Source organism: Apodemus sylvaticus, chromosome 8 (assembly GCF_947179515.1).
Source record: "Apodemus sylvaticus chromosome 8, mApoSyl1.1, whole genome shotgun sequence".
Classification (NCBI taxonomy): Eukaryota; Metazoa; Chordata; class Mammalia; order Rodentia; family Muridae; genus Apodemus; species Apodemus sylvaticus.
Window position 1 is genome coordinate 119,883,754 of NC_067479.1, and position 72,089 is coordinate 119,955,842.

Here is a 72,089-nt window from a genome sequence, read left to right on the forward strand (position 1 = left end):
AGTGCTGAGATTGCAGGTATGTGCCATCATGCAGGACTTAGGATGTAGTTCTTTATTCAAAACACTATTCAGGTCGGGTAGTGGTGACTCATGCCTGTAATCCCAGCACTCTGGGAGGCAGAGGCAGGTGGATTTCTGAGTTCGAGGCCAGCCTGCTCTACAGAGTAAACTCCAGGACATCCAGGGCTATACAGAGAAACCCTGTCTCAATAAAACCAAATCCCCCCCAAAAAAACCCCAAAACATTATTCACATGTAGAAGCAAATAAAATGTGTCATTTTTTTGTCACAATTTTAGCTCTAATTATATAAAAACTTAAAGTTTGTTGTTCAACGAACAAATAGTGCCTCATTACCTCTGTGGATATGACAAAGGAAATCCTTATATGTATTTTAAGAAATTGCTGTTTGTATAGAAAACAATTACAGAGAAATATTCAACTGAAGAATTCACCTTAGCCCCCAACCCTTCACGGATCCCTACATGAGTCCCACACAGAACATTGCCTGAACTCTACTGTCTGGCACAGTAAGAATAGAAGTTTGGATTTACTGCACTGGGACTAGAAACCTAAGAACAGAGTTTTGGAGTTTTGGAAATGAAGATGAATCTCTTTTAAGAATAAAAATTCTCTAAAATATATTTGAGAAAAATAGTCCTTGTATATAGATTTCAAATGAGACAAATGTTTGCTTATAATGTCAAATTTTTGTAATTTTTCTCTTAATTCAAAATTTATAGCTTTTGAATGATACATTCATGAGAAAGACAGTACTGAACTCAAATACAGGATTCTGAGTTTTGTCAAGTGTTCTGCAGGACAAGTTTGTACTTTAAAGAGTATCTCATTAATAATTTTGATATTATTGTGCCTATACTTTTTTTAAAATGTATTTTTCAATTTTTGATTTTTCGAGACAGGCTTTCTCTGTATAACCCTAACTGTCCTGGAACTTACTCTGTAGACCAGGCTGACCTCAAAATCAGAAATATGCCTGCCTCTGCCTATCTAATGTGCTGGGATTAAAGGCACATTAATTAAAGGCACTGCCTGGCTAATGCTTGTACTTTTCAATGATGATGTTAAGAAGGTGGCTTGAGATTACAAACAAATAAGACCTGATATGTACAGCATTTAGTCTCAAATATAACTTCTCTAAATTGAAGCCTTGTGATCAATTCTTCAGACCTTCAAATCTTTTATCTCCATACCCTTAATCATCAGCTAATAGCAATGTTTTGTGATGTTGCTCAGCCTTGCTGAAGGAAGAATCCCACTGAATGCACGCTTGTAGACTTCATTGGCATGCTTGACTTCCAGTGCCTCTCTATTTTGTGCTTGCCATTGAAGACATGATTCCCTCAGTACATCAAGCCTATTCTTAGCCATGTGTCAGTGCCACAGGCTGCCACAGTATCCCATTGGAACTGGAAGCCATTATAGATTGTCTTCTAACATGGCTTTGATCATGGTACTTTATCAGAGCACCCAGAAGATACATAATGATTTATAATGAAGTTTCCTTATTTCCCTAACCTTTACAGCAGATGCCACAACATGCAGAATCCCTGAGTATGTATGCTTCTTCTCCTACGTCCAGCTTCTCTTTGAGGGCCTGGCATGATCTTGTATTGGTCAACTCTCTGAATATCAATTTTGTGTCTTTATCACTGATAAGAGAGAGCATACCTGGGCTGGAGAGACAGCTCGGCAGTTAAGAGCTCTGATTGGTCTTCTAGAGGTCCTGAGTTCAATTTCCAGCAACCACATGGTGGCTTACAACCATCTGTAATGGGATCCGATTCCCTCTCCTGGTGTGTCTGAAGACAGCTACAATATACTCATACTTAAGATAAATACAATCTTTAAGAGAGAGAGAGAGGGGAGGGAAGCATACCCTATATGGGAGAAAGCCAAGTACCTGCCATTGCAGATCCACCCTTTCAGACCTACAGTGTGAGCCTTACTATAGTACTCACTGTATCATTATACAGGACTGCAGAGTTAGAGCTGGAAAGTGGGAACTTTGAATTGTACCTGATCCTCCACACACATTTTCTTCCATGTGATGATACATTAATATTGAAATACCTCCTACATTCTAAGAGACTGGAACTTTTGCTCACTTTTGGACTTCAGTGGCAAGTTAAAAATATACCTTGAGGTTATTTAAGATTTAAGACCTATAATCTGCAGTATGCTCAACCTGTTTGTTTATTCTACCTTGAGGAGAATAGTCTATCACCCAGCCTTATTTGCCTTGAACTTCCCATGAAATCAACTTTACAACTTCAACTAAAATACAGGATTAATTTTTAATCTTAGCCATTCTGACTGGTGTAAGGTGAAATCTCAGGGTTGTTTTGATTTGCATTTCCCTAATGACCAATGAAGTTGAGCATTTTTTAAGATGCTTCTCCGCCATCCGAAGTTCTTCAGGTGAGAATTCTTTGTTTAACTCTGTACCCCATTTTTTAATAGGGTTGTTTGGTTTTCTGGAGTCTAACTTCTTGAGTTCTTTATATATATTGGATATTAGCCCTCTATCTGATGTAGGATTGGTGAAGATCTTTTCCCAATTTGTTGGTTGCCGATTTGTCCTCTTGATGGTATCCTTTGCCTTACAGAAACTTTGTAATTTTATGAGGTCCCATTTGTCAATTCTTGCTCTTAGAGCATACGCTATTGGTGTTCTGTTCAGAAACTTTCTCCCTGTACTGATGTCCTCAAGGGTCTTCCCCAGTTTCTTTTCTATTAGCTTCAGAGTGTCTGGCTTTATGTGGAGGTCCTTGATCCATTTGGATTTGAGCTTAGTACAAGGAGACAAGGATGGGTCAATTCGTATTCTTCTGCATGCTGACCTCCACTTGAACTAGCACCATTTGTTGAAAAGGCTATCTTTTTTCCATTGGATGTTTTCAGCCTCTTTGTCGAGGCTCAAGTGGCCGTAGGTGTGTGGGTTCATTTCTGGATCTTCAATCCTGTTCCATTGATCCTCCTGCCTGTCACTGTACCAATACCATGCAGTTTTTAACACTATTGCTCTGTAGTGTTGCTTGCGGTCAGGGATATTGATTCCCCCAGACTTTCTTTTGTTGCTGAGAATAGTTTTAGCTATCCTGGGTTTTTTGTTATTCCAGATGAAATTTGATAATTGCTCTTTCTAACTCTGTGAAGAATTGAGTTGGAATTTTGATGGGTATTGCATTGAATCTGTAGATTGCTTTTGGCAAAATGGCCATTTTAACTTTATTGATTCTACCGATCCATGAGCATGGGAGGTTTTCCCATTTTTTGAGGTCTTCTCCCATTTCCTTCTTCAGAGTCTTGAAGTTCTTGTCATACAGATCTTTCACATGTTTGGTAAGAGTCACCCCAAGATACTTTATACTGTTTGTGGCTATTGTGAAGGGGGTCATTTCCCTAATTTCTTTCTCAGTCTGCTTATCCTTTGAGTATAGGAAGGCCACTGATTTGCTTGAGTTGATTTTATAACCTGCCACTTTGCTGAAGTTGTTTATCAGCTGTAGGAGTTCTCTAGTGGAGTTTTTTGGGTCACTTAGGTAGACTATCATGTCATCTGCAAATAATGATTCAGGAGACAGCAGGTGTTGGAGAGGGTGTGGAGAAAGAGGATCACTCCTCCACTGCTGGTGGGGTTGCAAATTGGTACAACCACTCTGGAAATCAGTCTGGCGGTTCCTCCGAAAACTGGGCACCTCACTTCCAGAAGATCCTGCTTTACCACTCCTGGGCATATACCCAGAGGATTCCCCACCATGTAATAAGGATACATGCTCTACTATGTTCATAGCAGCCCTATTTATAATTGCCAGATGCTGGAAAGAACCCAGGTATCCCTCAACAGAAGAGTGGATGCAAAAAAATGTGGTATATCTACACAATGGAGTACTATTCAGCCATTAGAAACAATGAATTCATGAAATTCTTAGGCAAATGGATGGAGCTAGAGAACATCATACTAAGTGAGGTAACCCAGACTCAAAAGGTGAATCATGGTATGCACTCACTAATAAGTGGATATTAACCTAGAAAACTGGAATACCCAAAACATAATCTACACATCAAATGAGGTACAAGAAGAAAGGAAGAGTGGCCCCTTGTTCTGGAAAGACTCAGTGAAACCAGAACGGGGAAGTGGGAAGGGGTGGGTGATACCTCAGGGGGAGAGAAGGGGGCTTATGGGACTTTCAGGGAGTGGGGGGGCTAGAAAAGGGGAAATCATTTGAAATGTAAATAAAAAATATATCGAATAAAAAAATTAAAAAAATAATAAAAAATACAGCATTAATATTAAATTACAAAAGCTGGCATGACTCTGAACCAAGAGGGGTATGTGTGAGTATGTGTGTGTGTCTGTGTGTGTGTGTGTGTGTGTGTGTGTGTGTGTGTGTGAAAGAGAGAGAGAGAGAGAGAGAGAGAGAGAGAGAGAAAGTGAGAGTGAGAGATGGTAATCTTTAATCCAGAAAACAGGTTGATAGCAGTCCTAATAAGAAATATCTACCATGAATGCTGTATGCAGCTTATAAATACTGCTTGATAGTACATTGCTTAATATACTCTTTCTTTTATTATCTGGATCAATGAGTGCCCGAGCCAGCCCCAGCAGAGGTGTTTCTTTCTTCTTGGTTCTTCTTGAGGCAGCAGAAGGGGGAAGAGCATCTGCAGGGGTAAGACTTTGTCTTACAAAATTCTGGGGTAAGACTTTGTTTTATGTAAAATTTAGGGTTGCTGTATAATAAAAGGGTTACTTATCTAAGTCTAAGTTACTATGCTAATGTAGCTGACCTGCCTTCTGTGTTCCTTTGAAGCCAGAGACTGCAGTTTCAGGCACTTAGCACTTCACCCTAAAACAGCAGGAGATTAAGGAAAGGATTAGTTGCTAGAGCCTTTTTCCCATTGTCCAGATGCCTCTTGCTTGTCAGTCTAGGGTGAAGTTAGGAGCAATAAACTTCTATTGAACCAGGAGAAGAGAATAACACTTGCAGAAAGAAAAACTTCTACATAAGTGAATATGCATAATCTTACATAAATTAATACACAGCTTCAAACATACAAATTTCCATGCAAAGTCAGCAAGACAAAACTTGCATGCATTCTCACAATTTCATACTTACACACACACATGCATACATTCTCACAATCACATACTTATACACACATCCATACTTACATATGCATATGGAGCAAAAGACTAACACCAGTGCAGAAAGAACTCACTCATTCTGGATGAAAAATGGACTCCAATATTTATTGCATTGAGAAAGAAAAAGTTCCCACCCCTTTAATGCTAAATGAATTAAATCCATGTTTGTAAGGAAAAAAAAGCTTTGTTTCTTTTAATAAGACTTAACCTGTCTTGTCCTTACCATGGGACCTGTCCTGCCCCATGGTAAGGAGAAGCCTGCCTGCTCCTTCTGTTCTCTGCAACATCTTTTTTCCCCTCTTTGCCTCTGCATCCTGCACATTGCTCTCTTAGTAATTTTATGTTACCTATAGTTTCTAAGTTATTCCACTCTGCATTCTCTTTCTAATCTTGTTCTCTTATGACTAAAAACTTCTCCTCAGTTCAGTTCTTCTCTCAGCTTGGTTCCACTCACCTAAATTCTCCTGGTCTCTCTTCTCTTTGTCCTCAGTCCTTAAACATCTTTCAGAATACATGATCACAAGTTACAAAGTTCATCACAAGTTCACACAAAATACAAAGTCATAAATTGAAATCAAAGTTTACAACAGAATGTTGACATGCATATCCATTAGGAGTAATTATCTAGCTAGACATTTATCATTTGTCTTCTCTACAGGTTCACAGAAAATTTAAAACCATAGCTAAGTTATAAGTGAAGTTTTGTATAGATAAACCCATTCAATATTTTATCTTCTGTCCTAACACCTATAGTAAATCCTAGTTCCCCTTTTTATGACCTTTGGTTAACTGCCTTCCAACCTCGTGGAATGTGCTGAGTAGGAGAATGTCTGATTGTCATCTAAGAGCAATTAGCTAGTGACATTTGGGAGACTGGCAGAGTTCCCTTTATAGTTGTGACTATCAGAAAAGGACCTAATAGAAGTTCCACTATTAAAGAGCTTAATAATCACAGTTATAATTTTAGGAATTCTTATAGGATCATTAACAAAACTTGTCATCTATTGTCTACATAGCATCACTATAAGACAGTACATCTTTATGGATCTGCAGAGATCTGCTCCAAAGGGATGTGCTATTCCTTATTGATTATTTTATATGTTTAATAATAACAGGAAAAGCATATTAATAGCAGGAAACTTTTGTAAAATTAGTACCACACAGCCTTGCTGAATTATATAATAATCCATAGCAGGACATTTTAGGATGGTCAGCTGCTAGTATATAAGCTTGTCCCATTATGGATCCCAACAAATGAGGCTACTTAGAGTCAGTAAGATTCATCCTTTCTAAAACTTAAAGATTTCTGTGAAGTATCTCCTGTTCTTTCCAAATGTGATGATTTCTGATCTGTTCAATAAAAATCAACGCTTTTTATTAGGATTTCAACCACAGGGAGAAACAAACAAGAAAGAACTCAACAGGTACATATTCAGACATATACCATGGACAGACAGACAGACAGACAGACAGTACTTAGACAGAAGACACAGAAAGCAGGGTAGAACATGCAATTCTGGGTATGCTCTTCCTTAAACTACCCTAAAGGGAAATAATTTGATTGCCTTTCCTAATGCGACACCAACACAGTTTTGGGATTCTGAGGTTATTACTAATGGGTTGAAACTCAAGTATTTTCTCCTCAAAGAACTCTAAATTTTAACCCTGGAAACAGAAAATGTGTTTAGAGATCACAGGTTTATCTTCAGGGAGCTGACTACGTTAAATCAGACTTCTCTGCCTCCAAGGCCCTGGAAATTTTGCTCTCAATTTTGCTATTCTTTCATAGGTAAATCCTTCCACAGTCTGTCATTCTGTTCTCTTTAGTTTGTCCTTATTTAGCTGACTGCATAAGACCCCATTCAGCCTTCCTGTATGTCTGCACTCTTTTAAAATGCAGCTTATATATGTTTTCTCAAGTTTTTATTGATGAAACATCTGTTGAATCACTCATTTCTCTATACTCTAAGTGTTTATAGCTCTCAGTGTAGAAAGATGCTATCAGAGTCACAAACCTACAGAAACTGCAATCTATCCAATTGTCATTGATTTATTCTGTGTCCTTGTGGACTCTATAAAACCTTACTGAAGATATTCTTAGTTTTCAGAGGTACGATTATAGCAGCTGTGGCTACTGCTATATTTATAAAACATGTAAGTTTTATAAACTTATTGTAGTACAATCTTTTATCTAAAATGATAAGTTTATTTCCATGTAACATAAACTTCCCTACATTGAGAATAGTGCTTGTAGGGATGTTGGAAATTCAAAAAATGTTTCCAGCAATTATTTAGTAACTCATTTCAAATGAAGCAGGACAAAATATGGAACTTTTAAATATATTTGTTCCTAATAAAGGATTGATGCTTACCACATGTACAATTTTCATGTTGAACCACTTGAAATGTAAATGAAAGCATGACAAATATTTCATATCATAAGAATGAGAATTCTTTAATGCAATCAGTGTCCATGAAATAAGATCTCAGACTAATGAGGATTTCAAGGAAGAAGCTGACAGAGGGATGTGAGGCCAAGGTGAGCTCACTGGTGCCTCCACTCTCATCCATAAGGGAAAGTCTTTGCTTGTGAGAAACTATACAGAAAGTCAAGTAAATTTTGGTGACCACAAAATTTCATTCAAAAATCTAAATATAAAAACTAATTCTGGGCTGGATAGAAGGCTCAGTGGTTAAGAGCACTGACTTCTCTCCCAGAGGTTCTTAGTTCAATTCCCAGAAACCACATGGTAGCCCACAACCGTCTGTAATAGAATTCAACACCCTCTTCCCATGTGTTAGACATGTATAGACAGCTATAGTATGCTCATATACATAAAATAAATAAATAAATCCTAAAACAATAAAAAATAAAAACTAATTCTATTTTAAGTTAGGACCACAATAAAAAATATGTTGTCAGAAGACAGGCAATGGTAATCCCAGCACTCTGGAGACAGAGGTGGATAGATCTCTTGTGTTCGAGGCCAGCCTAATCTACAGACTATTCCAGGAAAACCAGGGCTACACAGAGAAACCTTGCATCTAAAAGAAGAAGGAGAAGAGGGAGAAGAAAGAGAAGAAGGAGGAGAAAGAGGAGATAGAGAAGAGGAGGAGGAGGAGAGGAGGGGAAGGAGAGGAGGAGGAGGAGATGAGGAGGAAAAGGAGAAGAAGATGAAGAGGAAAAGAGGAGGAGGAGGAGTTTGGTTGATTTGCTATTAAGGGTTAGGAGATGCTAAATAAATAAAGTGCCTGCTCTGCAAGCATGGGAACCTAAGCTCAGACCCTTAGAAAATGAATAAAATGAAGCCCCAGAAGTCATTAACCGGTCCACAGTCATGCAATCAGTAAGTGGGAGCAGGCACAATCTGGAATGAAGATGTCAAATGTTCAAATCAACTACAGGATTCATTTAGTTAACAATTTTTACCAAGAGCCTATTAGGTACCAGGCATAGTTCTAAGTACTAGGGATAAAATTATGAATAAATCTAATGCAATCTCTACCCCGTAGGTAGGAAGAGAAAGCCAACAAGTCTAATGGGAATAATTAACAAGTGAAAAGTGTATCTGATAATAAATAAGAACAAGAAAAAGAAAAAATATTTAACTTAATGCCAAACAAAAGAGTCAAAAAACAGGAAGAGACTTGCTTCTATGTTAGGAACCAGGAGACGTTCTCTCAAGTAAGGAACAGCAATAGAAGTCAAGAACAACTGCCACCAGCCAGAAATGGTGCCCTGTACATCTGCCAGGGTAGCATCCTAAAGCCCAATAGTGAGATTGAGAGTCATGGGGTAAGGCTGAGGTTAGGTTGGAAGCTGCCCTGGTGGCAAGGAGAAGCAGCTTAGATTCAATTCTGTGTGTAACCCAGAGCTTTTGGAGGATTTGAGCACAAATAGTTCAATCCAAGTTCTTTTTAAAAACACCATTCTTACTGTTATGTGAGGAACAGCAAGCAAAATAAGGACAGCAGTGAGGGTGCTAACCCAGCAATCTAAGGAAGATAACACTGGAACTTAAGACTTGAATCTGTCATGGTTTAAAAGGAGATGAGATACTAAAAGAACCCGCAACGTCTATTTGAATTATGCATATTATACTCTCAAGTTCTGTTCAAAGAAAATTACATTTTTAGATATCTATTAATATCCACATTAATAATGCTTCAGTTGGCATTATTGTTACTAGAAAATAAGTAAAAAAATATTTTTGATTGTTTGTGTTTCAATATTCTGTTTAACTTACCCTTTGACTGATGTTGGTCTTTATTTATGATGGGGTCTAACTATGCAAGCCCTAATTGGTCTATATCTCACTATGTAGATCAGGTTGTTTTCAAACTACCAGAGATCCCCCTGCCTCTACCTACTTAGTGCTGAGATTAACCAAGGCCAGTTTATACTATGATTTACAATCCCTTACATTCTAATAAAACACTAAGGACCATACCAGATTTCAGGATCTGTTCACTTGTAGACAGCAGGTACCTAAGGTCTCCTCTGACTAGTTTCTTCTCATGGTCTTTTCTCCAGCATATCTGGCTATATTTAGTACATAGCTATTAGAGTGTTCCATAGAAAACACTTACCTAGAACCTGCAAATTCAGTCTTAAGAAATACCTTCCTTTTAAAAACTAAAGGAAATTTTTGTATTCAAAAAAGAATGAAAAACTTAGCCAAGGTCATACAGCCAGAATCAAACCCATATCTAAAGTTTTGACCTTTCAACTTCAAAAGCCATTGCAGATTGTATGTTTGACTTTATAGGTATAAGTAATCATTGAAACTTGATTGGTTGTGGAGAAGAGATTTTTTTTCCTATGTAGTTTATTAGTTTTCGATTGGTGTTAAAGGAATGGAGTTACATATTTAAACACATTAACTCTGAAAATTTTTGTTTTTCTTCCTGAGACAACATAGAAATTAATCTTCAAAAGTAAACCCCACCATTTAAAAAAATGAACAAATATGCATTAGTTAACATATAAAGGAGTAAAGTTTCACAACAATATAAACAAAGTAATACTAAGTGACCTAAAGACACAAATAAGAAAACATAGTAATTCAGGAAAATGGCAAATAACTAGACTAAGCAGTAAGCTGAGTGCTCTCTAGCAGACTGAATTCCTGGATGGAGAGCTTCAGGTAAGCTCTAACAAGCACAGGCAGCACTGGAAGGGCAGAAAGGGCAGATTCTAGCAGCATTTCCCTGGGCTAAGCCCTGTCAATGTGAAAAAGCAGACTCATAAAATCATAATTCTACATTATACCTGGCCCAAGAAAACCAGCGAAATCCTAGATTTGTATCACCTCTACTGTTTTGTAAACAGTTAAGGAACTTCCTACTTGATGGTCTGGACTTTCTGAACCAGCCACAAGACAAAGTGCTTCCAAACTGGGACAAGTGCCCCCTTCTCAGTCTACCTGGGCTGGGAGCACCTGTAGAGTCACATAGGGAAAGGGGCACTGTATATGAAGGGAAAAATAAGTAACAAGTAAAAAGGAGTATGGGAGACATTGTGTCCCGATACTGAGGGCAAGACAGAGGGAAAGGCGGGGATGAGCCTCAGCGGGAGGAAACTGAAGAACTGTGGTGTGAGCCCCAGGCGTCGCTGCCATGAATGCAAAAGCCTGAGCAGACCTCCAACTCAGAGGGAAGGAATGGCCAGGATGTACCGGCGCTGGAGGAAGGAGGGACTTTATGATGCAGATCCGTGGGTGCATTGCTGGTAGGCTATGGAGGCCTCTGTAAAATCTAATCTGAGACTGCATTGTTGTTAGGATAGTCTTCATTGTTGGAATGCTCATAGAACCAAACAAATCCTAGCCCAAATTCCACTTGTTTTTTGACACCATTCTGCCTGCAGATAAAATTATGGCATTTCCAGTGGCTAGCTTAACAGAATCAAAGCAACTCCCCATGTAGGTAGTGATGTTTATCCCCTTCTTTGAAGTGGAATGTGGGTACTGTTCACAGTCCTTCTAAGCGCCACAACTCAAGTTACCTGGCAAGAGCCTGGTATGCCTGGCTCAATATGAAAGGGGCTGTTTGCCCACCTCCTCACTCTCTTACTCCCTTCCCTTACCCCACTTCCCTCTCTGTCCTCTCCACATTCAGCTCCCCCCTCTCTCCATGTATTCATGGCCAACCTCTACCACTCTTCTCTTCTCTCTTTCTGTCTTTGCTGTTTCTCATCCTCCCTCACCCTCCCTCCCTCTCTCTCTGCCTTTCTCTGTCTCTACTCCCTCAACTCTCCTCCCCATACACTAAATAAACTCTACTCCATACTATATCCTTCATATGACTGGTACCTCTGTGAAAGGGTTGTCGCAGCATGGGCCCACAGAGGCACCCCTTCTACCTCTACCAAACACACTTCTGGTTCTCTCTTTCTTTTTTTATGAAACACCCAACAGGCACTGTCAGGAGCACACGGGTCTTGTAGTCACAAGATCTTTTAATAATGAAGTAACTTTAAATGCCATATTTGGTGGATCTCTGACACTTTTCAAGTGTGCTATCTATATATATAGCATGCTGAATTTGTTAAAACTGAACAGTCTTAACTTACTAGGGACCCTTGAGTGAACCACGTGGAGATGGAATCACTGCAAAACGCACGAGGAACGTTATTAAAAAATACTAGCATGCTAGGGTCACTCTGTATATAAAGATGGAATGACCCCCCACCATCCACACCAAGGACTTTTTATACAGACCCCAGGGCAGATTCCATTAGGCACAATGTGATTGGCAGAACAGTAGTATCCTTAAACAGATTGGTCCACTAGGGGATGAGGTAAATGGCAAATGGTCAGTATGGTCAGTCTTTGGAATGCATCCTCACCCCTAGGTTGGTCTCTCCCTCCCCCTTGTGGTCTGAGGAATGCAACCCAGCCCCTGACTCTTTTTAAGTTTCTGAGTTAACTCTTTCAAATTGTTAAACATTGATTATTTATAACTATTTACTATTTGAATAACCTTGAAAGCATATTATTGTAATTAACTAAATGAGAGTCTAATATAATGATCAGTTTGACAGTCTATTAACTTGCATTACTTAATTATCCTAAACAGTATGTAATAGCAGTCATTAAAAAGACTGGGATGAAACTTTGTATTCTAAATGAGTTGCATAGGCACAATGCCTATCTAAGAATAACAAAAAATTTAAGTTTTGTATTAATATACAAAGATTTATACCAATGAAAACCTTAAGTCTGTATCAATATATAAATTCTGTACCAATGTAAGAAAATATAAAACAATTCTGCATCAAAATATAAAGATTTCTACTAGTGTCAGATTACAGCTATGAAATGCTTTATAAAAATGTAAATCTAGTAATTCATCCAATATATTTAATTTCTTATAATATTATGCTATCTCCCTTTTATCTTTTCGACCCCCTTCCCTTTACCTAAGAAAGAAGGAAGAGAAAAGGAAAGGAACGCTATTTAGTTTCATCCTTGTCCAAAACTATAATTATTTGTAAATCATTCCTTAAAATGACAACATATCTATAATTCATTAAATGACTAAAACTTAAAGAATTAGGACAACTGTCTTCTTATGATTGCCTCCTGATCATTTGGGTAAAGAATTTCTTTTGGGGGGGGGCAAGAAAGACATTGGAAAAATGGTTAATTCAAAATAAAAGCAACAGGTAATATTTGTTTTAGCAACAGTCCTTCCTGAAGATGTTCTCAAAGCAAATCTCTGGAAACAGCATCAGTTTGAGTCAAGATCAGGCAAGGAGCTGTAACAGCAGGTCAATTCAGGATCCATGACTGTGAACTTATCCGAGATGCCCTCTTGGTATATCATTCTGTAATATAAAATGTGACAAACAATATTTATTTCCATAAAGATATTTGCATGGAATGTGCAAGGTGCACAGATCAGTTAAGTATGAATTTTTGTTTCCTGTTTGAGCAGGTAAAAGACAACTCTTTTTTTTTATGAGTTCCCTTGATCAATAACCAAATGGTAATATATCTTCAGTCATGCCATATCAAAGGATGGCAGAGATGAATTTTGAGGAATTTGTAGCCAACAAGATTTATAAGCTATGTATAGCTGTGTTCTGGCTAAAGACAGCACATTATTTTTAAAGTCATTGTGATAGCTGGTTTTGTGTGTCAACATGACATAGGCTGGAGTTGCCACAGATCTTCAGTTGAGGAAATAAATCCATGAGAACCAGCTATAAGGCATTTTCTCAATTAGTGATGAAGGGTGGGAGAGGGCCCATTGTGGGCGGTGCCATCCCTGGGCTGGTAGTCTTTGGTTCTATAAGAAAGCAAGGTGAGCAAGCCAGGGGAAGCAAGCCAGTAAGTAACATCCCTACGTGGCTTCTGCATCAGCTCCTGCTTTCTGACCTGCTTGAGTTCCAGTCTTGACATCCTTTGGTGGTGAACAGCAGTGTGGAGGTGTAAGTTGAATAAACCCTTTCCTCCCCAACTTGCTTCTTGGTCATCAAGGTTTGTACAGGAATAAAAACCTTGACTAAGACAGTCACATAGATGTTAGTAGAAGTTAATAGTCAAAAAGATAATGGATGAATAACAGAGAAAAAAGACCTGATGACTGAAATTTGAAGCACTCTGTTTAGATGCTGTCAAGATGTTGAAGGACCAGCTAAGTAGACTTAGAAAGATGAATTGTTAGAGAAGTAGAAAACAGGAAAAGAAACACAATTCTACAAAAGGAGGTAATGTTTCAAGGATGAAAGGCCAAGAGAGTCACGTGCTACAATTAACTCAATGTAAGGACTGGAAGTGATCAAAGAACTTGACAATAGAGAGGGAACTATCTGGATAGATCACATAAAGAAGTAGGTCAAATTCTGGATTGAAACAACAGAAAGCAAAAACATAGAAGTAAACCCAGGTGATTATATTAAGCCTTCTTCAGGGCAGGCCCCATTCCCAAGAGCAGTTGGACAACACAAAACTAACTCAAGGATTTTTTTTGTAGACTTTTTGGTCTCATTTTGATTTGTTGGCCATCATTGCCATTGTATCTCCAGTCCAGCCTCCCTCTAAAGCTTTGAACCTCTCCACTTCTCTTTCTCTTCCATCTCTCTACCACATACTTGTAAATGGTAATGGCACCCTCTTCCCTGCAACTCAAGGAGACAGGTGGGCTTGAGTGTTTACACTGTTTTCTGGTTGCTTCCTTGGGAGTTGGAGAGAAAACCCGAGATCTTCCTGGATTTTGTTTTCCTTCCCATGTCCAGTTCTTAAGAGAATCTGCCATGCTCCTCCTGCTTCCTTGCCCAAGTCCTTAATGTGCAGCTTCTCCTACCAGGCATCATGTTATAGACGGCCTCCTGAGTTCCAGCTTCTAAAGGTTTGTTAACTGTTCTCATCTGCATCTTTTTTCCCTTGTGCATTTAAGTTTTCTTTAATTAAGAAGACTCAGGACTTGAGGGATGGCTCAATGGTTAAGGATTAGCGCTTTTATGGAGGATTAACATTCAGTTTCTAGCACGCATACTGAGTGGTTCACAACCCCTACAACCCTGTTTTCCACAGGCACATGAAAGCACAGGCACAAACCCACACTGAGACACACATGCATACAATTAGAAGTAAGAAAATATTTTTTAAAAAGAATCCACTTTGCTAGGCAGTAGTGGTACATGCCTTTATTCCCAGTAGCAGGAGGCAGAGGCCAGTAGATATTTGTGAATTTGAGTCCAATGTTGTTTACAGATCGAGTTCCAGGACAACCACAGTTAGACAGAGAAATTCTGTCTTGAAAAAAATAAACAACCAGCAGTGCTACCAGCTAGGGACCAAGTGTTCAAACACATAAGCCTAAAAGGCACATTTCACACTCCAACAATAGGAACAGCTAGACATCTTTATAAATAAATAAACAAATAGCATGCTGGATCTATCTGTAGCAGTGGTTCTCAACCTGTGCATTGTGATCCCTTTGGCAAACCTCTGTCTCCAAAACCATTTACATTATGAGTGTCAGGAGAGAGGATGGGGAGAGGGAGCTCTACTGGTGATGGTCAGTCACTAATGAGTTCCTACACCGTCACAAACTACCACATCTAGGAGCATAGTAGGTACATAGTCGTGTTTTGGAAAGTACAGTGTGTAGCAACTAGAAGTAAGCAGTAACTACCAGAGAAAGGGTGGAACGCAGCTTGGAGTTCAGAGTAAGGCTTGGCCGCTGATTCAGCATTGAAGACACCACATTACTGACAAGCATTATTTCTACAAGGGACTGGCATTAATTTGTTGTTGACATTTACCAATCAGAAATAACTTGGGAACAAGATCACATAGCGCCACTTGGGTCTATGTACAGACTCCAAAACTTGGGGACCTACACTTAGCATTACAATACACAGCAAGACCAAACCGCAACACCTATTAAAGGCTCTCCTTACTGAGTAAGTTGAGCAGTTCTCAAGCTGTGGGTCAAGACCCCTTTGTGGTTGAATGAGCTTTTCAACAGGGTTGTCTAAGACTATCGGAAAACGCAGATATTTACATTAGAATTCATAACTGTACCATATTCACATTTATGAAGTAGCATTGAAATATAATCTTATAAGTTGGGGTTCACCACTACAGGAGGAGTTATATTAAAGTATTGGAGCATTAGAAAAGTTGAGAATTACTGTATTTCTCAGTCATAAGTGTAACACATTGCTTTTCTGCTTTCTCTGCTTTTCACTGAACTTTCATGTCCCATGGGTCCACTAGAATTCGTATAAATTATCATAGTGCTCACAAGGACTGAAACACTCACCAGTTTTCAAACATGGCAGCGAGGACTATTGCCATGACTATCAGATATGTGTCCTGCTCATAGACAAAACTCTTTTGTCCTCCTGTATTTCACTTACAAGTTTAAAGAGTGTTAAGAATTTCAAAATAGAGTCTGGAGAGATGGCTCAGTGATTAAGAGCACTCACTGACTGCTCTTTCAGAGGTCCTGAGTTCAATTCCCAGCAACCACATGGTGACTCACAACCATCTATAATGAAATCTGATCCTTCTTCTGTTGTGTCTGAAGATAGCTACAGTGTACTCACATTAATTAATTAATTAATTAATTAATTAAAAAAATGTCAAAATAATGATAATGGAGCCCATAAGCAAGTGTTAGGGATCCTCTGGGTGAGGAACCCAGCCCAGCATTTGGACACATATGTCAACAGTGCTGAGGCTGAGATGTCCTGCTCCCTGAGATGTCTCTCTTCTAGTTTTGGTATTGTGCATGTCCAGCTGGTAATCAGTGCCCCAAATTTTTATCTGATGAGGATCACATTTATTTAGGTCTTGGATTTTTATCATATTTTCAACCCATGATCATATTAAGTTATTGTCAAAGGAAGTTTTGAAGATGTGATTAAAAATAATAGTGACTTGATGTTGAGATAATCCAAAGGGAGGTCATGCAATTGGGCTCAGTCTCATTACATTCCTTTAAAAGCAGAGAATTCTTTATGGCTGGTGACAGAGAGAGGTCAGAGAAATTTGAAGCTTGGGACTGATTTAGAGTGCCCTTGCTGACTTTGAAGATGATGAGCTGCAAAGAAGGGCTTGAGAGAAGGCTTTTCATGCTGAGTGTGAGCTCTGATCAATAGTCAGCAAGGCTTCTGCCCTATAGCTGCATGAAAAAGTTCCCTCACTCTACAACCAGAAACAATTTAGAAGTGGCATTCTCCCCAGCCCTCCCATACTGGCACTAGATTTCAGAACATAAGCAGAGAACCCTATCATCTGTATGGACTTCTGACTCACAGAACCATAAGATGATACAGGGGTGCTATTTTTTAACCCTTCTGCTTATAGTAATTCTTTGGCTAAAATTAGCAAACTAATATAGCCCACTGAAGTGTCAGCTATTAACTCCTTAAGTGTTTCTGAATTATAAACCCTGGAAGTGGATGATCCCAAACATGAAAATATATGCCTGTATGTGAGGTATCTATCTGGTGTAGAAGAAAATGACTTGACTTAGAGGATATGGTTAGCACTGCTTTCTGACAGTTTCAGGAGAGATGTGATGCCTCTTATACATACATACTAAAAAAAAAAAGCAAGGGACTTTTTAAAAAAAATGTTATGATCATCTTTACCCTTTTCTTTTTGCTTTATGCTTCAAGTTCTAGGAATTCTCCACACTCAATTTGAAACATGAAAAAATTCAAAAGCTGTAAAGGGTTTTGTTAAGAGGCATCCATAATTCTCATATGTAAAGGGGCTTGTATATGAGAAAGATGCAGAAAGATGTAAATTAAAAAATTGTTCTGAGCTACCTAATGACCCTCTAAGTGACAAAACACTACACTAGAAGCTGAGTAAACTCAATCTGAAATTCATATTTTAATAGAGGCATCTGAACATGTTGACTCTATCAACCAACAGGGAAATAAAACTTGCATTGTGGGCTGAAGTTACCTTGGACAATAACCATTCTGCTAAAATTCAAGAATATTTAGAAAACAGCTGTGATAGTACAGGATGGTATATTCATTCACAATGCCCTGTAAGTGAGTCTGTCTTCAGGCAAGAACAACAATACTATTATCTACGTGGTCTGAGGCAATACTACAAGGGGAAAGATAAGAAGGTAGAGAAAAGAGAAGAGATCATGGGTAGGAATCTTGAAAACATGGCCATGAGGCCTGGCCAGTTGGAGTAAGAGCAGCCTAGATGAATATGACAAATCATATTGTGGGATTATTGGCAGGGAAGTCGACGTAACAGCAGAGAGGGTAGATATCTGCCCAGCTCTAGTGCTCACTAAACCTTTTTATTAATATGAAAATTTTAGGTCTCTCATCTAGGAATTGAATGATCAAAGGAGTTGTAGAAACCTTCAGCTGAGGAGCCCCGGGGACTACTGTCACGGAGAACCACTTGAGTAGTGGCTCTGAGGCTCCTGACACCTCATAAATTGCCACATAGCAGTCTGTGGATTCGAGGGGGAAATCAGTGGTCAGCCTAATACACATCCTCACCCATGGGATTTGCTGTTCCCAAAGTTCTGTTGGCTGCCACCATCGCCCCCCACACCCAAACCCACTGGCAGGTTCCTTGAGTCAGCCCTCACTTACCATCCTACTCACAATCCACAGTTCTGTGTTAGGAGGTTTGGCGGCAGCTCTGGCCACAACCACTACACAGGGAGTTAGGATGCAGGCAAGGACTCCTATGAAGCTCATAGCTGGTGGTGGAATCCTGAAGCACCAGATGTGGGCATGCTCCCCATCCTGAAAGGCTCCAGGACAAGTGGGAGTGCTGCTCTTTGTAAGTCTGTGGGAGGAGAGCAGAACTTTACTGGGGTGAGAAATGGGGGGTGAGCAATGGGGAAATCATGTGACCTCACACCTGTACCTGAACCCCAAGCCACCCCACCTGCTCTGGTCCCTCTCTCCCATGCTGCTACAGAGCTCCCAGCACTCAAGTGGATTCTCCCTAAGTTTTATTTTGTGCTTTGACCCCAAACTCTGGTAAAAGTAAGGCAAATTTCATTATGTTTTAGGTCCATTTTATACTTAAACACTCTCAGTAGTTTTTCTAGGATGCTTTTGCAGTGCTTAAGCAGGCCTTGAGAGACTACCAGAAGAATGTTTCATTGTATTCTTTTCCCAGCCCACAGGAGTAGCCTTTCTGCCAAGAATAAACAAGTCCTAACTCTGCAGACTCCTACACAACTAGGTAGGAAACTATTACTGAACTGTGCTTTCAGCTTCACTAAAATTATGTCAAAGAACAGGAACAAGTGTAGAGCGAGGGGGCAGGGGAGACACCTGTTCTCTCAGAAGCCAGGATCCCCAGCAAGCTTCCTCAGGCACAGCTAGGGAAGATAGAGTAGGCTGCAGTCTATGGGCACCAGCGTTCCATTCCTGTGCACAGCCAGTCAACAGTTCCTCACACATAAACACAAACAATGCCCTGCCAGGATTAGTTCAAGTCATCAGACTTGGTGACAAGTGCCTAATTTACCAGCTGAACCATCTTGTCAGCTCCTCCAACAGTTTTGAAATTTAACAATAATACAGAAATGATAAAAAATTCAAATTTTCCTCCCAACCCCTGCTCCCACAATGATGACTTTGAAACTAATCATTTATTAATAGATTCCTAGGCTGTAAGCTTTAGTTCATTTCTTTACTAACTCATAACTTATGTAACCCAATCAAACTATTCTCTCTGCCACACAGTTACTTTCCGGTCCTCAGCCTCGTGTGTCCAAGCCTGGTGCTAACCTTCTTTATTCTATCCTGAGTTTAGCCACCTGCTGGTTTATGTACATCTCCTCAACCTCTGCTCAGATCTCATGCTTTGGGCCTCCACAGTGTTCCCTGGCGAATCTCCCTCTATCCTGAATTCATCAACCTGCTGGTTAGTTACCGCTCCTTCAGTCCCTGACTGCTTCTTCCTTACTGTCTTCCTTCAGCATCTCTCCCAGTGTGTCTCTCGAATCTCTCTTTATTCTCTCACTATTTCCCAGAATCCTCTCTTCTCCTGCCTGTGCCCCACCTCCGATTTCCTACCTCAGCTCATTGGCCATAGGCTTTTTTATTGTCAGGTGATGCTTATAAGAAATTTCTCTCTCTTTTTTTTTTTAAAAAATATTTTTATTTTCTACATTCTTTGTTTACATTCCAAATGATTTCCCCTTTCCCAGATCCCCCCTCCCCATATGTCCCATAAACCTTCTTCTCTCCATCCATTCTCCAATCACCTCCCTCCTTTTTCTCTGTTCTTATATTCCCCTCCAATGCTAGATCAATCCTTTCCAGGATCAGGACCCTCTCCATACTTCTTCATGGGAGTCATTTGTTATGTGATTTGTGCCTTGGGTATTCAGGGCTTCTGGGCTAACCTTACTTGGAACTTAAATAAAAATGGAAAAAACTAAAGAAATTCTTCAAGAAACATGGATTCCTTGTGCAGTTTAATCAAAGGCACAAGCTGTGAAATATATTCTACACTACTTGTGTGGCCTATATTGTGCTATAATTTCATTCTAATCCCTGTGGATTTTTAAAAAAATAATTATTAAATGCACATTCCAGCTACAGAAGTCACACATGGATCTGGAAGTTCCCTAGTAGGGAAAGGCCAAGAAAACCTGCAGTGTAAACGATAAATCACAAAATGGCCTGCATGAGATTTTTAGTTTTCTCATTAAGCAGCAGCAAACTCTGCTTCTGAGCAAGACACTGACTTTGCTTATTGCAAGCAAAGCTTAGTTAGGTGAAAGAGGAGATTGAGAGCAAAATCATCTGAATATGAGAAAGAAATCAGAAGCCTGTAGAGCAGTTCATAGTCTAGATGTCAGCAGTGTGATGAACAGTGAAGAGGGGAGGCAGCTAGGTAAAAAGATGACTTAGTGCCATCCTTACCTCAGCAGATGAGCACATCTGTGGAACATGGTGTGCAGTTACTGATCTAGCAAATGTGTTTTCACCACCTTATCTCCATTAACATCACCAGAAACAATTGGCTTGATTTGGCATTGACAGTTATTCACTGTAAAGGCATATACCTTTACAGTTTGTCTTGAGGATATATTATGTTTACATCCCTGTGTCAAACTAAGGCAGAAGGGATCCCTATCATCTGTGTCTTTCAATAAAGAAGATATTAATGAAATATAGTGCACATTATGTAGAAATTACCTACAGGGCACAAGGTGTCTATTGATTTGGACTCATTGGTAACCCATAAGTGCATCAGAGGACTGAAAATAAATACAACTATAATTTAGTAGTCTTCTAATTCAGTAAAATGCTTAGAAATCTAGTGGTGTAGCACATTCAGAGACATTAATTCCAAGGTGAAAGATAAGTCATTGCACTGGGCCACTCCCACCACAAAGAAAGAAGCACAACATTTAGTGTGCCTGTCAGGACCCTGGAGACAGCACACACCTCACTTGGATTTGTTACCCCAGCCAGTATACCAAGTAGCCCCGAAAGCTGCTAGCATTCTGTTGAGGGCTTAAAACAGAAAAAGGTTCGGAAAAGAACCAGGGTGCTGTGCAGGATGCTCTACCAGTTTCACGGTCAGATAAGAGTGTTGTTTGGAGCCTTTGGCAGGCCCTTATTGTGAACCATAGGTTTTGAAATTTGGACCAATGAATGCTCTACTGTCATCACCTCAATCCCACCATTTCCCCTTTTAAAGGCAGGTCTTGCCCTGCTATTCCATGTTAGTGGAAATTGAGCATGTTGAGCCAGGGGAATGTTAGGGAGCCCCAAGAAAACACACATATGATCCAATCAGATGCAACTCAAAGCAGGGTTTTTATAACTCTGCTCAGTTATAACTCAGGCCCTCTTCCCCAATGCATCACCATTGTGCATGTTGGTTTTGATGATGGGGGTGTCCCCAATGTCTATAGGGGCAAGGCTTTATGGTAAGCATCAAGTAGGGAGTACATGTGCAAGCATCTAATTGGAAAGTTACTGTGACTTTTAAAATAATTGCCTGGTGCTGGAGGTCACATCATAAATTTGACTTCTGCTCCCATCTAAATAGATGGCCATTAGGCAATGGATGGGCCTGTAACCTGGGGATGCATGTTTGTTGTGGGCAATACCCTGAGACACTGGTCTTGCTGAAGGTATAATCTGGAAACTTTGGTCTTGTTGGTGATTAACCTAGAGACTGGATTTAGGCTCAGGCTTTGTTGGGGTCAACTTGAAAACTAGTGCTAGGTATCAGCCTGTGAGTTTTCCTGAGTTCAAAGTTATGTGTGGTTCTCTAAAATGGAGTTTGACATGAAACATTTTGGCATTTTAGTGAGGAATGGCAAAGGAGATGCTTTAGCTTCTGTAGGCCAAGATCTGGTACCTACTTACATAAACTCAGGTGACAATAGTTCCCTGTTATCTGTAATTTTACAGCACCAGTCTAGAGACACACAGGTCTCCTGTCCCACCTATTGACTGTCTGATTCACTGTCAGTCTCGGGAATTGGATTTTTTTCTAGGAAATTCCACAAAAAGAGATCACTGAAAGAAATACTTTTAAAGATAAAGATATTTATAAATTAGCATATTTTGTCTGTATAAAAATTCTAATATGTATATGTCATATCTTAAAGAACAGATATATTTTTCTTGTATGAGTGAGGATTATGTCCAATATGAATAATATCTCCTGATCTAGCAGTTGTAAGCTCTTTAAAATTAATTTAGAACCTTAAGGGATTCAGACTCTGTTAGGTACTAGAATTTGGATAGCAATCAATGAAGTAACCTTTGGACCAGAATTGTATGTTTACATATATCATGTCCTTAAAGGTCCTTAAATTTTTAGTGTAACCTTATGTTACCTATTGCAAAGAAAGACTCAGACCCATATTATTATTTTATATTTCTTTTACCTATGTGGATTTATTGATTAAATATATTTTCATCTTTTCATGTAAATTTTGAAGTTTAATGTCATAAGGAACAAAACGAAATAGTGCCACATTAGGAGGTTTAACTTAATTGTAATCCATTTGATATTATGTACATTATATTAAATACAAACCATGATCTCATGTTTATAATCTATACATAAGTAATAAAAGGGCATATTTTAGTAAGCCATGTATTTGTGTTTATTGCTTGTTGGAATTCACTTTCCAAAAAATTTCACATGAATTCCTTTAGCAAACATATTATTAGGGCAGAAAGTAAACCAGACATGTGTGGAGCAGAAGAGTCCTGAAGGGCAATTTATCTGAGAGGAAAATTAGCTGCAGAAATAGCTGCCAGTGACATCCAGCACAGGGTAGCACACATGTTCACTGCTGACACCAGTCTGTCTGTCTGTAGGCAACTAATTCTTTGATTATCAGTTGGGTTCTGTGAATATCAAAGTTTCTACTTCTTTGTTAGTATCCAACTGAAAGTCTAAAACAACCTAGAGCTGGAAAAAGTATCCAGTCTCTGATTCTGACAGTTGTCTGGCTGCATTAGTGATATGTCTTACACCCAATCTGCTGTTTCAGAAAGCTCAGGGCATCATTCTCTGGGATAAGGTTGTCAGAGGAGGTCTGAGAATGTAAGGTCTCATAAGAATATTTTTCTCCGTGTTACTATAGTCTGAAAGCCACTAGACCTAGAAAAACCAACAGGGAGTAAAAGGTTGAAATAAGATAAACTGAGAAATATTTCCTACCTGATTCTTTATGGTCTCCTTATGTCCCCAGGTTACACCACCATGGCCAGTAAGAGGAAAATATAAAAAACTATATAAAATGAAATAAAAAACAAAAATAAAAAATATAAAAATTCACAATATACTAGCTTTGGACTAGCCAGCTCCTGTCTTTGGGGATGGACAAACAAATGTAGTAGAATCCTCACCATTCAGGAATTATGTTAAGCAGGAAAGTCCATTAACTTCACAGTGGCACAATTGCCACTCCTGGGAAGCCAGGCTCACAGATGCCTACTCACGGAATTTTCACATCACCTTTCCATGACTCACTGAGCCTTTCCCAGGACCACATCTTCCTCACTGGTTTACAGTGAGATGGAAATCCAGCTTCCTTTGGCCTCTCTCTCATTTCTCTAAGCTCCCCATTCTCACTCTCAAGTACACTCCTCCTCCATCTTGCAGGCATAAATATGGGTGAACTCTCTAGGGACTAATTGAAAGCCCTGAGAGCAGTGGGTGTTGTGACATCACTAGAGACATCACAGGGGATGCCCAGAGCTCTCCCGGATTCACTAGACTGTTCAGAGAAGGGGTTGTTTATGTCATGGGGAACAGGATTTTTCTTCCTGTTAATGCTCTTCCTCTACTGAACAGAAGCTGAGGTGCCCATCCCGGGAGACTCTCCTGGGACACAAATGTTGATCACCTCCATTTCAAAAGTCAGAGGTCTCAGCCACTGAGATTTCTCAGTGTCAGAACAATGGGAAAGTGCTGTGCTTTATTTCTAAATATGTTAGCAGTGGAGACCTGGGTCAGGATGGAGAGAAGAGCCAGCCCATCAAGTTGGCAGCAGAAGACTTGAGATGTCCACTTTCTTCCTAGGCTTTGGCTGCACGAACTTGTTAGAAGGCAGTTCCAGGGTCACCTCCAGCATGTGGAGATTCAGGACGGGAGGGACTTTCTCAGGAAGGTCTTGCTTGGAGATGATGGCTGCAGACAGGGATCAGGAAAACAAGATGACTCAGATATGACACTGTGACTGAGAGATGAAAACAAAGGGTATAGTGCATTCTCTGTATTCCCTGCTCTGTCAGTCAGGCTGTGAGAGACTCATCTCACCAGACACTCCCCAACAGTTGTGTGTCCAAATTTGTCAACAAATGTCAAATTATACATGTTCTGAATAGCTCTTGTCTGTCTCTTTGCCTTAGAAATATGTACAAAAATGTTTTAAAATTGGATATTTTCATGGAAAATAATACAGATAAAATGATATACATATTAAACATGTCTAAACTAATTGAAGTGTTAAGTAGAAATATTTTCTGATAAAAGTGTAGACTTTCATCAAAAGTATTTCTGATGAAATTGAAGAAATATATAGAAACGTGTTAAAATTGAAGATATTCCTGGAAAATTATTATACAGATAACATGGGGGATATAGGAAACATTTCTAAACTAAATAAGGAGGTAAGTAGAAACATTTTCTTTTAAAATTGAATATTTATATGGAAAATATTTCAGAAAATATTGAAGAAACATAGAAAAATGTGTTAAAATAGAAGAATTTGTTGGTAAATAGAAAACATATAAAATATATCTTAATTAATTGACCAAGCACACATAAGCACATAGAATCATATTTTAATGAAATTGAAGATTTTGATGGGAAATATATGAAAAAATGTAGAAATATATAGAAATATGTGAAAATTAAATATTTCATGGAATATAATACAGAAAAAATGTTAGAGAAAATTAAATATTTCTAAAATTACTGAAGTCTAAGAAGAAACACTTTCTGATTAAATATAAGATTTACATGGATACTGGTTTTGAACAAATTGAGGAAATATATAGAAAAACATGTTAAAATTCAAAAAATTGGAAAATAATAAAGGTAAAATAGTAAACATAGAAAATATATCTTTACTAATTGACCAAGCAGATAGAAAATATTGCTGATAAAATTGTAGATTTTGAAGAAATGTATTACTGATATAATTGAAGAAATATAAAGTAAAATATTTAGAATATTTTCATGGAAAATAATACTGATAAAATTGTTGACATAAAAATTGTAAAATAATTAAAAAGGAAGTAGAAATATTTTCTGGCAAAATTGAAAATTTATAAGGAAGTATTTTTGACAAAATTGAAGAAATATATAGAAAGTGTTAAATAGAAGAAATAGTTAGAAAATAATACAAATTAAAAGCAAATATTGAAGAATTTACTTTTACTAAACGATCAAGGATAGAAAAATTTTCTGATGACTTTGAAGGTTTTGATAGAAAATGTGTCTGATAAAATGAAAGAACTCTAGAAAAAAGTGTTAAAATAGATTTTCATAGAAAATAATACAGATAAAATGGTAGAAATAGAAAACAAATTTTGGCCGGAGAGATGGCTTAGTGGTTAAGAGCACTGACTTCTTTTCCAAAGGTCTTGAGTTCAAATCCCAGCAGACACATGGTGGCTCACAACCATCTGTAACAAGATCTGACACCCTCTTCTGGAGTGTCTTAAGACAGCTACAGTGTACTTACATATAATAATAAATAAATCTTAAAAAAAGAAAAATTTAAATTAATTAAAGAGTAAATTAGAGTCATTTTCTGATGAAATTGAAGATTTTGATGGGAAGTATTTCCAATAAATTTGAAGGAAATATATATAAAAACATGAGAGGATTGAAAATTTTTCAAGGAAAATTATACAGATAATATGGTAGACATATTAATCATTCTTAAACTAATTGAAATGGTAAATAGAAACATTTTCTGATAAATTTAAAGATTTTCATGGAAAATATTGATAAAATTAAAGAAAGTTATAGAAATAAGCATTAAAATTATAGACAACAATTGTTGGAGAACAATAATCATAAAATATTAAAAATACAAAATATAATTTCTAATTGACCAAGCATATAGAAAAAATTAATATTTAGATTTTAATGAAAAATATTTCTTTTAAATAAATTTTATTAGAAATATATTATATTTTAAATGATTTCCCCTTTCCTGGTTCCTCATCCCTGAAAATTCTATAAGCCATCTTCCCTCCCCCAGTTCTCCATCAACCCTCTCCTGCTTCCCTGTCCTGTTATTCCCCTATACTACAGCATTGAGCCTTTCCAGGACCAGGGGCCTCTCCTTCCTTTGATTTCCAACATCTGAAGAAATCTAGAAAAAAGTGTTAAAATAGAATATTTTCATGGAAAATAAAACAGTTAAAATGATAAACAGAAAATATTTCAAAAATAATTTAAAAGTTTAGTAGAAATACTTTAAGATAAAATTGAAGATTTTGATGGAAAATATTTTTTGATAAATATGAGAAGTGTTAAGATTGAATATTTTCATGGAAAATAATACAAATAAGATTATAGACAGACAACTTTTCTAAATTAATTAAAGAATTTAGTAGAAATATTTAATGAAAAAGTGAAGAATTTGATTGAAAATCTTTCTGATAAATTTGAAAAGTGTTAAGATTGAAGAAATTCATGGAAAATAATACAGAAAAATTATTTATATATTAATCATTTATATATTAATCATTTATATATTAATCATTTATTAACTACAGTGGTAAGTAGAAATATTTTCTGATATAATTTAAGATATTCATGGAAAATATTGATAAAATTGAAAAATATATGGAAAAAGTGTTAAAATTGTAGAATTTCTTGGTAAACAATAATGGTGAAATAATAAACATACAAAATATATCTTTACAAATTGAAAAAGCAAGTACAAGAAATATTTTAATAATATTGAAGATTTTCGTGAGACATATTTCTGTTAAAATTGAAAAACTATAGAAAAATGTATTAAAATTGAAGATATTCATGGAAAATAATACAGATAAAAAGGTACACATAGAAAACATTTCTAAACTATTTAAATAATTAAATAGAAACTTTTTTTTTATAAAATGGAAGATTTACATAGAATGTATTTCTGATAAAATTGAGGAAATATATACAAAAATGTCTTAAATAGAAGATTTTCATTGATAATAATACAGATAAAATGGTAGACGTATTAAGCATTTCTAAAATAAGAAGTGGTCAGTAGAAACATTGCTTGATAAGATTGAAGAAATACATAGGAAAAGATGTAAAATTGAAGAATTTTTTTTGTAAAATAATACTGGTGAAATAGTAAACCTACAAAATATATCCTTACTAATTGACCAAGCACGAAGAAACAATTTCTAATAAAAGTGAAGTTACTGATGGAAAATATTTCTGATAAAACTGAAGAAGTATATAAGAAAAGTGTTCAAACTAGAGATTGTCATGGAAGATAATACAGATAAAATGGTAAATATATTATATATTTCTAAACTTAATGAGGTGGTATCTAGGAACATTTTCTGATAAATTGAAGATGTTCATCTAAAATATTTTTTGAGCTGGATGGTGGTGGCGCACGCCTGTAATCCCAGCACTCTGGGAGGCAGAGGCAGGCAGATTTCTGAGTTTGAAGCCAGCCTGGTCTACAGAGTGAGTTCCAGGACAGCCAGGGCTACACAGAGAAACCCTGTCTCAAAAAAACTAAAATCCTAAATGATGAAACTGAAGTAATATGTAGACAAATGTATTAAAGTTGAATAATTTAGTAGAAAATAATCATGATAAAATGCTAAACATAGAAAATATGTCTTTATTAATTGACCAAGTGCATAGAAAGTTTGGTAAAATTTGAGATTTTGATGGAATATACTAATAAAATTGAAGAAATATATAGAAAAATGTGCTAAAATAATAGCATTTCTTGGAAAATAATAATGGTAAAAGCTAAAAACATCAAATTTATCTATACTAAATGGCCAAGCACAAAGCATACTTTTCTGATAAAATTGAAGTTTTTGATGGAAAATGTATCTTTTTTATATTATATATATATATATGTGTATGTATGTGTATATATATATATGTATATATATATATATTCTATATTCATTGTTTACATTCCAAATGATTTCCCCTTTCCCAGTTCTGCCCTCCCCATAAGTCCCATAACCGCCCTTCCCTCTGCCCATTCCCCAATCAACCACCTCCCACTCCTCTGTCCTGGTAATCCCCTACAATGCTGCATCAAGCCTTTACAGGACGAAGACCCTCTCCTTCCTTCTTCTTGGGAGTCATTTGATAAGTTAATTGTGTCTTGGTATCCTAACTATAAGCCTTGAAATGCCCAACTTTAATTCTAACCCTGCTTACTGTTGGGATATTTCTTAATTATACATTTTGAAGTAGGAAACCCGTTCTTAATCTTGATCCTTTGAGTTTTTCAGATCCACCTTTAACCGTGATGATCATGCTCACACTGCTGCTGTACCTTGGTGAGATATGATCGGGGGGAGTGGACACATATGTCTGTATTAGAACCTGCTCAATAGCCAGGTTTATTTTCACATGGAAACCCTAGGGATTCCCCTCTGTCTTTCTATGTGAAAATGGTGTGAATAAAGTAAAGAACACAGAGGTTCCCAAAGGATGCATGTTCTTTTCCCCTTCTCCTTCATTTTATCCTCCCTACCTCTCAAAGCCCTCCTGCAGATGCAGTCACAGGGCGGCTGGAACTTAACCCTGTTCATCTCCCAGCTCCCAGCTGTGTCTTCCATTATTTAAGATCCAATTGTTCTTGAGAGAGGGGCGTGACTCACTCATGAAAGGAAAAATGCAGCTTTGACCTTTATGCACAGGCCTGCTCAGAAAACCACATCCTGTTGCACAACAAATAGGGAGGGCAGGGCTCTTGTGGATGATTTCGATGCTAAATTCAGTCCGAGTTATAAGAAGTCATTCAGCTTCTCTGTGTAAAAGACAGTTCCACACTGTTAATTAATGACACAATTTTAAAATCTGGGCCTTTCTATTTCGCGGAAATGTTAGGACAAAACAAAACAAAAACTTAAAGTCATCTATGTGTAACCTAGAATACAAACTCAGAGCAGTCTGAGGATCAACAGAGCTGATGAAAACATAAAGGAAGATTGGAATGAGGCCGTATGATTACATTGTCCCCACTCACGCAGACTTTTATACAAGTCTCACCTTAGCAGCAATTAAATTGACCCAGCATATGTGGCTACTTAGGAAGAATTGCACTGTTGTGATTGCGTTACATTAAAGTCACCTTGCAGACCGAGAGCAGCTGAGGGAGGTTTTCTGAGTCCAGTAGTATTTAAATGAAATTTTCATCCATTCAAACAATGCCTGCTGAGCTTCTAGCACAACCCAGCACTGTGAAAGAAAAGGCTGCTGGGTAAAAAGCACGGGCCTTGCCTCACTTTTTTTTCTTTTTCTTTTCCTTTTTAAAAAATTTTTGTTTTATTCACATGTCAAATACGATCCCCTTTCCAAGTAAGTTACCCCCTGAAAATTCCCTATCCCATCCACATTTCCCGACTCAACCCCCGCCCACGCCCCAATTTCCTGACTTGCATTGCCCTATTCTGGGGAATTGAGCCTTCACAGGACGAATGGCCTCTTATTGATATCTGAAACGGTCATCTTCTGGTACATATGTAGCTGGAGCTATGAGTCCCTCCATGTCATTTATTCATCATTTATTCATTTATTCATTATCTATTCATTTATTCATTCATTCATTCATATATTCATATATTCATATATTCATATATTCATATATTCATATATTCATATATTCATATATTCATATATTCATATATTCATATATTCATATATTCATATATTCATATATTCATATATTCATATATTCATATATTCATATATTCATATATCCATTCATCTATTCGTCTATTCGTCTATTCGTCTATTCGTCTATTCGTTTATTCGTTTATTCGTTTATTCGTTTATTCGTCTATTCGTCTATTCGTTTATTCGTTTATTCATTTATTCATCTATTCATCTATTCATATATTCATATATTCATCTATTCATTTATTCATTTATTCATTTATTCATTTATTCATTTATTCATTTATTCATTTATTCATTTATTCATTTTATGCCGGTTTATTTTTTCATTTGCAGCCCGTAAGCGCTTGTTTTCCTCCTTCCTGTCAGCCAGCAGGAAGTGTTCAGGGGACTCTTAGAGTGTCAGCTTAGAGAAGCTGCCTGCGACAGTGGGCGGGGCTTAGCGCAACTGGCCATTTCTGTGGGTGGGACTTAATGCAGCTGGGTGTTACTGTGTGTGTGGGCGGGGCTCCAGTGACTGAAAGGGAGGTGAGTGGGCGGGGATAAGCACCAGTCTAGGCAAATTCTGGGCCACTCTCAGAACCTGTCATGCCCACCGTGTCCGAACCCCGCCCATGCGACCCCAGCCCTGCCTCCTCTGTCTTCAAACCCCGCCCATCTTTGACTGAGATAAACCCAGAGCTCTCACAGCTTCTTCCCTTATAACCAAAGGACAGGCGGCCGCTGCAGGAAAATGGAGCTGTCCCGTTGAGGATGGCAGCTGCTGTCCCTGAAGAACCCCTCAGCTGGGACCTTTTTGCTGATTTTTGTCTGAGTCTGCCTGGGGCCTGATCCCAACACACAGGCTCACGATAGAACCCTGGTGACTGACGGGAGATTGTGATGATTTGTTCTGTTTGTCAGAAGCAAAAACTCAGATCAACCAACTCCAAAATTCCAGCTCCAAAGAATCTCCTGTGCAGAATAATAATAATAATTCTGCTGCAATGAACAAAGCAGAAAGTCATTGGAGAACTGAAGAACACTTTGACAACAGATCAAAGATGCAGAGTTTGGAGATTGCTCAGCTGGCTTTGGTCTTATTTAGGCCCACTATTTCCTCATGCTGCCTTTAGTCATGGTGAAGTGTATACTGTGAATGTGGAGGTTTATGAATTGCTTTTATGTTTTTGAACATGATTACATGATAGGAGTAATTTCAAAAGAGTGTTTGACCTTTGGACTCTTTATAGTTTTGAGACTGCTATAGACGATGGGGACTTTTGAAGTTGGAACTCATGTATTCTACATGTTTAAGTGTGATCCCTATACACTCATGTGTTTGAGCAATCATAGGGGGGTCAGGCAGTGGAATAAGGTAATTTAAATATGCCAAGCTAAGTGTGTGGCATTATGAGGTGTTGTGGCCTTGTTGGAGGATGAGAACCCCCATTAGGTCCCTGGAAGACAGTTTCTTCCTAGCTGCCTTTGGATAAAGATGCAGAACTCTCAGCTTCTTCTCCAGCATCATGTCTGCCTGCATGCCTGTCATTCTTCCTGCTATGAGGAAACTGGACTAAACCTTTGAAACTATAAGCCAGCCCCAATTAAATGGTTGCTTTTGTAGGAGTTGCCTTGTTCATTATGACTTTTCATAGCAATGGACATGACAGGACAGAAACACCGTGAGGTCTTTTAATGTGGCCAAAACTGCACAATTCTGTAGTGTTTATTTTCATGAAAGATTGTGTGTTACAGAGAAAATTCATGACTGTGTTTAGTATAATGAAGCCTTTGTACACCTCTATAGTCTTCATCATTATAAAACTATTCATATCAGAGAGAAATTCTACAAATTTTAGCAATGTGGTTAAACCTTAATGTCATGATATTTACTGAGTTCCAACACAATTGCAACACCAGGACAATGCAAATAATAACAATCTTTTGTAGTCAAATAGTTACTGATTAATACATTCTAGAAAAACGTATTAAGAAGCTTATCTGAATCACCCAATTCTGTCCCCACCACGAGCCAGAATCTGATATAGATTTCATACATGAAAATCACAAACATCCATGCTAAGTTACAGCTTTATTTCCCACCAATCAGGATTTTCTTCTGTTGTTACTCTATGTGAAATTATACAGAATGTGGGTTGTATGGTTTACCCTATCACAACCACTGGTTCTTTTTTAGTTAGGAACAGACATTTTATTTTGAGGGGTAAAACATGAATAACAGAAATTAGGATTAGGAACAGTCATTGTGTTTCAGGAAACAAAATAAATCATGAAAGCTTGCCAGATATTGTTAAGTATGCAGGTCCCCTATGACCTGGGACTTGAACTTAGTTTCATCTTATGATTAAATGTACTTTAGCAACAAAAAGGCAGTCCTTAGAACAAGTTTTTTTTTTTTTTTTGCTTGTTCCGAACATTTTTGTATCATAGACATCGTTGAATATATAACAGAACACACACTGAAGAAAAAAACTTATAATCATGTGATACAATATTTTCACAACAGTTATCTATGAATGCATAAAAAATACATCCTGGACAGAATTCTGTGAATATGCCAATTGGTAAAGAAAACCTTTGCATGCAGCAGTAGTCAGAGAAACCATAAGAAACTTTCATAAATGTAGAGAAACCTCATAAACATTGTCAATGTGTTAAAGTTTTGTTCTTTCTAGTATCTTTATATAAGAGTAAACTCTTTAGCAGGTAATTAATCTTTTAAAGCATTTGTATATCATAGTAGTTTTTTAGAACCTTCAAGAATACCAAAAATAATTTGTAATTAAAAAGATTTTGCTAAGTTCTTAGCCAACACACCTTTATTTAGTTACACTGGGCTACTATGTAGAAAAATGTGACAAATGTCAACAATTAATTCAAATTTTCTGTTATCTCTCTATTTTATTTACTCTTGCAAATTCATTTTTGCATACAAAGGCCACTAAATTTTATTTTCATTTTTAGTTAACCATGAATCCAATTATTTTGCTGACAGTGTTCATCCACTCTAGTTTTCGTTCATTTATACAAACTATACAAACTATATCTTCTGCAAAGAAAAATAATTATAGTTCCGCCTTTGTAATTTGTATTACCTTCCTCTCCTTCAGTTTTATTGCTCTAGCTAAACTCTTACATAATATATTGAATATATAGATATAGAGAGAATGGACCACCTTGCCTAGTTTTGGAATTAGTGGAATTAATTTTAATTTCACTCCAGTTAATGTTGGCTATAGTGTAAAGTGACATTTTTATATTTAGGCATGTCCCTTGTATCTTTAATCACACGAAGAATTTTTTCATAATGTATTTATATAAGAATATAATAATCTTTTGATGTGTTTCATATTTTATTTTATTTGTTTTGTCTATTAAGTATTTTTGCATCTGTGGTTTTAGGGATAATTGGTCTCTAATTCTCTTTTATTGCTCAGTCTTTCCTGACTTGATATATGAGTAATCATGGGTTCATAAAATAAATTGGCTAATATTTCTGTTGTTTCTATATTGTTGAATACACTGAATTCTTGTCAAGTCCTCTTTGAAAGTCTGGTAGGAGTCTCCCCTAAAACTCATGGACATGGACTCATATTGGTGGCAAATTTGTAATGAATTCAGTTTTCCTAAGTGTTTATGTCTGTTTAAGTTGGTTTTCTTAGTTTCCTTTAATTTTGGTAAGTAGAATCTATTAAGGAAATTATCCATTTCTTTTTTATTTTCCAGTTTGGTGGAGTGCACACTTTTTAATCTATGCCTTTACCACTCTCGAGATTTCTTCAATGCTTGTTATTTTGTCCCCATTTCATTTTAGGTTTCATTAATTTGGATATCTTCATATATTAATAAAGGTTCATGAATCTTGTCTAATAAAAGGCTCAAAAGACCAGCTCCATGTTTCATTCATTCTTCTTCTTCTATTTCTATTTTACTGGTTTCAGCTCCATAGCGATAATTTCTTGATTTCTCTTCCCTGTTTTCATTGCTTCCTCACTTCTTTCTGTTGTAGCCTTTGAATCGTGCTGTTAATTTACCAGCATGAAAGCTTGTTTTTTTTTTCATGTAGGCATTTTGTACTGTGAACTTTCTTCTTAGCTCCACTTTCATGTTCTTTATGTTCCATGATATTGTGCATGTTGCATATTCATTTCCATTGAACTCTAGAAAGTCTCTAATTTCTTCTTTTATTTCTATGCAAAACCATTTTATCTCATACAATTAGTTTGTAGTCAGTTAGCTGTCATCCCTCATCTCTTACAACACTGAGACATCAACAGGTTTTTGGCCCACATCACGTGTTTTGTCTGATCAGAGAGTCTCATGGGTCTGTTGCAATCAAGGACATGAGGAGCCCAATTTCTAGGGGCCACCCACTGGCCTGTCTTGTTGTTCTCTGGGATGGAATTTAGTCCTTTCTCATCAGAAGACTCCTCTCCTTATAAATAATTGTCCATGCATTGCAGAAGCTCCTTCATTACAGCAGTGGAGACGTCATTCTCATAGAAATTGACAGAGGTGAGCTGTGAGCACTGGCCCAGAGCAGGCAAAAGGATTTTGAGCTGAGAGTCATTCATCCTGCAGTTCTCTAACTGCAGGGTCTGCAGAGTTTCAGAAACATTCTCTAGGAGAATTCGGAGACTCTTGGAACAGGACTTGGGAAACACTACACCATCAAAGTGCAGGTGTTTCAGTTGACACAGCCTCTGACACTCTGACGTGTGCTTCAAGTCTGACTTGGAGAGTTGGCAGATAATCATAGACAAGGACTCCAAGGGGCTCTTCAGGCATCTAGAGAAAGAACAAGAAAATTGTTCTGATTCATGGTGCAGGAGGACACGAGTAAGATTGATACTGACACAGAGAATCCACATATGTGGAGTCAATCTATGCTTATGTTGAAGGTCCACCCTGGGGAAACAGCATGATGGTGTCTCCTCATAGCATTGTTTACTGAAGCATATTACATTCAGGTAGAGTGGGATCAGACCGCATGTCTGCAACAACCCTTCCTCACTCTGTCAGAGAACTAGAGTTTGCACCATCACACTAGGAGAGCACACCTAGAAAGAACTAGCACAGAAGGGTTCTGGCAATATCATGGCCTATGTCCTGCAGACTTTATCCATGTCCTGGCAATCTCCACAATCTTTATCCCTGATCACAGTGTTTCACCCTTGACACTGATGACCCCCACCACAGTGTCACAGATTTCCCGTCTACTTAGTCAAAACTTGTGTTCAAATCTTTATGGAGAAGTAGAGGCTGACTGACTCCAAAAGAGGAACAAACGGATTCCTGTTCTCACAAATCTTTGTAGAGGGTAGTTGTGGAGCCTCCCCATATCTGGCCCCTCTGATCTGTCCTGTTACCTTGAATCAGTTTTGCCTGTATCCCAAAGGGTAATATGAAAAGCACACTTACAGCATCTGACCCACACAATGGACATGCGTACAAGACAGCTTTCTCAATATCCCCTACCCCAGCCCATACTTTTCCACATGAGTAGGGACCGAATCATGTGTGCTCCATTAAGAAGGAAACAATCCACACATTGATAGTGTAATAAGTGCATCACGGTAACATCCTCTATGACTGTCACACCTGAGATGCTCACTAATGACTGGAGTAAAGGGAAAGGTTGTTGCTATAACAGAAACAGATCACTATCCTTCTGTACCTGAACAACTGTTTCATGCTGTCACTGGAAAAGTAGCCACCATTCATGGAGAGGTGTTGGAGATAGTTGAGTTTGGAGAACTGAGAAAGGAGTTTGGCAGCACAGTTCTTTACATCTGCAAAATGAAGCACACCACTAAGTGAGATCCTCAATCTTATTTCCCTTAGATGGAATTTGCAAAGATTTCTCATCTGGCCAAAGCAAGGTGCAAAGCAACCTAGAAAGGATAGGACCTGCTTTGCATATATTTCCAATTCCTCCATATAGTTTGGCTGAAAAATATTCAAGATCTCCCTGATAATCTCCACTGGGAAGTGACAAATCTTCATCTTCAGACAGCATAGCCTCAAAGAGTCTTTTCTCTGCTGGGCCCATTGTAGTAAGCATGTTTGATGTTGTTGCAGACAGAAGCCAAGGCTCAGGTCAGTGACCACCTTCAAACACTGCCTCAGTGCATATCTAGGAATGTGCTTTGCAACTTGTTTCTCATTCCCAGTCTTTGCTGAGCAGACTTCATCCTTTCTTCCAGCCCATACATCCCAAAAATCCTGGTGCACATCTCTCAAGTCCAGGACTTGAAGCTTCCTGCTTCTGTGAAAGATAAAGGCAAAGTTTCATAATGTAAAATGAACCAACATGGAGTTAGCCAGGATCCCACATGTCTAAGATCAGCTCCATCACAGTACGTCACACCAGGCAGGCAAGGAAACTGCATGAGATGCATCTGGAGACATGACCCTCTTGACTTGTGACTCTTCCCTATCTAGTGCCTGTAGGAAAGGCACAGAAAGGCTCATCCTAACATGGCTCCTTGTACCCTGAGCTGTCCTGACCTATGAATATCATTTAGATCCGCTTTCAAATTGAATAGTATTTCCACATATCCCCATGTCAATGGCATCATTATCCCCTGTGCTGTTTCCCCCATTCTTCCTGCCCTAATGTGTGTCTTACCACTATCCCTATGATTCCCCTTCTAGTCTCCTTGGGCCTTGCTTACCTGGGACTAGCATTCTGTGTCTGCAGTATATCTATGCCATCCAGCACAGCTTGCAAGACCTCCACATCAGGGCTTTTCATCAGGGCCCCCACAGAGAGGCAGGGAAAGGGCCAGGCTGCCACCATTGCCTTCAATATCTCTGTGTGTCTGCCATTGAAAGCCTCTAGGAAGAGTGGTGGGAAAAGCACTGTGGGCAAGTAGTCCAGATCGGAGGAGTTTATGGCATCTTTCCTCAGCAGCCCATCCAGTGCCAGCTTCTGGAGTGTGGGAGGGTTGTAGGTGCTCATCCTGCTAGATATTCAGTTGAAATTAACCTGGTGAAGCATTTAGGAGACATTATTTCAGGCTAAGTTTTGATAAGTCCTATTTCTCACATATTTCATGAACCAGAAGGCCAGAGCCCATTCTCTGGCAATAATGGAGAACACAGTCTGCCGAATTTTACAATCCTGTGGTCTCCAAGCCACAAGTTCATCACTCTCAGCATGTGGATTCTCTTTTAAGCACCCTCAGTTGAAAAAGTTATCCACTGTTGCATGGGATATCAACCCGTGCTCCTCTTAATCTCATGCCTAGTATAAGGCAAAGATTCAGACTGGTCAAAGTCTTGTTTCAGGAAAAAGGACACTGAACATCTTTGCAGGCCCTGAAAAAAATATACTGCTTATGTCACAGATGCAACCAGGCTTATTGTCCTTGCAACAGATTGATCCCTCCAGGGAAGGGCTAAGGAGATCCTATGAGATGCCTGTATGTATGTATCACTTAACTCTTTGAAGGCCAGGGTGAGAAATCTGGGCTATATTATATTGTTTGGGGAAATGAGGTAAAATTCATAGCCCCCTGGATATACAATCAGACCACATCTAAAATATAAAACCTATGCCAGGTGGTTCTGGCACACACCTTTAATCCCAGTACTTGGAGGCAGAGGCAGGCAGATATCTGAGTTAGAGGCCAGCCAGGGCTACACAGAGAAACCCTGTCTCAACAAGACAAAACAAATAAATATAAATAAATAAATAAATAAATAAATAAAATAAAGAAGTAAATAAAAATACATAAATACATAAAATGCAAAAGCTAAGTAAAACCTGCAACTTTCCCCAGACATTTGAAAAGCCATGCTACTGAATGAGAGCGCCTGCTCATGTGAGTCTTAGAGGAGAAGTCAAGTTTACATAGGCTACAGCGAGGGGAGTTTCCCATGACAAGTTAGAGTCCAGACAAAGAAAGAGATGAGACATTATACCTATCAGTACTTCCAAATGTTTGTTTATACTTTAAATTATGTTATTGCCACACAGTGAGAACTTGTCCAACAACATCAAATTCCAAACACAAAACAGTGGTACCTTTCTTGAAGAAAACAGTAGAAACCTCAGTTCATCAAATGGACCTTTAGAACCTATTTAACCAGTGACCCTAGACAGGCTCAGAGTTAAAAGTACTAGTTCCAAACTCGAAGACCACAGTTGTATTTCTAGATCCCAGGAAGATAACACATCTGAAAGGTTTTCTCCCACCTCCACACGTGCACCATGACAAATGGCCCAATCACCAGTAACTAGAAATCAAAACTTGCTGGGAATTTGGTACCTGCCTTTAATCCTAGAACTTGTGAGGCAGAGGCAGGCAAATCTCTATGAAATATGGATCCCCTGTGTATTATCTTGGGTTCTCTAGAGTCAGAGAATGTATGGGCAGACTCTATATAGTTAGAAAATTTGGCGATGACTTACAGTCTGTAATCCAACTCCCCCAAAATGGGCAGCAGCAGCTGTGGATGGAAGTCCAAGGATCTAGCAGTTGCTCAGTCCCACGAGGCAAGCAGGCAAGGAAGAGTGAGTAAATCTTCCTTCTTCCAATGTCCTTATATATCTGAAGTAGAGGGTATAGCCCGGATTAAAGGCTGTAGGTCTCCAACAGAGTGTGTGGACAAGATTAAAGGCAGGCGTTTGGGTCTCCTGCAGAGGGTGTGGCTTAGATTAAAGGCGTGTGCCTCTACGCCTTTAATCCCAGATGATCTTGAACTGGGAGATCTACTTGTCTTAATCTTCTGGAATTCATAGCCTGGACACGCCTTCATTCAAGGGGTTCTGCATCTGTAAACTGGCTCAAGTCTGTAAATGGATTCACTGGCTGAGGTTGCCTTTTGCCATGATCCAATGCAGCCTTTCTATTATTTGTTTGAGGATTTTTCTGCTTATACAGATCAAACAGATATGCAGTAGGTTTCCTATGTATTTCATCCCTGGAAACACCATGATTGATTAGCCAGCACCAAAGGTTCAAACGACTTATATCATTATAAATTCCACCTCTCTGCCCATTACAGGGTATGTTATTATAAACATTGTTTTGTTTACGCTGTCCATTATAATAACTACAATCACCTTGTCTCTGGCAATTCAGTGCTGCCACCTGGCCCTTGTTAACTCGGGGCCCATCGAATTTAATTCATCCAGTTGAGCAGCATTCTGTGGCAAAGAAAACAGCATCTTCACCAGTGCATCAGCATGTTGCTGGTGGCTAGACTTATATCTATTCCAAAATAATTAGCGAAGTTAATCAGGTGTTTTTGTATTGACACAGAATCAGTATTAAATTATAAAATCAGAAAGTGAACTGATACATCTAGAAGGGAATACAGTTTGAGATTGGTATTTTGTTTTTGTAGTTGTTAATTAGTTGATGTTAGATGGAGATCACTCATTGGATTATCAGCATGAGCTACCACTGCTATCCTTCCAGAGATGGATAAAGTGTGACTTTCAAGCTAAAAATAATTCTTAGATGTGAGACTATTTCTGCTTGCAGAAGTGGGAACTAATCTGTATTAGTTTTACAGTGAACATCAGAGAGTAAGGAGAACTACATTCATACTCATCTGCAAATAGAGCACCAGGCATACAGACATACTAAGATTTTTTTGGAGTCCTGACACTACCACACCCACCATCGTGGAGTAGTAATACATCATGTCCATGTCCAGGGACTGGAGAGTGCTAGCCTCTTTTCTTATACAGAGAATGTTCTGCATTTTGAGAACTTTAATTTGCAGTTCTGTTTCTCAGCTGTAGACTTTGACAACCTTTGAAATTTTGACCCAATATATGAACCATTTGAAAATGATGATGGCAGATAGGGACTCTTCTTTGATATGATTTACATGATACAAACTACTTGTATCCAAACTATGTTATAAAACAGTCTGAAAGTTAACCAGTCCTGTGCAGCTTGATGTCACAAGTACCTCTGAACTCACTTCTATGGTGATAAATGGGGCTAATATTAAACAATCTGGATGATGGCAAGGCTCATAATTTAGATGCTAACAAGATTTAGGTTGGAATGGGCATTTGAGGATGGAAGCCATTACATCAAAATCAATCTTTATAAAACCCAGAAGATTTCTGAAGAAAGTAAATATACCATTAAGTGTGTTAAGATTCTTTTTATGAAAATTGAATGTTTTGGTTAAAAAGGTCAGTGAATCTATAGACGATTGTTCAGCAAATGGAAATCAAACCCAAAGGCATGTTTTCTTTTCCATTTCCTTCCATGTCTCTTCCATGTTTATCCAGGAGAACAGAAGGATCAGTTTCTCTGACATCTCCTGTGTCGTGAGTCCTCCTAGCAACATCAACCTGCTCTTACCTTTGTGGAACATGGCTCTTCAGGCATGGCGTTCCTCTTGCCATATTGAAGTCTCAGTAGCTCTGATTACAGAGATGTGGCCTACCTACAGAAGATAGGCCCCATCATTATTCCTTCATGGTTTAGAGGTTTCTAAGACAACTGCTGTCCCAGCACAACTATAGGTATTTAAAAGATGCAGGACAAAGATGTTATGTAGTGATGTAACCATTGAAAAATTGCCAATATTAGTTTACATAATTGAACATGTTGTTATCTCAATCCTTGGCAGTCAGTGGCTTGTTGGTGAATTTCTATGACTTCAACCCAGTGAGACCTACATAGTGAGTTCCAGGAGAAAAAGAATGACAGAGTGAATCTCTATCTTAAAACACACACACACACACACACACACACACACACACACACACACACTCATGCATGCATGTATATGCACACACACATACACACATGCACATGCACATGCACACAAACACAGAGACTCACACATACACACACTCACACACACATGCACTTACACACACACACACAATCACACACACACACACAATCATTGACCATACAACTCTAAGGAGATCAAATGAAGTTGTTGGTTCATCAGCTAGATTTGTGTCTTATCTTTTTTCCTGTCACTGGTGTCTTATCTTGGGGGAGTAGTATTTTTCATGTATACCAATAATTTGTACATCCAACATTTCCTGAGTGTCTCAAGGGTGAGGATGCCAATGGGCCATGAGTGTGATCTGGTTGAAGGAAAAACAGGAAGAAGATCTCTGAGAAAAAAAGACTAAATGATTCTGATTCCTCTCAGGTGAAGGTGCTGGCTCAGAATGACCAGGTTTCTTTCATATTAAGTCCATAGTGATTGAGCTTATTCAAACAGATGTAGATGCATACAGTGGAAACTGTCTGCATGAAGAGACCACAGTCAGATTTGGAATTGCAATGCCCACAGAAGGCAACAGAGGGTGTAGGATGGCAAGATTAAGATATGCATGAGATTCAGCAGAATCTGTGCCAGAAACCAAAACCAAAATTAAGAAACTAATGTAGAAAGAAACCACATAGTCTGGTGCTAAACCCGGAATAGAACAGGAGATAAAAGGGCCAGATCCCCACACGATCAGGTCCCCTTTCCCGGTGACTGATAGTACTACATCCAGATGACACAAAGAAGAATGCAGACTGTGTACACCATATGCTGTGTGTCTGCCCATTTGGCAAGAAGACAAATTCTGTACACTTGTGGCATCTGGAAGATGACATGACCCCCATTTTTACAACCCTGCTGTATCTTGGTGATATGTGAAGATTGGGAAGGAGAAATATTTCCTGAGAGGAAAGCCACTTTACAACTATGCCTTAGCTTATGAGGGTGTCTCAGCAGCTCAGTATCTTATTTGTACATACAGGACCTACTCAGACTTTAGTGCCAACACTCATGGCTAACTCTCTTGCAGAACTGATTCTGAACCCCAGGAACCATGTGCTGGTAGGTGAGTGTCTTCCCAGTTGTTGCACATTGTACATACTCAGAGAGAATTTATTTCCTCTGTTACTGGGGATACAAAAGGAGTCTTGAGTCAAGAAGCTGTGACATTTCACCAATGGAAGCTCTTTTGTCTGTGATAAGTCCACCTTGTGTCCAGTGGACACACAAAACCAGCCAGTACACTAGGTACCTGTGACTGCTGTATCATGGGCCACAGTGTTCATGCTCTATGAATGGTGAATTCCATACTTGTGAGTGTGATGCTCTCTTATTTTTACGTTTGAATAGAAGATGCTGCATGCTTGAATGAGTTCTGATTGTAACAGGTATGTTGAAACTATTATCATATCTTCCAGCTGTGAAACTTCTGATCCATTCTCCTGACATCATTTCTAAATATGTTCAGATACACAATTGACACTGGCCTGATAACACTTCAACCAGCCACGTATTCTCATGGGGGCCTCAAAATCCAGGATGCCATAGAAATGAAGACTGAAATGTCCTCAAATATACATTCCCGCCCGTGTTTTTCACCTCTGCTTAGAACTCAGAAACAGAGCTATGCTAAATATTATACTTTTTGCTCAGAAATGACTTACATGCCCAGGAAATTTTTTTGCCACTATATGAATTTTAAGATCTCCCTTTTCTTTCTGCAAAGCATGGCATTAAATTTCTTTTCTAGTGAACATTGGCCTTTAGATTAAGTTTCTTCATTTTTTTCTCAGCAAATATCTTTGTAAATAAGAAAACTTCTTATATTTATATTAATTTTACTTAGAAAATTTTATCCAGAACTTTACTCTGAGGTAAAATCAAACCTTGTTACTGAGGTGTGTTTTTTGAATGCAACAGTGTGATAGATCTAGTTTCACATCAATTCTGTTAGCCTGTGTGTGTTTATTGAAAAACTGAGTCCATTGATGTTGAGAAATGTTAATGACCAATGATAGCTAAGTATGTGTGTGTGTGTGTGTGTGTGTGTTTCCCTTTTGGTTTTGTTTGTGTGATGTTATTTATTTTCTTTGTTTTATTTGGTACAGTTAACCTATTTGAGTTGGAATTTTCCATCTAGTTTTTTCTGTATGACAAGATTTGCAAATATACATTGCTTAAATTTGGTTTTGTCATGGAATATCTCGTTTTCTCCATCTAACATTATTAAAAGATTTGCTGGGTAGAGTAGTCTTGTCTGATATCTGTGGTCTCTATGAGTGTGCAAGATATCTGTCCTGGCCTTTCTGGCTTTTATTTCCTATATTGTCATTATAGGTTACTTAGCCATTTTCCCTTACAGATTTCAATAATCTTTCTCTGTTCTCTATATTTGGTGATTTGATTATTATGTGGTGGGTGGATTTTCTTTTCTAGTTCAATCTAATTGGTGTTCTGTAAGCTCCTTCTATTCTTATAGGTATCCCATTCTTTAGGGTGGTGGAATTTTCTTTTACAATATGTTGAAAAATATTTCCTGAGCTGTGGTTTTGGGAGTATTCTTCTATCCTACTATTCTTAAATTTGTCCTTCTCATAGTGTTCCAGATTTCATATGTGTTCTGTGTCAGGAAGTGTTTAGATTTTGCATTTTCTTTGACCAATGTACCCATTTCTCCCATCATAACTTTTATGTCAGAAATTCTCTCTTCCACCTTGTATTTGGTTGGTGATGCTTGCCTCTGTGGTTCCTGTTCTCTTCCCTAGGTTTTACAACTCCAGGACTCCATCAGTTTGTGCTTTCCTTTAGGAATGTACTCATTTCCTTCTTAATGACCCCTATATTCCTTATAAGCTAGGGTTTAAGGTCATCTTCCTGACTTTAACACCAGTTTCAGTAGTGTTATGCTATTCAGGGGTTGCTGGATGGTAGCTGGGCTCTGGGGTTGCCAAATTGCTCTAGCACTTGTTGGCTTTGTTCTTACACTGGGCATCAGACATATTGTTATCTCTAGTGTTGATTAGATCTTCCTCATCCTGACAGCCCTTGTTGGGAAGAAGACAGAGTGTTAGGCCTGCCAGGGAAGTTCATGGAATGGCACACTGTTTACGTTGTCTGGTTGTACCTCAGATAGACATGAATATTTCTAGGGTCTCATATGCCTCATCAGGAAAGGAGGTAGAGCTGTGTTCCTGGTGATGCACTCAAATGACAAACTGTAGCTCATCTCTGCTGGCTGAGAAATGGAGTGGTATGACCTGGACACCCCAGGGGCTCCAGCAGGCCCCCTCAGGAAGGCAGGTAATGGAGTTAAGGGGACAAAATGGTGTTTAACTCTGATTTATATGCTTCAGGTGGATGTGGCAGATAGTTCTAATTCTTAATGGGGAGATGTTTCATAGTCACATTTATTTTGCAATGTGTCTATCTGTTTCAAGAATATTGTATGAAACATTTATGACCTTAAATATGAAAGAATATCTTCCTCAAGGTAGGAAACTTTGGTTCCTTTTTTCCTGCATGTATACCACTTTGTACCTCAATTTTTCTCTGTGTTTTTACTGTGGCTGAGAGGTAAATCATTATACAGAACAAAAATGGAAAAAGGCAAAACATGGCGGTGAGTTACTTTAATCCTGGCATTCAGAAGACAGATGTAACAGACGTGAGTGCTTTTCAGGCCCGTCTGATTTACATAGCATGTTCCAGACCAACCAAGTTTACCTTTGAAAACACTGAACCATTACTTCTTTGTAAATGGAAAATATGAATTATTTTATCTCACTCCTAGTTTTAGTAGAAATGGCTTCCATTTCTGTCCATTTATTACTATACTGGCTACAGCTTGCCATGACCATTTGTTTTACTTTTGCTATATCTTCTATGTTTTCTTCTGTTGTTTTCCCAAAATGTTCTAAAAGAAACACAGAGAACAAAAGTTAGGTCTTGCTTATATGTCCTGATCAGAGTCCATCACTTAAATATGACATGACAGAAACTTAAGCAGATTTAGAGGCAAGAGCCATGGAGGAATATGTCTATTGACTGGTTTCCATGCCTACTTGAACATGGTGAATGATCATTCTGATGTGTTCTTTGATTCTGTTAGTGAGAATTTTATTGAGTATCTTTGCATCAATATTTAAAAGGAAAATTAGTCTGAAGTTCTCTTTCTTTTGTTGGCTCGTTGTGTGGTTTTCTTTTGCTTTAACTGTGACTTCAAAAAATAAATTGAGTAGTTTCCCTCTGTGCCTATTTTGTGGAATAGTTTGAAGAATATAGGTATTAGGTCTTCTTTGAAGGTTTGACAGAACTCTGCACGAGACCCATCTGGTCCTGGGCTTTCTTTGGTTGGGAGGCTATTAATGAGGCAATCTATTTATGTTGGGGTTATGGGGTTTTTTAGATGTTTAATCAGATCATGAATTAACTTTGCTACCTGGTACCTGTGTAGTAAATCTTCCATTTCAGCCATGTTTTCCAGTATTTTGTTTGATTGTTTTAGTAAATGCTTTTGTGGTAGAATCTGATTATTATTTTAATTTCATCAGTTTTTCCCTTTTACTGTCTGATTTTTTTTATTTTATTTATTTATTTATTTATTTATTTATTTATTTATTTATTTTGATTTGGGTACTGTTTCTGTGCCCTCTAATTAGTCTGGTTAAGGGTTATCTATTTTCTCAAAGAACACCCTCGTGGTTTTGCTGATTCTTTTTATAATTCTTTTTGTTTATACTTGGTTGATTTCAGCCTTGAGTTGGATTATTTCCTGACATCTACTCCTCTTGGGTGCATTTGCTCTTTTGTTCTAGAGCTTTCATTTGTGCTGTCATGGTGCTAGTGTATGCTTCTTCCAGTTTCTTTTTGGAGGCGTTTTGATATCATGTCCCTTCATTTTCATTAAATTCTATAGTGTCTTAATTCTTTATTTCTTCCTTGACAATGGTAGAGTATTGTTCAGCTTCCATATGTTTATAGCCTTTCTGTTACTTTTGTTGCTATTGAAGACTTAGTCTGTGGTAATCTGATATAGTACAAGGGAGTATTTCAATCTTTTTTTTCTGTTGTGGCCTGTTTTGAAAGCAATTGTGTGGTCAATGTCAGAGAAGGTGCCATGAGGTCCTGAGAAGAAGATACATCATTTTGTTTTAGAATGAAATGTACTATAGTTAATTGTAAAATCCATTTGGTTCATCATTTCTGTTAGTTTCACTGTGTCTCTGTTTAGTTTCTGTTTCAATGACATGTACAGTGATGAAAGTGGGGTGTTGAAGTTTTCCACTATTATTGTGTAGGGTTAAATGTGTGTTTTGACCAGTAATAAAGTTTCTTTTATGAATCTGGGTACCCTTACTTTAGGGGGAGAGATGTTCAGAATTGAGTCTTTTTCTTGGTGGATTTTCTGTTTGACGAATGCAGAGTGTCCTTTCTCATCTCACTGGATAAATTTTTGGTTGAAAGTCTATTGGTTGTCATCTCCAGCTTGTTTCTTGGTACCATTTCCTTGGAAGATCCTTTTCCAGCCTTTTACTCTGAGGTAGCGTCAGTCTTTGTTATGAAGGAGTCTTTATGCTGTAAAATGCTAGATCATCTTGGTATATTCAGTCTGATAGCCTATGTATTTTTATTAGTGAGTTGAATCCATTGTTATGTGCATGTGGTTCTCTCCTTTTGTCTTTGTTGTGAGTCGATTAATATCTTATGTCTTGTTTTTGTTTTTGGTATACACACCATCATTGTGTTGGGGTTTTCCTTCTAGAATTTTCTGTAGAATTGGATTGGTAGATAGATATTTTATTAATTTTGTTTTTTCCTGAAATTCTTCAGTCTCTCTATTTATATTGATTTAATGTTTTGCTTGGTATTGTAGCTTTTGCTGGCATTTGTGTTCTCTTAGAGTATGTATGACCTCTGACCGGGCTCTTCTGTTTAGAAGCCTTATAGGTCTTCCTTTATATGTTACTTGACCACATTTCAATTGTAGTTTTGAATAGTCTCTCTTTGTTCTGTGCATTCAGTGTGTTGATTCTTACATAACAAGAGGATTTTCTTTTCTTGTCAAATTTATTTGTTGTTCTATAGGCTTCTTGTACAATTATCATCTCCTCCTATAGGTTGGGTAAGTTTTCTTCTATGATTTGGTTGAAAAATTTTCAGGTCCTTTGATCTGGTAATGTTCACTCTCTTCTCTCCCTGTTATTATAAGATTTGATCTTTTCATTGTATCCTGGATTTCCTGGATGTTTTGGATTAAAAGTTTCTCAAGATTAGAAATTGTGTTGACAGTTGTGTCAATCTCTTTTAAGATATCTTCTGCACCTGATAATGGGTATTTCAAACTCCACCCTTTTATCTAAAGCATTTATCTTCTCCTCCTATCTTTCCAGATGAGATATAATGGGAGAGAGATGGTGATTTTTGTCTTAGCTTTAAGAAATGTGGAGAAAATTTATTTATTGTTTATTTTTTGTTTCTATCTTCAGAATTCCAAAAGTACATTATGAAATTCCATTATATCAATGATAACAGATATAACTTATTTAGTATGGAGAGACATAGATTGTGTTGGGAACATTGTATTTGATTGAATGTTAAGATTTATCATGTTCTGAAAAATATGGCTACTTTTTCTTTATTAGTTGCATTAAAACATGTCTTCTGTGAATTTTACAGTTTTGGTTTTCATTACATTCCTTTAACTATACATATTATCTGGTCTGAAGACTACATAATCACTACGTTCTTCATTTTCTCTATGTAATATACAGGCAAGTGGAGAAAGGGAAATGTTGATATTCTAGTTATAGATGCTGAACTGAGACTATATGTACGCTAGTAGTTCAAGAATAATTAAAACCACAGTGGTTTGGGTAATTCAGTGAAAGGGACAAACAATTCACTACCCACACAAGAGTTAATACTGCTAAAAACAGATAATTAATGACAACTAAATGTGCAATCACGAACTAATGATTGTAATGGTTATTACACAACTAAAGGCCACTTACATGAACATGGGAATTTTTTTTTTAATCTATGCCACCAACAAAACCCTCTAAGTCATTTACTCTTATTTACGTATTTCAAGAATTAATAATAGCTGCATGAGTACTCATGTTGTGCAAATCTCCCATTTTCCATAATAAATTGCTTATATGAATAGTACACAAAAAATGTGTTGACATCACAGGTACTGATATTGGAAAAAGAAACCGCATCTTTCTTTCAAGGCAACCTCAGAGGATAAATATCCTCAATGCACAGGCATCCCGAGGACATGTTACTACTATTATCTTTTGGGCTAAGAGAAGCCAGTCACTATAGTTCAGGTGGAAGAATGGACGATTACGGTACTAAACTGAATAATAAATCCAAAGGTTCCTACATTCTCATGCCCAGAAAGTAAAGTTAAAATTCTAGAATAAGAAAGACCTTAAGTTAATAATCTTTCAGGATGATCTAAGTCTTGTGGTATCCACACATTTACAACATCTTGATAGTGCATGCATGTAGAAAAAGGGATCAGCCTCACAGAAACAAGAAAAAAAGAGAGAAAAGTCTTGGTAAAATGTTGTTCCCTAGTTGCAATGGATCAGGACAAATTGGCATAGTGAAGGAGACCACTGGAGCATAGCCAGCAATGAGAGCTGACGTGCTATGAGATAAACCTTCAGGAACATATGATTAGAGTCTGTGAAGCCCCTTTGGATTACATCCTCCAATTGAAAGAGCATGGATGGCTCTTGTCTTAGAGCACAGTCTTGGTTTGGACCAATATCACATTTCCCTAACCTGCATGTATAATTGTTTCTAGTTTAAAAAATAATGTCCTTCCTTTTGAATGTACCCTGGCTTGGAAAACAGAGGGGTGGTGGGAAATCTTTGAGAAATAGAAAAAAAAAAGTTCTTTAAAAGCATGTCAGAGACCTGAGTGAGTGATGACTCAATCCTCTCTACTGAGGAAAATACAGAAGTTACTCCTGTAATAGCTATGATGTTAAAAAACCCCAACAGGAAGGACCTGCACACAAGATGATATCTGTATAGTGCCTGATGTTACAGAATATTTGCCAGACTGGCCCAGGAGAACATCTACGGACACTGCTAGGACTCCCCATGATGGCCATACTCACAGGGCTGTTGTACCTGGGTGAGATATGAACAGGGGGAGTGGATGCTTACGTCTGTAAGGGAAACTACTCAACAGCCAGGTTTAATTTCACATTGACAACCTGGGGGATCCCATCTGCCTCTCAATGTGAAAAAGTCTGAGAGAAAATTTTCTTTCAGGTCTTATTGTGGAACCCAGGACTGCAGTACAGGCAGGTGAGTGTCTCCAGCCATCCCCAGATTTGATTCTTCACTATGATGAGAAAATCTCTATTTTACTGTCTAGAGGGTCCAATATTCACAATGGTAGTGGGGGAAAAAGCATTGATGTGATAATGTCTTCTTCCATGGGAGTGTTGTGTTCTAAGATATGATGTCTGAAGGAAGATGTTCTGGGACTCAGCCTTTGATTTCTTCACAGAACACCTCCCAAAGCCAATTATCTGGGCTGAGCTATGCTCTGTGTTTGCCTTACATACACCTGTGATTATCTGGTGTCAGGGTTCCTATGAGGCCCGGGAGTATCGTCTGTATAAAGGGAGAAGTGTAGATCCTTGGGACACTCAATTCCCTCTGGAAACCAGGAATAAGGCCAAGTTCAACATTCAATACATGACAATCGCCTATGCAGGCATCTATAAGTGTTATTATAAGAGTGATGCTGGATTTTCAGAGCACAGTGATGCCATGGACTTGGTTGTGACAGGTGAGTGGACACTCAAGGAACCCAGCACGTGCTTTCTCCTAAGATGGAAATCTATTCTCCAGGAGCTCTTCTCTCAGAGTCCAATCCTGGAGGACAATGTGTGTAACTCATGATAATGTCACATTCTACTTCTTGTATCCCAGGAACGTATGGAAATCCAAGCCTGTCAGTCTGGCCCAGCCCTGATGTGACCTCTGGAGTTTTCATAGCCTTTATGTGTAGCTCACACATAGGATTTGGCAGATACATTCTGATCCAGGAAGGAAAACACCACCTGTTATGGATCCTGGACTCACAGTATCAGGACAATTATTCATTCCAGGCTATGTTTGTTGTGGTCTCTTTTACTCCCAAACACAATGGAACATTCAGATGTTATGGCTTTTTTAAGAATAAACCTCAGGTGTGGTCAAACTCAAGTGACCCCTTGACCTCATGGTCTCAGGTAATGTTCTCACATTGTTCTCTTTCCTAAGATGATCTCTTGCTTAGAATAGGAGGGAGGATGTCGTCATTTAAAAAAAATCTTTTTGATACAAAAAGCATTTATCCCTCATTATAAGTTTATTACTCAGCATCTCCTGAAGTAAGTTCCTCCAGCATTCACTATAGATTAGAAGAAGTGTTTGAGGGAAACGTACAATTCACCAAGTAATTAGATGTTGTCACTATACTATTTAGATTTCTACTATTTTCTTAAATCACCATGATGTAAAACAATACATAGAGAAAAGAGTTTATTCCATTTGATAGCTTATAGTCCATCATGGAAAGAATTAGGGGGATATACTCAAAGTAGTAACTGAAGCATAAGCCATGATTTAGTACTGTTACAGGCTTTCTCCCCAATACCTACTAAATTGCTTTAACCTCAAGATCCAACTCTCCAGGGTCAAAATCACCCATTGATATTTGGCCTTCCCACATCAATTGTCAATAAATCAGAAATCTTTCCACATTTTTCCTGCAAGTCAATATGATACACATTTTTTGAAGTTTCACTGATGACTCTAGGCCATATAAAGTTAGCAAAAAATCTAAACAGAACATGCCTTCAGTGCTATAATTAGTCCTTCATTCTCAATTGTCTTTACTTCCTAAAATACTGTGCCTAAACTCATGGTAATTGCTACTCAACAGAGGCATTTAGTATTCATAATGCACACAGTCAGTCAAGTAATTGTCAGTCCCTGAGAGTTTCTATCCTCTCCAGCATTAAATGAATGCTTTTTGGAGTATTGGCTGTGAGAGTTGTGATCTTTACAAATGTCCAAGAACCCATAGGCACAAAATTTGTATACAACAACATTATATCTGAATGAACTTATGGTGCAAAATGAGGACCCACAGAACAAGGCAGGACATAGTCAAGAGCTGGGAGCTCAAACATTCACTTCTCCTTCCATTTTAGCAGATGCCAAAGAGAAGTCCCCTACCCACACTGAAGATGGTAAGTGATGACTCTCCTGGAGGGGATACACATTGTGTTGAGATATGTTGGTGAAGCTTTCAGTGAAGTTCAGAAATTGGGCAACTGGACTTGCTCTCCACTTAGATGACTGATTCCTTACATAGCTTATGGTCTAATATCTTTCTCTACTTGTATTTCAGGCCCTTTTTTACTCCACCTTTTATTTCCTGCTTTCATGAAAACATTGAATAATTTTTTTTCTAGGCTCCATCTCCATGAACAAATTTTAACGAGTATTTAATGGATATCACAATGTCATTTTGAGATTCTGACTGAGGAAAAACCTCTTCACTGACCTTTTATCTTATTTCTGCAAATTAAAACAACAGATTTTCCCATACTTTGACATAATTTACTCAAATTCTTTCATTCTTTGTGAACTCAGACAATGAGAACATTCAGAAAGCATGAACAATTAAGAAGCAGGTGAGAAAGAAATTTCCAAATTAAGAGATAGGCACAAAGAGTCTAGATCTTTCAGGGAGAGGGAGCGTCTATACACAACAATTTAGTGCTAGAAAATTTTGGCGTGACTTTAATTCTCTGACTTCTTTATACAGAAACCCCATCCTCACACCACCAAGGTCACACAGTTGAAAATCTCATCAGAATGCTTTTAGCTGCCTTGGTTCTTGTGACTCTAGTGATGGTGCTGTTAGAGGCTTGGACCTTCAAGAAAGTGGAACAAGATTCAACCAGGAGATAAACAAGAAAGACTACTAGGCTCCACACCTGAACAGACAACTGAAACGTGTTGAGCGATCCCATACATGTGTGTAAAACCTGGGTATTCCTTAAGGTTTTATACTCAGAGAAGGTCAATGTAATAAGCATATTCTGAGTGTGGGGAATTACGGGGATTACATTCAGGAGGATCTGGTTTGTTCCTCTCTGCTCCTCTCCCCACACTTCACTGTGAATATTTGCCCCCTTCTTCTCTTTTGAACACCAGGTGTTATGCATGCTCTGAAACTTTCGGTCAGCTTCAAATAACATTTCCTCTAAATTTCCTGAGTCAATATTGTTCATCATGAGCCTTTACCTTTATCACTGAGAAAGACAACAACCATACTCACAGTTAGTACATTTCCTCAAACTTCAGAGAAGTTAGGGCAATTATTCTGAAGCTGTGCACTTTTCACATCATTTTGCACTAGCACTCATGAAACACCATTTTATTAAACAAGGTGTCCACTCCATATTTGCTAATCATTATGTGCATTACTTCAAATGATCTCATAATTCCAAGTTAAAGTCATATGTGGGTGGTTCTATGTTATGGACAGTCCCAGCCAGAACTAAATCCAAGGGAGAATTCTGGATATCAGGAGAGGTAACAGGTCCAGTGGGTAACAAACAGACACAACCACACACAGAAGCAACTGGAATCTGAATTTTTTTTTTTTTTTTGGTATCTCCTAGTCCAGTCCAGTTAACATCTCAAAATAAGCATCACATTCATCTGTTAAAGCTTCAGTTTTCTCAGGCAGTACAGTGTGTTTACACATAGTCCGTCCATAATCCGGCTGGACAATTGGCACATGCATTTAAACTGCTTCATCTTGGCCCTGCTGTCGTGCTAGCCTGGGACCTGGTGAAGGGCGGGTCCCTGGCCTAGCTTCCCAGTGTTGATTGTGGCATTGCAGAGCTTGGGAAGCTGCCTGGCTCCGCTGTCTTCCAAGAGCACCTCTGCCTAGTTGGCCCACTGCACTCTTCACTGTGCCATGCCAGGGGCCACCACAAGCCACCAGAGATCAGCTCTGGTAGCCGCCTCTAGCCCCCAGCTCAGTGAACTAACCAGTTGCAGCCCTTAGGCCCAGCCCGGTGAACTAACTAAATAACTACCCAGTGTCTCTCTGAGTAAAAAGTATCTACAGTCTCCTGAATCACACCTGGATAAGCTAAAAAATGTTGTTTTGCCCAAGGACTACCTGGGTGGGGTCTGCAAAGTTCCTCACAGGCTTCCATTGCTATTCAGGTAAGCCTGGGTAGAGATAGCCTGTCTGCAAAACAAGCAAGGTCAAGAGTTGAAGGCAGAACAGGATTAACTTGTCTGCTGTGGATGTCCCTGAGATATCCAATTCAGTTGCAAAACAGAAAGCCAGGCCTCTGGAGTGGGGAAAGTAGATTCAAGCTATGTACCAACTCAAATGTAAATTCTTTCTACCTTGTCTAACACCTACTTGTGTGGCAAGGACATTCTATAAGGTTCTTCATATGTAAATATCCTTAGTGTGGGCTCAGTGTTTCAAATCTGTCTGCCCTGCAAGGATGACTAAAAACAAAAAGAAATCTGCGACTTTAGAGTTCCTGGAGAATTATACAGCCTGGTAAAAAATGCTTTTTCTACCATATTTGGAGTCATACTACAATATATCATATATATTGTGATTACATAAACGATTGGAACAAAGTGTTGCAGAACATTTTTGGTTGCAAGATGGATTCTTTTATATTTTAATATGCTCGGTATTACTTAGTGTTCTGGACACTAGGAAGGAGAGTTTCAGTAGTATAGTAAATTGCCAACTGAGATTTTTAGCTTCTGTACTTACAGGGTGTTCCACAAATTTCCCAGGAGACATTTCTCACCTCTGTCTGTAAAAATTTGTTTTACAGATATCACTGGGTCACTCTGGCAGTTCTGAAGTGATACATACTTGTAATTTGAAATCTCACTCTTCACTGATGTTTACTCCAAAAGTATTTTTTAATGCCCCCTTAGTATACCTGGGTATAATCATTAATTCTGAATATTAACTTTCCCCCTAATTAGGGAAGCAAGGTTTCTTTTTAAAGACAATTTATTAATTCCTTGAAAATCTCATGCAATATATTTTGAGCATATTTCTATCCTCTCCACAGCTTCTCTCCAATAGTCCCTTATATGCATACATTTTAAGAGCTTCTGGGAAGATAAAATAATTTGTGTAAAATTAAACCTTTATTCCTTGTTAGCAGATGTTGAGTGACATATCTCTTTGACAACTTATTTATTTTAACAAAAAATATGCACAAATTATTTACTGTACTTGTCTGAGAAGGAGCATGTCGTGTCTTCCTCATTTCCACAGGGCATTTCTGACTTAATCTATTAATATAATGTTACTTCCAACTTCTTCAAGTGTAATTTCATTAAAAAGATGTTGTTCTATATCCCTATGTTCCTGTGGGAATTTATGAGTATTGGCCATGCGACAATAAAAGTAGTGCTTCTACCTTGATCTTCATATTTATTGTTCTCTAAATTCATGTTGTTCCCATGAATGGCACTGCTGTATTCTTAAAGAGTTAATATTTGTTAACAGTTATGTGGTATACTCCTATTTATACAACACTGGATACTCTCAAGTTATTCATTATGTATTATTAAGTTCTAATTTGAGATATGACCAAAAGCACTCTTTGTCAATGTTTTCATTCCTAACATGTTATAGGGTCAACAAAGCAGCAGGGCAGAGTTTCAAGAGGGAAATTATCAAACCAACTTTACATATGTTGTCAGTTCCAAGTGACATATCATAATGAAGTGCATAAATGAATATTATTATGGATTTTTGATTTTTATTGTATCACTATTTCACATATTGATATAATGGATTTGCTAACTGAAAGAATCTTATTTTCTTACAGCCTATTCTTTCCCTTATAATTAGGTACAATATGGGAGGCTTACAGGAGAAAACTGGAAGCTTTCTGAACTGTTAAGCATGTTTAAAAGGAGCTTGTGAGGAGGAATGCACAGAGTGTTCTCAATTAGCTAATGATAACAAGGAGCTCGTGTTTTGTGCTTTAAACAGCTGGTGGAATTTAGAGTTATGGTATATTATATATCATTTTCTCATTGCAGATCTTATCCAAGTATCTACTTTATGAATCCAAGTATCTGATTTATATTCATTATTCAGAGAGACACAGATTGTAGAATCACTAGTGTCTGAAATCTAGACCAAATATGCACCTGTAATATAATAGCTCTGTAAATATCACCTCGAGACATAAAATTCAACATTAATCATAACTAAATTCTTTCTTCAGTTAAAATATAAATAACCTATTAACGATCATTTACAAAAGAAGCAACGAAAGCAATAGCATGTAATGTCAGTTCTTCCAGCTTTCTCATATAGGCTGGGCAAAGCAGGACGCAAATAATTATTCTATGTAAGCCAACAACACCAAGAAGCACGGTATGTCCATGTTACATTTTGATGGCTGAAAATAGCCAATGTTACTTTTTATTATTTCTTTCATTTATATATATTTTTTCACTTTACATCCAGGGTGCTCTCACCCCTGACCCCTTTTCTCCCAGTCTCAACTTCCCAAATCACTCCACTCAATACATCCCCCCTTAAACTCACAGGAAAGACCCCCTTAGCTACAACGAAGCCTTGGGGCATCAAGTCTAGGCAAGGCAAATCATGTCCTTTCCCAAAGAAACACAACACATCAGTTCAGGTGTTCTGACAAAAGAATCAGAAACATCCCCACATGATTTTTAAAGGGTCCAAATTATGTACTTGAGTTAATTTTATATCCAGCCACTTTCCTGAATTTGTTTCTGAGCTGTAGAAGTTCTCTGGTTGGATTTTGGAGGTTTCTTACATATACTATCATATCATTTGCAAATAGTGACACCTTTACTTTTTCTTTGCCATTTGTATCCCCCTAATGTCCTTTTGTTGTCTTATTGTTTCAGCTAGAAATTCAAATACTCTATTGAATACATATGGGGAGAGTGAGCATCCTTGTCTTTACCCTGATTTTAGTGGGGTTTCTTCAAATGTCTCTCCATTTAATTTGAGATTGTATGTTGGTTTGCTGTGTATTGCTTTTATTATCTTCAGGTACCTGATTTCAATACTTTTCAAAAGAAGGGGTGTTATATATTGTCAAGTTGTGGCTTCAGTGAAAGAAGATGCCGCTAATCCATGAGAGACTTGAGGTCTCAGGATGTGTGGAGGACTATTGTGGTGCGGGTGAGGGCTGGGACATCCTCTTGGAGAAGGGGTAAAGGTATGGGTTTGGGAATAGTCAGGCAGCAGACCAGGAAGGGGATAAAGTCTGGACTGTACAAAAGGATTAAAGAATAAAAATAAATAACTTTTAAAAAGAATTCAAATGAAGACCATGCTGCATATCTGACACACAAGGGTACCAGACCTGCGTCCAACCTCTGCATGATCATTGGTTGTTGGCTCAGTCTCTGTGAAACCCATGGACCAAGGTTTGTTGATTCTGTAGATATTTTTTTGGTATCCTTGACACATTTTATATCACTTAATTCTCTCCCTGATTCTTCCAAAATACTCTCTAAGCAACACCTGAAGTTTGTTTTTGAGTCTCTGCATCTGTTTACACTAGCTACTGGATCTCTCTAAGGAGACAGTTATGTTAGTCTCCTTTGTGCAAGTATAACAGAGTATCATTAATAGTGACAATCTTTGGCTCGCTGCCATGGGATGGGTTTTAATTTGAGCAACTCAATGGTTGTCCATTCAGGGAACCACTGATCCATCTTTATCCATGTGAATCTTGTCATCAGGGCAAAATATCAGCCCAAGGGTCTGTGGTTTGGGTGATGTCTTCCTTCCTCCACTGGAAGTCTCACCTGGCTATAAGTTGTGGCCACTTCAGTCTCCATGTCCACTCTGCTATGAATCTTAATTAAGGTCACCCAATGAACTCCTGTGAGCATCAGCATCTCAGGTCTCCCATTAATCCCAGAGACAAATATTTATTTTGGTAAACCAAAAACAGTATGACTCATAGGAATCCTGTACTATATGTAGAAAATTGAAATTAAGAAGTGTTTACTTACTTTTAAAAGTCACGCTAACCGTTTAAATTTAGATCAACTCATAACAGAAGAATGCATGCATTCTGAGTTCAGGAGATTGGATAACAGCATACTGAGTCCTCAGTATATTTAATACAAAAGGAAGAAAAGTATGTTCATAATCCCTTGGAACTGAGATAAATGAAATTATTTTATTATTATTAATTAATTGATTTATTACATCCCAATTGCTGTACCAACCTTGTCCCTCCTTACAGTGTTCTTCACCTCATCCCTGGGTATTCCCTGACCCTAGTGTATCAAGTCTCTGCAGGATTAGGCACATCCAGACCCATTGAGACCACACAAGGCAGTCTAATACTACATAAATTCCAGGGGGCCTTGGACAAGTCTCTTTATTATTATTATTTTATTTTTTTGGTGGCTCAATCTCTCCGAGCGCCGAGGTGTACATTTTAGTTGACACTGTAAGTCGTCAGGGCCTCAATCTTTCCCCAAACTCACCTATGTGATCCCCAATATCCACCTGAAGTATAGCTGTGGGAATCTGAATCTTTCTTAGTCAGCTGCTAATTACAGCCTCTGAGAAGACAGCTATGCTAGACTCCTCTCTGCCACCACAGCATTGAATCACTAATAGTGCCAGGGATTGTTGCCTGCCTATGAGATCAGTCTCAAGTTGGGCCTGTAACTTTTCAGCCATACCTTCAGTCTGTGCTCCATTTTTTTTACCTGCATTTCTTTTGAACAGGACATATATTGCCCTCTCCAAAACAGGGCAGATGTTTTCTAGGTGAGTTTGTGTTCCCATCCTTCCACTGGGAGTCCTGTCTGGTTGTCTCTTTAGATTTCTTATTCCAACTGTTAGGTACTTCTGCTAAGGTCATCTACAATGAGTCCTGGTGGCTTCCATCATCCAGATCTCTGGAACTTCCTAAAGATTCCCACACACATACGTCTGACATCTATATATTTCCATTCATTATTCTGGCTCTCTGTGACTCTCTCTCTCTCTCTCTCCCCATATCTGATTCTACCTGCTATTGCTTTCACCTTCCTGTCTCCCATCCGGGTCTCTCTCTCTTTTAGCCTCCCACAGCTATATTGTTCCTTCTAAGTGGGATTAAAATATCCTCACTTAGGCATTCATTCTTGTTTAACTTTGAGTCAGTGGGTTCTATCATGAGTAATTTGTACTTTGGGGATAATATTCACCTATCACTATGTACATCCCTTGCATGTTGTTGTTGTTCTAGGATATCTCACCCAGGATGGTATTTCCTAGTTCCATCCATTTGCCTTCAAAATTATTGTCTTTGTTTTTAATAGCTAAAAAGCATTTCGTTGTTTATGTGTATCATATTTTACATGTACACATACATGTACATGTCCATGTACATGTACATATACTTACACATATGCATACACACATACATATACACGAGCCCTCTGTTGTATGTTGGATTATTAAAATGAGTAAGCTGCCATTTCCTGTAGCTGACACTTTTGTTTGCCTCACAGAAGCTTTGAAATTTCATGAGATCCCATTTATTTATATTTGCTATTAGAGCCTAGGATATGTGTGTTCTGTTCAGGAAAATTGTCTCCTTTTTCAATACTACTCCTATTTTTTTCTTCTATTACTTCTGAATTTATATTGAGGTCCATGATCCTCTTGTACTTGAAATTTGTGCAGGATGATAAATATCAAGCTATATTCCTTCTACACGCAGAGAGCCAGTAAAGTCAGCTCCATCCATTCTCAGTGCTCTCCTCATTCTATAAGATGGTTTTCGGTTCTTGGTAAAAACTCAAGTGGCCATATGTATGTGGGTTTATTTCTTGGTATTGGTTTTATTCCACCGATTAGTCTGTCTTTTTCTGTACCAAAGCCATGCATTTTATATCAAGGTTGCTCTGTAATAGAGCTTGAAGGTAGGGATGGTGATTCCTCCAGATTTATTTTTTATTATCCAGGATTGTTTTGTTATCCTGAGGATTTTTTTCCATATGAATTTATCAGTTGCTATTTCAAGGTTTTAAAATCTGTAATGGAATTTTGATGGGAATCACATTGAATCTGTATATTTCTTTTAGTAAGATAGCTATTTTTTTTTTTTTTAAATATTTCAATCCTACTGTCCGGGACCATGGGTGACCTTTCCATCTTCTGAGGACTTCTTCAATGTCTTTCTTCAGGAACTTCAACTTCTTATCACACCATCTCACTTGCTTGGTTAGAGTTACATCAAAATGTTTTCAATCATTTACAGCTCTTGTGAAGGAAGTCCTTCCCCTAATTTTTCTCTCAGGAGGATTATCATACTTTAAAAAATTAAGGCTGATGATTTGAGTTAACTTTATATCCACCCACTTAGTTGAAGCTGTTAATAAGCTCTAGTAGTTCTCTGGTAGAATTTTGTGGGTCGCATATATATATTATCATGTCTTCTGCATGTAGTAATACCTATCTTCCTCCTCTCCAATTTGATCCACTTGATCTTCATTTTTTTGCCTTTTTGCTCTAGCTAGAACTACAACTTCTATATTGAATACATGGGGAGAGAGTGGTCAGCCTTGTCTTGTCCCTGATTTTAGGAGGATTGCTTAAAGTTTTTCTGCATTTATTGGAAGTCAGCTGTTGGTTTGTAGTGTATTACTGTTATTATGATATGGTAAGTTCTTTGAATTCCTGCTCTTTTTGAAACTGTAAACATGAAAGAATGTTGTGTTTTATCAAAGGATTTTTTTCAGCATCTAATGAGATGATCATATGATTTTTTTTTAATTTTACTTGTTCATATAGTCCATTACATTGATGGATTTTCATATAATGAACCATCTCTGCATTCCTGAGATGAAGCCTACTTGATTGTGGGGAATGATGGTTTTGATGTGTTCATGAATTTTGTTTGTGAGAATTTTAAAAAAAAATTAATTTCTTTAATCATTTTATCCATATATAATTCAAATGATATTCACCTTTCTGGGTTTCTCTTCCACAACACCCCATCCCATCCTCTCTCAAATCTGTCTCCTTGAGAGTGATCCTCTTCCCACTTACCCACTCCTCCCTTGCATTTCTAGTATCCCCCTATGCTGGGGCAACAAGCTTCCATCAGACTAAGGGCCTCCCCTCAACTGATGGCTGATAGAACAGTCCTCTGCTACATTATATTTGCATCAATATTCATAAGTGAAAATTGTCTAAAACCTCTTTCTGTGTTGTGTCATTTTGTGGTTTAGGTTTCAGAATAATTGTCCCATCATGGTATTAATTAGATAGTGTTCCTTATGTTTCTATTTTGTGGAAGAGTTTGAAGTGTATCAGTATTAGCTCTTCTCTGAAGGTCTTGGAGAATTCCCCCATAAATCTGTATAGCCCTGTTCTTTGGTTTTCTTTATCAATTTGTTGTTTTTTCTTTTGCTTTATACATTGTTTGGGTTGTTTTAATGACCTCTTTTGTTTCCCTACAGGCTATGACACATTTCATTTAGTTTACCCAATCTTGATTTAAGTTTCGTAAGTGGTATCTGTCTAGAAATGTATCCATTTTTTTCTAAACTGTCAAGTTTTGTTGAGTATATGCTTCATTAAATTTTTAAAGAATTAATTAATTTAGTACTAGAAAAGACGTCCATATAACCAACTCCACCTCCCCACACAAGACAGAAACACTAAAGTGTTTTAAGACATGAAATTCACTCACCCCTTTTCAGAATATGTCAGAGAAGGTTCTTTAGGAGCAAATGAAATCCATGTGATCAAAGAAGGACTCAAGTACATCAGTCACATCTGTCCACAGAGAGACTTAAAGAGCTGTGCATATTTCTTCATAGCTTTCTACATACTACACAGGATGTGTGAGTACCAGAATGTGTGCGTATGCATTTGTGCTCCTTTTCCTTATGATTAATTTATTTATATATTCATTTATTAGTTGTTTCACTTATTTGCATTAAATACTGCTTACTGCTTCCCTCTAGATCAACCATCCCAAATCCTTCCCCTCCATCCTGTATTTCTCACTGTCAGTCTGGTCACACAAAACCCTTTGTGATGCAGACATGAAGGAATGCAGTACCAACCTTGTCAATTTAGAGTAATGTGCTGAACTGTCCTTAGATTTTCAATAGGTACACACTGTAGGGCTGCCTTTCTCCTTGAACTATTTTGGAACCTCAGGCTGTGTTTGCATCTGTCAGCCTAGATTCACAGAGAGGAAATGAGCATAACTGCCCTCAGAACAGATCAAAGCAGCAGCAGACCAAAATATATTCAGAAACCCACCAGAAAATATTAGACAGAGCCTGAGAAATCTTGTGTGGGGAAGTTGTGGAAGGATTGAGGAACCCTGAGGAACAGGGACTCCACTAGAAGAATAAGAGTCAGATCTGTTGGCTCTCAGATACTAAATCATTAGCCAGAGTACATATAAGGGATGGGCCTAGCCCACCCACTGACATGAGTATTAAATGTGCAGCTTGATGTTCATGTGTTTCCCTCAGCAACTTGAACAGTGGCTTACATTTATGATGTTGACTTATGGTAAATTCAAATTTTTATAATCTCACTCCTGATTATCTCCATCCCCTCCCATTGGCACTTCAAGTCTCTGACAGGCTGGGTGCTTCCTCTCTCTCTAATGCCACACAAGGCAGCCAAGCTAGTAGATCATATCCCACTTACAGGCAACACAGCTTTTGGGGAGCACACCCACCCCACCCCCACACTCAGATGTCCAGGACACGCGTGAAGGTTAAGCAGCACATCTGCTACCTATGACCAGAGAGGCCTATCTCCAGCCAGTGTATGGTCTTGGTTGGTGGTTCAGAATCTGAACGTCCTAAAAGTACAGGATAGTTGACTCTGGAGGGTAGTCTGGTCTTCAGAGTGAGTTTCAGGACAGCCAGGGCTGTAACAGAGAAACCTTGTCATGAAAAAACAAATCAAATCAAACAAAAAATCCATAGATGGCTTCAAGGAATAAGATTTTGCTGTAAAGCAATTAGAACAAGAGTGAAGATTTCATGAAAGAAGAGATGGCATTGCGACCTAAGGAAATGACCCGCGACCTAAGGAAAGAGGGATGGAAGTAAATATTCATTACCTTCATGCCATATAGCTTGGAATGAATACTTGGGAATAAGGAGATTGTACCAAAATGAGAGGGACTTGCATATTTCTATGAGGCACAGAGCATCAAGAATGAAAACATTCCTTTAGGCAAATAGTACTTGCATGATGAATTTTATGTTCTGGTTCCTATGTGGAGATACAGACAAATGGCACAACCCAAAATGCAAACAAAGTGCATAATGCATTTCATCAACTGACATCAGTAACTGTCTGCACACTACTCTTGTCTGCGAATAGTGAATTTATGGTTTGAGGAATTAAAAAAATCTGAGATCATCCATTTTATCATTTATCATATTTTCTTTCTTTTTTGTTTAATGCATAATTTTTCCATTCCATTCCTTATCATGGTACTTAGGATCACCAAAAAAACATAGGATATCATAATTATGTAGACTTAAGTCAGTGGTCCTTAAGCAATAAGGCATGGATAGATGCTCAGTACCAAAATAGTTATTGATATATTCTCTGAATAATATAAATCCATGATTATTATCTACATAATTATGATATCTAGTAAGGGTTTATTGTTTTTTTCTAGCAGATATGGAACAGCGAGTGAGGTGTCCAGATGATAAGTATACCAACTTAGAACAAACCCACTGCCTCCACAGAGGTTTGTAATTTCTGGCTTTTGAAGATCCACTGGGGATAGCTCTAGGCTTCATGTCTCTCTCCTTATCAGCCATCACAATTTTAGTACTCTTCACTTTTGAGAAGTACAAGGATGCTCCTATTGTGAAGGCCAATAACCACATTCTCAGCTACATCCTGATCATCTCACTAGTGTTCTGTTTTCTCTGCTCATTGCTCTTCATTGGACATCCCAACCAGGCCACCTGCATCCTGCAGCAGACCACATTTGGACTATTGTTCACAGTGGCTGTTTCTACAGTGTTGGTGAAAACTATAACTGTGGTCATGACTTTCAAGCTCACTACTCCATGGAGAAGAATGAGAGGGATGCTGACATTGGGGGCACCTAACTTGGTCATTTCCATTTGTACCCTGATCCAACATGTTCTCTGTGGCATCTGGTTGGTAACATCGCCTCCCTTTATTGACAGAGATATACAATCTGAACATGGAAAGACTGTCATTATTTGCAACAAAGGCTCAGTCATTGCCTTCCATGTTGTCCTGGGATATTTGGGTTCCTTGGCTCTGGGGAGCTTCACTGTGGCTTTCCTGGCTAGGAACCTTCCTGACAGATTCAATGAAGCCAAGTTCCTAACTTTCAGCATGCTGGTGTTCTGCAGTGTCTGGATCACCTTCCTCCCTGTCTACCATAGCACCAGGGGGAAGATCATGGTGGTTGTGGAGGTCTTCTCCATCTTGGCTTCTAGTGCAGGGTTGCTAGGGTGTATCTTTGTCCCAAAGTGTTATGTTATTTTAGTTAGACCAGATTCAAATTTTGTACACAAGTGCAAACACAAATTGCTTCATTGAAACTTTAATATTAGGACAATGTTAGATGATACTCAACATATTTTCTTTGTCTTAACAAATGTAGTACTTAATCATAGAAATATTTTAAGGGATAAACAAATTAGAACTTACATATAGGACAGTACTATTCATTGTGATACAAATGAACAATGTTTGGTGGAAAATGGGTTCATAAATAAATACACAATTCTGAAGAAATTGAGACTGAGGAATCTCATCATGTTGACTTGTGGTTTTGTGTGTAAGCCATGTACTTAATAAGTGATTAATATAAGGTGATGATAGTGATGGTGTATGGTACCCATTCTAGGTGAGTTATTCTTGGAGTTATAAGAAAGAGGACTGCAAACAACATAAACATGAAGCCAGTAAGCCACATTATTCCAAATGATTTCTTGGAGTGCTTGCATCCAATTTCATGCCTTGGCTACATGCAGAATTCTGTGACCAAGGTAAATAAAAAATAAACAGTTTTCTCAAATGTTTCTCTGATCATTGTGTGTTTTTGTTTTGTTTTGTTTTGTTTTTAGAGCAACAGAATCTAAGATATCACCTAAATGTTAAAATGCTTCTGTTGGGATTCGAGATATCATAGATTTCTGATGCAATAAAAAGGACTTATTTGAAAAGAGAAACCAAAGGGAATTTTAGCAGAGTGTGAAGCGCATGGACAGTGTTGCATATGACAGCATAGAAGCACTGGACTTTGGGGTAGCTTTAAAATGTACTAGAAAATTCTTAAGAATATCAATTAACCTAAAAGGAAAGAAATATTTTAAGAAAAGTTCAATGGGCTTCAGATTGTGCTCTGTAAATTTCTGTAAAACGACACAATTTCATTATGAAATGAAAGTGTCTCATTAAGTCAGGAAAATCACTAATGGAAATGTCCCCCACAAGACCTTTACCACATTAAGGGTGGCTCTGGCATTATATGTAGCAGAGGAAGGCCTTGGGCATCAATGGGAGAACTGGCCCTTGGTCCCATAAAAGCTCAATGCCCCAGTGCAGGAGAATGCCAGGGCAAGGTGGCAGGAGTGGGTGTGTGTGGGGCACACACCCTCATTGAAAGAGGAGCAGGGATGGGATACAGAGTTTTTGGGGGAAATTAGGAAATTGGATAATATTTGAAATTTATATACATAAAATATCCAATTAAAAAAGAGATACCACAAGGATTCTGGCATTTCTCTAATAGAGCCAATCAACTATCACAGATAATGAATTAAAATAGATACTGCATCCTTTTTGAAACTTCTGTGTTGTTTATGTCATTCAGTGGTGTGCATTGATTGGTCTATTGGCCATGTTCTTCCTCTCCATGATTTTTCCCCCTTTTCCTTCATTTTATCCTCCCTACCTCTCAAAGCCCTCCTGCAGATGCAGTCACATGGAAGCTGGAACTTAACCCTGTTCATCTCCCAGCTCCCAGCTGTGTCTTCCATTATTTAAGATCCAATTGTTCTTGAGAGAGGGGCGTGACTCACTCATGAAAGGAAAAATGCAGCTTTGACCTTTATGCACAGGCCTGCTCAGAAAACCACATCCTGTTGCACAACAAATAGGGAGGGCAGGGCTCTTGTCGATGATTTCGATGCTAAATTCAATCCGAGTTATTAGAAGTGATTCAGCTTCTCTGTGTAAAAGACAGTTCCACACTGGTAATTAATGACACAATTTTAAAATCTGGGCCTTTCTATTTCACGGAAATGTTAGGACAAAGCAAAACAAAAAATTCAAGTCATCTATGTGTAACCTAGAATACAAACTCAGAGCAGTCTGAGGGTCAACAGAGCTGATGAAAACATAAAGGAAGATTGGAATGAGGCCGTATGATTACATTGTCCCCACACACCTTAGCAGCAATTAAATTGACCCAGCATATGTGGCTACTTAGGAAAAATTGCACTGTTGTGATTGTGTTACATTAAAGTCACCTTGCAAAATATTTGGAGTTGATGGGTAAATATCTCTGTCTTTGGAAAGTGTTCAAAGGCATTTTGTACAAGCTGATTGTATTTCGTAGATCAGCCCCTTCTGGCATTTTGCCTTGAATATTTCCTTCCTCACACCTCATATACTGTCCCAGAAGGCGATAGATTTCCATATGGCCTTGGGTGGCACCAACTTGATGTCTATGAAAAAGTGGAAGATGGAGGTCTACCCAGAACAGAGAGTTCGTGTCCTGGTTCTTTTGATCTCACAGATGTCACTGTTCTGAAAGAAGCTAACCTGTCCTTCCTTTATCTCTGCTCTCTGAAACTGAAGAATGTGGCTCTGCTGGTGCTTTGTCTGCCTTCTTACTCAGTAGTCAGAGTTGATACTCTACTGAAATAATGTTTACTCCATTTCTAAACTGATCTACCTCAAACACTTTTGATTTGGTGACTTATACCATTTGCCAGCTACAAAGCACTAACTTCTCAATAAGAGTCTTTATAGTTAATGCACATAGTCCTTATAGTTAATAATCTTGTAATTAAGATAACTGAGCATCATAGTCTGAACTGGGACTCTACATAGCCCTGAATGTGCAGGAATTCACTATGTAGACTAGGCTGGCCTCAAACTCACAGAGTTATATCTGCCTCTACTGGATTAAAGGCACACCTGGCTCTCTTCTCCTCACCTCCCTTCCTCTCCCCTCCCCTCCCCTCCCCTTCTCTCCCCTCCTCTCCTCTCCCCTCCCCTCCCATCTCTCTTCTTTTGAAATGCTTTTTGTCCAGTAAAACATGGATGTCATATGGATGTCAGAAACCATCTATATTTGATTACAAACACTAAAGAATTTACAAGCCCGAAATAGATAAGGACTAGTAAAGTCACACTATCTATCATTTATTATTTGGGTTTTATACTAGTTATTGAATAATTAGAATCCCAAAGTTTTGACAGATATGCTGCTTTTAAATTTTGGTAGGTTTATTTGTTTGTTTTTTAAACTCCTAACTTAAATAAAAGAAAACTTACAGGCTAGCCGAATTCTATAGAATTAATTTGTTTGTATGGAAAAAATTAGATCACATTACATATTTAATAATGCATTTTGCTGGAATAATATGGTTACATGAAATTATAAAAGTAAGTGGAATATGGATATTATGGATAAAACATTTTCAGAATAAAGAATAATCTCTTAAGTTTCAAACTGCCTTTGCTGCCTCTACATCTAAAGAATTATATATATATATAAAATATATAATTGTGTGTGTGTATACATATATGTATATATACATCACACTCATGTGTGATGATTTGGTATTGATCAGAGTCAGGCAAGCTTTTTCTTCAGCGTTACCTGAATTTATTTATTTATTTATTTATGAAGAGTTTCAGCAGCACCCATCGTGTTCTTCCCTGTTGCCATCTGCTCCCCAAATTCCATGGGAGCAGCTTCATTTCCTGTTACATTTCAAACACAGTTTGGGTGATTTCCAAGGTCATATTCTCCTCTGAGCTACTTCATGTCTCTTTGAGAATCCATTCGTGACCTCATGGACAGTGCTATATTTCCTTCATTCCCTGTGTGGTACGCCTGGGTGGTTTTTGAAGTAGGTAGGGGAATGAACAGGAGCAACGACTGCTGGGGCTATGGGAATGGAGGAGCTAGGAGTAGATAGTGAGGAGTCCCCTAATTTCTCAACTTCCCTGCTGCCCTCAGGGTCCAAAGCTTCCTTAGAGTTTGTTACTCTTTCTGTTCACTTCTCTTTTCCCAATACCATTTAAATGGAAATAATCCCAAGGAATAAAATTTAATCTGCTAAGGTTCAACTTTGAAAGACCACAAACCGTGGTATTTTGAAGATTCATGTTTTAGACTCAGCATGTGGGTACAGATAATATTAAAAACTTTAGTTACTTATATTCCCCCTAATACTGAGTATATGTTCCGAGAGCCATTAAAGGAAGCTGAATACTTGGCAGCTTGCTAAGATGTCATTTTAGGTAACTTTCATGTCATTTCTTCCCACAATAGAAGTGGCTTATATTTTTCTTGATATAAAAATAAACCACATGGTCATTTCATTGGATGCTGAAAAAGAATTTGATAAAATTCAGCATCCTTTCATGCTTAAAGTCTTGGAAAGAACAGGAATTCAAGGCCCATACCTAAACATTGTAAAAGCAATATACAGCAAACCAGTAGCCAACATCAGACTAAATGGAGAGAAACTTGAAGCAATCCCACTAAAATCAGAGATTCGACAAGGCTGCCCCTCTCTCCTTATATTTTTAATATTGTACTTGAGGTACTAGCTTAGGCAATTAGACAACATAAGGAGGTCAAAGGGATACAAATTGAAAAGGAAGAAGTCAAACTATCACTATTTGCAGTTGATATGATAGTCTACCTAAGTGACCCAAAAAACTCCACTAGAGAATTCCTACAGCTGACAGACAACTTCAGCAAAGTGGCAGGTTATAAAATCAACTCAAGCAAATCAGTGGCCTTCCTATACTCAAAGGATAAGCAGGCTGAGAAATAAATTAGGGAAATGACACCCTTCACAATAGCCACAAAGAGTATAAAGTACCTTGCTATGACTGACCACACAAGTGAAAGATCTGTGTATGACAAGAACTTCAAGACTATGAAGAAGGAAATGGAAGAAGATCTCAGAAAATGGAAAAATCTCCCATGCTCATGGATTAGCAAGATTAATAATAGTTAAAATGGCCATTTTGCCAAAAGCAATATACAGATTCAACGCAATACCCATCAAAATCCCAACTCAGTTCTTCATAGAGTTAGAAAGACAATTCTCAAATTCATCTGGAATAACAAAAAAACCCAGGATAGCTAAAACTATTCTCAACAACAAAAGAAATTCTGGGGGAATCAGTATCCCTGACCTCAAGCAACACTACAGAGCAATAGTGTTAAAAACTGCTTGGTATTGGTACAGTGACAGGCAGGCAGATCAATGGAATAGGATTGAAGATCCAGAAACGAACCCACACACCTATGGCCATTTGATCCTCGACAAAGGAGCTGAAACATCCAGTGGAAAAAAGATAGCCTTTTGAACAAATGGTGCTGGTTCAACTGGAGGTCAGCATGCAGAAGAATGCGAATTGATCCATCCTTCTCTCCTTGTACTAAGCTCAACTCCAAATAGATCAAGGACCTCCACATAAAGCCAGACACTCTGAAGCTAGTAGAAAAGAAACTGGGGAAGACCCTTGAGGACATTGGTACAGGGGGGAAGTTCCTGAACAGAACACCAATAGCATATGCTCTAAGATCAAGAATTGACAAATGGGACCTCATAAAATCACAAAGTTTCTGTAAGGCAAAGGACACCATCAAAAGGACAAATAGGCAACTAACAAATTGGGAAAAGATCTTGACCAACTCTACATCAGATATAGGGCTAATATCCAATATATACAAAGAACTCAAGAAATTAGAGCACAGAAAGCCAAATAACCCTATTAAAAATGGGGTACAGAGCTAAACAAAGAATTTTCACCCAAAGAACTTCGGATGGCTGAGAAGCATCTTAAAAATGCTCAACTTCATTAGTCATTAGGGAAATGCAAATCAAAACAACCCTGAGATTTCACCTTACACCAGCCAGAATGGCTAAGATTAAAAATTCAGGAGACAGCAGGTATTGGCAAGGATGTAGAGAAAGAGGAACATTCTTTCACTGCTGGTGGGGTTGCAAATTGGTACAACCACTCTGGAAGTCAGTCTGGCAGTTCCTCAGAAAACTGGGCAGGTCACTTCCAGAACATCCTGCTATACCACTCCTGGGCATATACCCAGAGGATTCCCCAGCAGGTAATAAGGATATGTGGTCCACTATGTTCTTAGCAGACCTATTTATAATATCCAGAACCTGGAAAGAACCCAGGTATCCCTCAACGGAAGAATGGGTGCAAAAAATGTGGTATATATACACAATGGAGTCCTTCATGAAATTCTTAGACAAATGGATGGAGCTGGAGAACATTATACTAAGTGAGGTAACCCAGTCTCAAAAGATTAATCATAGTATGCATTCACTAATAAGTGGATATTAGCCTAGAAAATTGGAATACCCAAAACATAATCCACACATCAAATGATGTACAAGAAGAACGGAGGAGTGGCCTGGTTCTGGAAAGACTCAATGTAGCAGTATAGGGCAAAACCAGAACAGGGAAGTGGGAAGGGGTCGATGGAAGAACAGGGGGACGGAAGAGGGCTTATGGGACTTTCAGGGAGTGGGGAGCCAGAAAAGGGGAAATCATTTGAAATGTAAATTAAAAAATATATCGAATAAAAAATAATACATTCATGTTACAAATTAAATTTAATATACCTAACTCATGAGTTTCTGATTCTAAAAATTGAAGTATTTTAAATTTATGTTACTTGTAGCCTTCAGTGTTACAGTGGCATGCCTACACAGATTTAAAATATGCAAACAATAAGACTGGATTGTAAATAAATGGCCTGGTAGAAAACACATCTTGAGGATGCATGTTGACACTGTGTTGTGTGGGTAATATTAACATTCATTCACACTGATGCTAGTGAGGAAACTTACATTCCAACTGGAGGGTAAAATGTCTTGGTAAAAACAAATTAAAGAAAATCAACTTTGTAGGGCTTGTTTGGTTGGTTGGTTTGTTGGTTGATTGGTTTTTGTCCTATGAGCCTTAATAAAATACCTTTCTATTAAAGTCCTTTCAGATGCCATTGACTTAGTAAGTTTGTGTCCCTGATTAAACAGGCTTTAGGTAAAGCCTTCTTTGTGGTAAAAAAACAAAAACAAACAAACAAAAAAAAAAAAAAAGAAAAAAAACTTTTTTAAAACAAAGCAAAAATATTAAGTACAATTTGTGTAACATCTAAATTCCAGTGCTGAAATCATACTTCATAATGTTGAAGTGTGAAGCTATAGCCTATTGTTGGAGTAGTAATGTGTAATTGGCACACTTTTTCTCTACACTGCTTTCTAGTGTAATCTGAAAATTGTTACTATGCAGTTAGGTATGATAACAAAGTTTAGATGAATTAGTTTCCTAGAATTTATGACTAAAATGAAAACAAATCTGCTCAGGAATCAGTGTGTGGAACACAAACAAACTGATCACAGAATATTTTGCCCATCCAAGTGAAAGATAAATATATTTTTAGGTATTTTTTAAGTGTATATATGTGTGACTATAAATAAAATTAATTGATTATTTGAAGCTTTTAATTGTTGTGACAAGGTGGATACACCACACCATAATAGTTAGGAATACTGTAAATTCTCACTGTGAGGATGTTGACTTGAAAATTTTATGTAGATTGCACCAGCACATGCTGCTGTGTGCAGTAAAAGTACTTGGTATTCAAGCATGAGGTCATGAGTGTAGATTCCCTGTACCTAGATAAATGTCAGGACTACTTGGTAACAGTCCACATGTCATTTCGGTGCTTGGGAAGCAGAGACAAGTGATGCCTAGAATAAGCTCATAATCTAGACTAAGTGAACTAGTGAGCTCTGGGTTCAGTTGAGAGACCCTGCAGAAATAGGTGGCCAAGCATCCAACATCAACCTTTCATACCAACAGACACACACGAACACTTTCATATAGACATGCACACCACATACACTGACAATAAAAGAGCCTGCAAATCTTAACCTTAGGTATGTTAGAGATGTGATTAAGGTTAAGGACTATGAGATGAGGGAGGTACTCTGGGGTAATCTATGTAGACCTAATTTAATTGCATGGGTAGTTAAGAGTTATGAAGTTTTTCTAGCTATGGTGTGGGAGAAAGCTATAATACTGGAAGTAAGAATCGTCAGATATAGCATCCTGCCTGTGAAGATAGAACAAGGGGGCACAAGCCAAGTAATCCAGACAGCCTATTGAACCTGGAAAGGACTGGGAAGCAGATTGTCTATTAGCACCTCTTGAAGATGCTACACTTTGAGTTTGGCTCAGTGAGACCTGCCCAACAGAATGTAAGTTTCTCTTGTTTAAAGACATTGGAATTTTGTTAACTTGTTATGGTGACCATGTACCTTACTGTGTTTTAAATGTGTTAAATATTTATTAAGTTTAAATACGATAAAGGAATAAAAGCTATTTGGTATAGTAAAAAATGTGTGGTAATTTATAAGACTTCCTTACATGAAGACTGGTAACAGCCCATTTTGGTACTCCAATGAACTGAATGAATTAAGAACATCTTCATAGATAGGCTTTATCTTTTAATCAGAGGTTGCTGAGCCAGGGATACATCACAGTGATAACGTGCTTGCCTAGCATATTTGAGGTCTGTGTTTATCCCTAGTATCAAGACAAAGAAAAAAAAAACATTTTAATAGTGTCATGGTGTCAAATATATAACCAACATTTGATGATTGCTAAGAAGAGCAGGATTTCATTGACAGTTGCATTGACATTGTCCACGAATGTAGTTTTGACAAATGAGTTTGAAGACATAACTAAACATAACTGGTTTTGTCATCCAGAAGCACCATCTCCACCCTTTTGACACATGAGGGCATTTCTAATTATGTCATGCTCAACAATTATCAAGAAATTGTATAGGGACTTACTGGACTCAAACTGCAGGGCCTGAGTTTATCTGTTTTCACATAGTGCTCTTCAGAAAGCAGGGGTGG

At 38.0% G+C, this 72,089-nt stretch overlaps 1 protein-coding gene and 1 pseudogene across 1 annotated transcript; one reads left to right on the plus strand and one right to left on the minus strand.

The window, feature by feature from the left end:
- Window positions 1-35,854: 35,854 nt before the first annotated feature.
- LOC127690857 (PRAME family member 5-like) lies at window positions 35,855-36,987 on the minus strand. The gene is made up of 3 exons (XM_052190335.1): window positions 36,701-36,987; window positions 35,918-36,288; window positions 35,855-35,862 (listed from the first exon to the last, which is right to left on the minus strand). Exons 1-3 carry the CDS (start codon window positions 36,985-36,987, stop codon window positions 35,855-35,857), a joined length of 666 nt encoding a protein of 221 aa, XP_052046295.1.
- An 11,921-nt stretch (window positions 36,988-48,908) lies between these two features.
- Window positions 48,909-51,785, plus strand: LOC127690858 (leukocyte immunoglobulin-like receptor subfamily B member 4A; annotated as a pseudogene).
- Window positions 51,786-72,089: the final 20,304 nt, after the last annotated feature.

What these genes read in the sequence shown, in the direction of transcription:
- LOC127690857 (XM_052190335.1), bottom strand. Translation starts at nt 36,987, where the DNA reads ATGAGCACCTACAACCCTCCCACACTCCAGAAGCTGGCACTGGATGGG. An exon ending in ACACAGAATGCTAGTCCCAG is followed by an intron (nt 36,289 to 36,700) that starts GTAAGCAAGGCC and finishes CTTTCACAGAAG; the next exon opens with CAGGAAGCTTCAAGTCCTGG.